Genomic DNA, 69,932 nt, shown 5'->3' with positions numbered 1-69,932 from the left:
TTTTATTTTATTTTATTTTATTTTTCCTGCTGCTACAGCCGTTTACCTGCATGTACAGGGAAGGGGGAAGGGAGCAATGAATTGGAGCCGAAAACCAGCACACAGCCTCCCCCGCTGTCCGTCCGTCTGTCCTAGGCCCGGCCCTCCTTCCTCTGCCCCGGAGCGCACCTGCAGCTGGAAGGTTTCCTTAACCGGAACAGGAAAACACTAATCATAACACCTATTACATATAGAGTATTTCTTACGATGGAATTAGCTGCGGTACGGAGGCCTGGCGCATAGTAGGTACTCGATTAAAAAGTTCTCCCCGACCACTTTCCTCCTCTGGAAATTATTCAGATCGTCTAATCAGAGCGTGTGGAAACTGCTACCACCTGGTGTACGGGTCTCAAAACTGCAAAAGCAGCAGCCAAGGTGAAAAATACCACCTCCACTCCGGAAACTCTAAAACCAAAGTTCGAAAAAATGACTGAAAACCCCATATTTTGAAGGCATCAATTAGATGCGGGATAGAGGCCGCTGGAGATGCCAGGACCCCGGGTAGAAGTAATCAGGGTGAACTTCCCGGAAGAGGTGCACCTTATTTTGACACGGGCTAATTGCAAACAAGGAATAACGATTTTCTGTACAGAGTTGGGGGAAAAACTTGAAAGCAAAAGAGAAAGGTCCAGAAGGTCTCAGGGTAGCAAATAATCGCAACTGGAGACTTTAGCCCGACCTGTTAAAGTATTTAGACCCTTTTGATCACAGAAGAAAATAAGAAAGAATATGGATGTCACCCACACTACATAGCAACTATCCTGGGACAGCCTCAGGAAAGGATCACAATGTGTTTCTCCTTAGGCATAGAGGTCATGGGCAGAGAGAGCATCTTGAAGACAGCAGTCCTGTCTTTCCTACCTCGGTCCTAACGTAGAGCCCAGTGCCTGGAAGGAGCTTGATACCTTGCTTGCTATGAGGTCAGCGTCCTGGCCTGGTGGGGAGCAGAGGTTGTATGGTGTGGCTGGGCTCTGCCCCGAAGACCGATTATGACATAATTACTCCTGCCCTGTGACCACGGGCCTAGCCCAGTCTGACCCTCCTCTATTGATTCGCCCTGAGTCATTTATCCACAGGGTGGCTGATTCCCCATGTCTGAGTAATCGGAGGGCTATTTCATCAAGACATTTGACACCTTGCTTTGAAGGGTGAAGACAGAACATGTGGATGCCCCTGATTAACATCTAAAGGCAGCCTGGCCGCCCCGAAATTGCCCCTCCATGGAGGAGCTCTCAGCCCATCCAGCTGGCTCTCACTGGAGGGACCTCTACCGTTTCAACTCATTTATCAGCACTTCCATCTGCCTCAGTGCAGGCATTCCACGTGTCCTCGGTTCGGTTGTGTCCGGGTCTGGGGCTGCTCCCCCAAGAGTTTCTGGCCTCCACGAAAGGCCTAATCCTGGCTGTCATCTTGCCCGGTGATAGCTGGAGCAGCTGTTGTTTCTTCCTACACAGTATGGCAGTTACCAGAATGTCTAAGGGGCCCACCATCTAATTTCCATGCTTGGAGCTAAATCCGTGTGTGCATGATCTTGCCTTGAAACTAGAGGAGGGAACTATGTCCCTCAACCTTTTACACCAAATTGATTTAGTGTCTCCTTGAGGAGTGGTGAGCTCATCCTGGTCCCATTCAACTTCAAAAGGCCAACTGTCTCATTAAACTAATTGCCCGACGTTAAGGAACTTGCTTAAATTACCAACTAATGGATGGTTATTTCTGCCCAAACATGACATTTGAAAGCGTTCCCACTAAAAAGAAATTGCTTTCCACCATGACCGATGAAGGTCTCCTTTAGAGGATTATTATAATAGTTACGGTAGCTATGCATCTAAGCCCTGAGAAATTTTTAAAAGAAAAATACAAGCGGCAAATTTGTATAAATTACAAACTGCAGAGTCCTCTTTAGTGATGGCATCTTGGAAACTTTGTCCTTCAACCAAGAACACGACAAAGACAATTAAATGTCTGTACTACAGAACATCTGTCCTTTTGGGGAGGGAAAATCCTTTAATATTGAAACTACTGGTAGCCCCAGTTGGCTACATTAAACCTAATAAAATGACTAATGATGAATTTCTCGTCAATAAGGGCTCCCCGCTGTGCTGCTTCTACTGGCCTCAGTCACAGTGAGCAAGGCAGGGAGATTGAATTATTGGTTAGACTCATTTTATTGGTTTGGGATTTGGGGGGCGGCGGGTTATACAGGAGATTCTTTTCATGTTTTGTTCTTTTTTTCCCCAAGAAACAGCTGGTTTTGTCTTCAGTTTCAAATGTCTATAAAAAAAAAAAAAAAATCAGGGCGATCATTAGAAGGCAGGAATTTGTACATGGGATCTTCCCAAAACACCTGATGTCAGTCCCAGTGGGTTTGCCAGGAAGGGCTGCTCGAGTCTCGGCTGGGTAGGACCTGGAGCGGGTAGAAAGGGCTGAGTTGATGGCTGTGGGCATGGCTGGCGGTGGGCCTCCGAGGGGGAAAGGGAGGGGTGGGTACCTGTTAGGAAGTAGCAAAGGGGAAGAGATGCTGGGAAATGTGTGGCCTGGGGTGCAGTGCAGACGGCTGGGCCTGCAGCCCCACAGGCTCACTCACCATCACCCAGGCCTGGGCCCGGTGGCTGCTGGTGGAAGCTCGGTTTTAAATTTCTGTACGGAGATGGCAGCTATGGTAGGCAAGGTATCCCAGCTCCCCTGCAAGTCTCCGGAGCAGCATGGGGCTCCCGAAGACAAGATATGCGGCATCGTTTCCTGGGACCGGTGCTGATTTCAGAGTGTGGTTCCTGAATGCCCAGGATCCAGTTACTGCTCCATCCCTTCTATGTGGACCAATCAGCCCTTTTCCACCTGATACTTGGGCACTAGGGATCACACACAAAAATCCACAACCTGGACTGAAACTCAGCCTCAAATCTCTCAGCTACCTCCTCTTACCTGGAAAGGCTCAGACCCAAGACTCCATGGAAACACTGGAGAGACAGAGAGAAAGTGTGTGTGTGTGCACTGAGCGGCTGACTCTAGCACAAGGCCCTCCTCTGAGACACACAGCTCAGAGACCAGGACTACAGCTCAGACACCAGGACTACAATCATGCCCACAGCTTGGCAGTGGTCTGGTAATTCTGTGCACCTGCTTGCTGGTTATATTCTGGATCCTTCTCTGCTCTGATCCACCCTGCTCTGTGCCCAGGAGGCTGATATCCATAGACCTCAGCTCCTCCCTTGACTGGTGGGACACACTGGCAGGAGACCAGGGCAAGGGGTGGAGGGATGAGAGAAAAAGAGGTCAGGGACTTCTTCCTCCTGCTCCCTCCCTACAGGGACTGGGACCACCATGGTGATAGTGGCTGTGCCCTCTACCCACAGCCACAGCTGGGTGCCTCGCCTTCCCCTGCCCCAGGCTCCAGCAACACGATTTTTCATGTGGGAAACTGAACAATGGCCTCCGAAGATAACCAGTTCCTAATTCCTGGAACCCACAAATGCTACCTTCTGTGGCAATAGGGATTTTGCAGACCTGATTAAGTTAAGGATCTTGAGATGGGAGATTATCCTGGATTATCTGAGTGGTCACTAAATACAACCACAAGTGAGCTTATAAGAGGGGGATTTGACACAGAGGAAAAGGCCATCTGACTGAAAATCAGAGATTGGAGTGACATGGACACAAGCCAAGGAATGCCATTGGTAACCAGAAGCTAAAAGAGTCAAGCAATGGGTTCCCCCCCTTGGAGCCTCCAGAAGGAACCAGCTCTGCCAACACCTTGACTTTAGCCCAAGGAAACTTTGGGACTCTGGCTATCCTTTCCCAACCATGGCAGCTATTTTGAATTATGGACTAATTGATTACTTTACTGGAATTATTAACACCTAGTCAAAAGCATTAACTAAAATTCTAAAGCCTGGAGACCAAGGCACATCAACATAAAAATATTACTAATGGGGAGTTGTTTAATGGATATAGGATTTCAGTTTTACAAGATGAAAAATTCTGGAGACTGGGCAGTTTAACACTACTAAACTCTGTACTTAAAATGGTTAAGATGGTAAATTTTATGTTATGTGTATTTTACCACACGATATAGAATACAGTATATAGATGTATGTGAATGAAGGGGGAATTTAATTTTATTAAATTAAAATTTAATTTAAATTTTAATTTAATAAAATTAATTTAATTTAATAAAACCTAGTAAGGTTTTCACTTTGTATATATAATAACAATATCTAATACACATATGGTAGTAGTTTCCAATATGTCAGTTACTGGTTCTTAAATTTAAATTTTAAAATGCTCACAAAACCCTACAAGGAAGGAATTATTATTATTACAACTATTATTATTATTCCAATTTGCTGATCAGGAAAATGAACCATGGAGAAATTTTGAAACTAACTCCAAGTCATCTGAGCTGAGATTTTTGCCCGTTTTTGCCCCAGAGCTTATGGTCTTCATGACCAGTTATATTGCCTGCTTTTCCTTAGTTTATCATCAGGAACTACTGATGCTCAGAGTTAAGAAAACAGCCCAAGATCATGAAACTAGCAAGTGCAGAGTCGAAGTAAACTTTCTAAGAAGATGGAAATACGGTGTTTCCCAAAAAATGTACCTACACTTTAACAGCTGATTGCTCAATTTTTAAAATTAAATGTATTTTAATAAACACTGTCTTTATAATTGTTCAACATGTGTGTATACATTTTGGGGGGGACACCCTATATTCTGCATCTGCACTGTCCTGTGTGACAGCCACAGGCCACGTGTGGCTATTGAACAATAGACATGAGGCTGGTGACTTTTCATTTTCATTCATTTCAGTGTAAAGAACCACACCGCCCAGGTAGAGATAGAAAACCACAGCGTACTTCTGAAACACGTTGCGTTTTTATTGTGGTGAAATATAAAACCAAACCATTGCTCAAACACTAGAATCTGCTGTGTACACATTCCACAGGCCACCGGAGCCATGATGTCACCACGCTTAACGTGGCCTTTGGGAAACTCCATTGCACATTCGTGGAAAAGTCAATAACCTTTTATTGTGAAAATAGTTTTGACCTTGGGGGACCCTCTGAAAGGGTCTCAAGACCCTTGAGGGTCCCGGGACCACACTTTGAGTCGTAAGGGGCTGACAAGAAGCGCTCAGCTCCTCCAAGCCCATGAGGAACAGTTCATTCATCCTGCTCTGGGGGTCCTTCCTTCCACTTGGGGGCCCTGCAGTTTTCTTTCTCTTTTTCCCAGACCCAAAGTCTTCCTTGTGCTGGGGTGGGGAAGAGCCCAAAGGCCCAGTCACGGTCAAGGCAGAGCACCTAAGGCAAGGAGACCAGGGACAGTGGCACAGCTTGCTGCGGGGGAGTTTTCCTTTTGAGGCTCCAAGTCTCCGAGGCAGCGGGGATCAAACCGAGAAGAAGTAGAAAGAAACGTGCAAAGTGAAATTCAAGATGCTGGAAAAGATGGAGAGGCCCCCTCTCCCCCGGGGCCCCCGCTCCTCCCCTCCTCCCAGCCGGCAGGAAAGAGGAGACTGTCGGAGGCAGAGTGGAAAGGGCTTCAGAGCGTCTTCTGGGGCAACTCAATCAACGAAATTATTTTCCCACAGACCAAGCCAAAAATATCTTAATGGCTTTTTCCTGATTGAGGAATAAATCTATTAATTTATGGCCCAGTCCCAAACCCCACCCCACCCCTATAAAAATGTGAGAAATGCTTCAAAGTCCCACTTATTTTCATGGCTTCCATCTTCTCTCCTATTTCTTGTGCCTCTTTTCAACACTCCGTCTTTCATGCTCTACCGTAATTTTTTTAATCCTACCCTTCTCTTATTTTCAAATAAACTCCCACCTCTATCTCTGCCATGCCCCTCCCCCAGGACGCACCTCAATAGAGGTGCTGAAGCTTCCGAGGTGGGAGCTGCGACTTCCCACCTCCCCGAGAAAAGTGAAGGCACCAAGAATAATTAGACGTCCTCGGAGAGAAGCTTTCCCAGCCCAAGCAAGCACAGGGCTGCCCTGCACGTGCCAGGAGAGGGCCCTTTCACCAAGCTGGGGTCCTGGAGAGCTTCCTGGTGCAGAGACCCAGCCTCAACAGTCATGCAAAAGAAAATCGAGGGCCAGAGACTCTGGCCCAGAGAATCACAATTGTTACCTCTGGAGCATTTAACACACCCTGGGGGCAATTCCTAAATGGCCGGTATTTACAGAGTTGGCCACCCCACCTGCCTGATCCCGTGGTCTCAGTCCCAGCATATGAAGCTCCCTGGAGAGCGTCCTGCTTCCTAGGAGAAGGTCTCAGGGGGGGAAACCACCTGGGCTTTCTGTGGGAATTCAGCCCGTTCTCACCAGCTTGACTCTTAATACTCAAACTAGGAACCTGTTTCCGCAGTCCGATGGGCGATTTAGATCATGCAGGCCTGGAGAGAGAGATGTCACTGATTCCAGACTCTGGCTTGCTAATGGTTTGTGTGTCCTTCAGCAAGTTAGCTTCTCTTGGGCACAGTTTACTCATCTGTAAAATGGGGACAATGTAAGTAAGCGCCTTAACTGGAATTTGGTAAAAAGCAAAGTTAACACGTATAAAGTCTTTAGAACAGGACAATGTACATGGAAAAGCAGTGCCCGGCACTGTTCGTGAAACTGCCTTAGGCTAAACCACGCTTACAGGTGCGATCCGGGTCACACTCCAGGACAGGCGTCCTGCTGACCGTGAGGTGAGGGACCTGCCTTACTCTGGCCGCCTGGCTGAACTCACAGCCCCTGTGAGCCCGGTGGCCGGGCCTGGGAAAGACGGTGTGGAAACGCGCGCTGGGACCTCTAGTCGGGCCTGGCACTGAGTCACCGCCTCCCAGGGGACGCCTGGGACATCTTCGCGCCTCCTCTGGCACCCAAGGCCCAAGGAATTCTCTCATTTATCCCCGCTTTTTTGCTGGGTCCTTTTACCTGCCCTGGGCCCAGGCTACAAACAGAATCAGTTCTGGGCCCCCAGGCCCCGGACAGGATGCCCAGAAGCAGCAGCGCAGTGGGGGCCACCGGGGCGCGCGACCCGTGGGCACTTGGGAGGCCCCCCTGGAATCCCACCGGGTGCCCCAGGCGGTCGGTTCCGAACCTCCCTGTAGACACGCGGGTTTCGCAGCCTCAGCCTTGCCCGCCCCGACTTTTCGTTTTCAGCGGCTCCCTCCCGGGGAGACGCTGGCCTCGGCGCCGCGGGGAGGAGGGGCGCGCGGGCCCCGTGCGCGCGGCCAGGCGGCGGCCCCAGCTCGCGGCCCGGGGAGCGCGGCCCCACGGCTCGGATGCGCCGGAGCCAGAAAGTGTACACAGACCATAAATTGCCCGCCCGCCCCGCCTGCCGCCGCGCTCGGAGGCCCGGTCCGCCCGCCGCCTCCCGTGCGCTCCGCCTCCCGTGCGCTCCGCCCGCGCTCCAGCCTCGGCGGCCCGTGCGCGCCGCAGCTCCTGGGTCCCCGGGGCACGGGCACCCCGGTCTCCGCCTGCAGGAAGCTCCCCTCTGCCGCGCCGGAGACGAAGGTGCCCCAGGGGGTGACCGCAGGGGGACAGAGGCCAGGCCTGCAGGAGGTCAGGTGGGAACAGAGACGAGGTCTGCGGCTCCTAGACCACTCGGACCTTTCCATCCCCGGGCAGAGGGGGACAGTAAGCGCAGGGGGTGACCCTTCGCTTAGGATGTCATCGTGGCAGGCCCTCCTCTAGGGCAGCGGTCAACCCCCAAGACCCAGCCGGGGCGCTCCAGGAATGCGCTTTCCCTGGAGGTGCCGCCAGAGGATTCCTAAGATTTCCCCGTGGCTGCGTCTACACTCGCAGTGGAAGGTGAATGTTTGAGGTAATGATCGGAATCGTTCTCAGAAAAAGGGGAGCAACGCTTTCCTCTGAACTCCGAACTTCCTTCGTCTCTGAAAAGAGAATCGCAGGAGCCCACCGGTGGAAAAACTGGAGCAGGAACCTTCCTGGTTTCCAAGCACCTGGGTAAAACTGCCCAGCCTCTGCTTCTCTTGCCACCCCCCCCCCACCCCCCGGCCCCCTTTTTCACCTGCAGGCAGCCGCCTTGGGTGATTGCAAAGGGCAGTCAGGACACATCCCCAGCTGGAAAACAGTTAGCGGTGGAATGATGGTCGTAGTGGCCATAGCTTCATGACAACGCTATCGAGCTCGTCTGTTTGCCAGGACGGCCCCCATGCCTGTGTCGGTGACTGTGACTGTGCTCTGTGTCAGATGTGCTCCCCTGACCCGCGTAGAGGGGACACACCACCGCCTCCGCAGCCCTGAGCACGCTGACCAGGAGGAAGCACAGTGGGGAGGCACCGGGGGAGAGCTGGAGGGGACTCAGGAGTCGGGGTGCACGGGTGTCCTGAGGGCCATTCCCTCTACGATGGGGGAAACCAAGCCAGAGGGGGGAGAGGTGGGAAAGAAAGGCTCCCGTTGCTAAAGATTTTGACTTGGAGGGTGCATCTCAAGGTGCCTTCGGAGCTGCCGACGGTCCCCAACCCAGAATCTGCCCACAGAGCTGGAAGGGCGGGGCTCCTGTGCTGTGTGATGTCAAGGGGTGACTCCGAGTGTGGCCCGCACGTCGCCCTCGCTTCCTGAGCAATGCCTCTGGGGAGGACGGTGCATTTGCTGGTCTTTTTAAAATTTTTATTACACGGCCGTTCTGTTTTTATAATAAAAATAAATCACTGCCTTTCTCTACGCTTTGGTTCCTGGACAAGGCGTGAGTCCACCACCTCTGGAGCAGCCCGGCTGCCCGTGATTCCTCTCAAGCCACACACCCTGTCCCCCCCCCACACACAATGTCATCGCCCCAGAACCAAGCCAGCTGGCCCAGCTCCTCTTAAAATCCTGAAGGGGGGGGGACAAAAAATGGGAAGGCGTGTAAATGCCCAACACCAGGGGGACAAGGGAGAATGAAGACCGAGGCAAATGGGAAATTTTCAGTTATAGTCGACGTTCAATTTTAAAATTGTGTCACAGAGTGAGTCGTTCATCTGACTCCTTTCCTTTCACCCTGTTTGTTCAACCACAAAGCTGTGCTCAGGAAAGAAGTCAACACAGGTGACCGGGACCCTGCAAAAGGTGGGGGGCCAGGGGATCTGGCTTAGAGTTCTGCAGAGGACCCTAGGCCGCCTTATGGGGACAGGGGCGATCTCCCAGCACTGCCCACCGGTGCTGAGGTCTGGACCAACCCCAGTGAGGTCGAGGCCTGAGGGCCAGTGCTGACCTTGGAATGGGGGCTCGGCCCGAGGGTTGGGGATGAGAGAATACAGGGGCCCCGGGACCTTCCACTAGATCCATGGGGCAGAGCCAGGCGACCCTGGTGGCAGAGGCTTCCAGAGAGGTCCACAGCCCGGGAGGGAGAGCCCGCTCTGAATCTCCTTTGCAGGGCTGCGAGCCGCCTGCCAGGCTCTACTTGGAGGGGTCGGGGAAACAGCCCGATTCATCGACTGATGGACCCATCGATCCACCGAAGGCAGGGACAGTGAGATAAGGAACCCTCCTCACCGTTAATTAGCTCGCTCCTTCGTTCATCCATTCATTCGCTCCTTTCTTGAGCTCCCCCCACATGCTGGGAACTGCTCGGGGTGCACTTCACCCTGATCCCCAGCATCGAAACTAAACAGCCCTGACAAATCAAAGCAAGGCTGAAATTTGCTGACCCAGAAATCACTCGAGGGAGTTGTGGGTCAGGGCAGCTCCGGAACTCCTCGAGATAAAACGACACTTTCGCACAGCAGAGGGAGATGCTTAGGTGGGGACTGGCTGAGGCCAACTCGCTGCAGCTTTGCCCCAGCTCTGCACTCCCTCCCTGTGCCCAGAGACGGGCTAGCAGATCCCAGCGCCCCATGCTGCTGGACCCTGGGCGGGGGCCCAAGGATGCACAGAAAGCTTCTGGCTTCAGTCCTGGTTCCTACGTTGACCGCTGGCTGGATGACTGTGGATGAGTCATTCAACCTACAAGACCAGGCAGATGATGCCCGGCTGAGCCCTACTCTACAGTTGCAAGTGCCTGAACGAGGTTGTTGCCGTTGAGCGCTGCTTGTGAATTCTTTCTCTTGCTGTTTGTTCTGTGATGGTCTCAGTATCCGGGACCCTTGTGCACCCTCAGTCCAATGATTTGGGGCTTCCAAGTTTGCTCCTCCCAGAGTCTCCACTGGATGGCTCAGCCTCCTGATGCTCAGCTTCCTCCAGTGTTTAGAACGCTAACCAAGCGATCAGATTGTCCCTGCGGAGTCCCTGCGACTATAACCACAAGGGCCACAACAACTGTGTTGCTCATTTATTCGATACGCTCTTGTTGAGGCGCCTTGAATTTCTCCAACCACCATCAGAGCCCTGCCCTCAAGAAACAGGGTGCCTTTCCTCAGTAAGGGGGCAGTTGGTGTCCTGTTTCCGTTTTGGAGACCCTCCCCTCTTACGCAATTAGTTAAAAACTTAATGGAGCTCCTGCAGGGCCAAGTTTCCCTCCTTGGACCCCAGACACTTGCTGAAACTTCCCTCCAACCCGAAATGTCAAAAAACTCTAACTTTCCATCTCCCAAGGAAAACTCCCCAACTACACCTGCAAGCATTGTATTGAGCACCTACTGTGTGCATCAGGACACAAGAAGTGCCAGTGGGCGTCTCATGGCATCAGCGGGACCACGTGGCAACCCTTGTCACCACCCCCCACAGCCAGTCCAAACACTCCTTAAAGGGTTTCCCTGGGGAGCCTGTGAATGCATTGCATTCAGGTGCCTCCACCTAAGGATTTAATTTCTTGGAGGGTAAGGATTGTCTTGCATTGTTTTGTTTTTTTCCAACTGTGCACATAGTAACCAGGACCTCAATAAACACCGCGGTGAATAAATGAATGGAGGAATGCAATGACATCCTAGCCTATGGCGCTGATCGTGTGTCACTCCTGGCTCTCGCTTCACCTTCGTGAACGCAGCTAATCCTCACAGTCCTTCCCCACTAAGGTAACTTTGGTTCGTTCCTAGTATACAGGTGAGGAAACCAAAGCCACGTGGTTAGCTCAATTTCCCCAGGTCACGAGGTTAATAATTGGTGAATGAACGAATGCTTCCTTCCTGGGCTAGTCTGGGTTCCCCGGGTGCAGCCTTGGGATGAGGCACCATCTTTCTGGTGCACCGGATCCAGCGCTCTGCGGGCCTCTTCCCACACCCGGCCCCCAGAGAGGGTCTTTGGGGTCACGGAAGCCTCGAGCTCTGAGCGTGCGGCAGGTGCTGTAGGTGGCCTCCTGTTCCTCCCGTTGGGCACGGTGGACTTCCCAAAAGAGGGAGGCTGAGTCAGCCGTGGCTGGGGCGGGGGCCGAGGGCAGGGGGAGCGAAGGAGCACCCCCAGGCCTTGTCCCTGAACCCCAAGTGTCAGCGACAGCGGAGGGGGAAAGTGAAAAAGCACAGAGGATGCCACTGAGTCCCCTGAGCGGGTGCTGCCTGGACTTATTGGCAAAGCTAAACCTGCTACAGAGGCGGAGGTGGGCAACCTGAAGGGCAGGTGATATCCCGAAGAAGACCCAGGCCCGGACTCCTGGGGGGCATCCTGAGGGACCAAACGGGAAAATGTGGCAGGTCAGCCGGAGCCCCTTATGCTCTTTTTAAAAAGCCATACAGCTTTGATAATTCGGATCAGATTTTGGTCAAAAGGGTCCGGGAGGACTGCCTCTCTATCTTCCGAAACTTCAAAGACACTCACCCCAGGGCTCATCCCAGTCCTGAAACTCACTCCCCTGGGGACCTCTCGCAAGTGCCTTGGTTGCCTTAACCCAGAAATTAAAGAGGAAGCAGCTGCACCTGCAGGGACATCGAGCCTTCTTTCCCTAAAGTGACAGAGGGCAGGACAGCTAAGGCACCCAAGGGCCAGCGATTCTCCAAGCTCGCCTGTCCGAGGGGCCCAGCGGCCCTGGGCCAGTCCAGGCAGAGCCTTGCTCCCTCCGTTAGAACCTGGGGGGGTGTGTGGCTCGGGAGAATTCCTTAGAAAGTGCAGCCGCCCTGTGCAAAGCGCAGCGGACGCAGGGGGCTCGAGCTGCAGGTTTTAATGCCCGAGTGCGTGAGGGAAGGCCGCTCATTCGTCTTTGGGCGCCCGCCAATCCCATCACAACCTGGAGGGTGTGGCTGGGAGCCAGAGGTGGGCGGGAGCACTTAAATCCCGAGAATCTCCCCCAGCCCCAAAACCTGCAGTGAAAGGCTCCTTCACACCCGCGGTTGCGTCTTCTCAAAGACCAGGGAGCCTGCAAACCCCTCCCCCAGAGGCTGGAGAAGGGGCAATGAGATGACCCCGCACCGTTAGGGTCCTCTCGTCACCCTTAAATTAGTGTGACCAGGTTGTGTGGGGAGGGCCCAGCTCAGAGTCCCTCTGCCCGCCCTTCCTAGTTAAAGGAGGGCAAAGCTCCTTAAAAGAGGGGGGTGGTGTGCACACGGGGGGGGGGGTGCCTAGACCTCAACCTCTGTCTGTCTTCCCCATTTCTTGCTCCAGAGCCCCCCCTGGGACCATCCTGCCAACTGAGTCTGTTTGAGGTCACAAGGGCTTGGGAGGAGGTGGGGTCACATCCAGGAACCGGTTAAAGTGCCCAGAAAATCCCCTGCTGCAGGTCCTGGTTCCTGCCAGATCCTGGGGACCCCAAGGGTTCTGCACAGGAACCTAGGGTCACCTTCCAGGGATAATGGCTTCTGGTGCCTAGAAGGGGGAAGGACCAGCGGGCCAGGCACTGAAAGTTCACCTGCTCCCTTCTGGCTGCAAAGGGCGTAAAACCTGTAAACCCCTCACCAACACCCCACTTCAGACCCTAGCTAGAGGGAGCAGCCACAAGGAAGACCCCAGAACCACTGGTCCCCTCTGAGAGGGCTGAGGGAGTCAGAGGGATTTGTGACAATCTGAGTCTAAGTAACTGCGGCCAGACACAGGAGGACTTGCAGCGTGGGGTGGGGGCAGGGGGACAGGGGGCCATCTCCTAGGCTGGCCTGCAGGCCACAGCCTCCCTTGGAGGCAACACCTCTCCCTGAAGTGCTGAAGGGCCACAGCTTTGGCCGCGGTGGAGGCAGGACATCGACCTCAACTCGCTCCTAACAAGTCCAGGGATGGAGGTCCCTCCCTCCCTGCTGGCTCGCAGCTGAGGGGGGACACGTGCAAGGGGATTGCGGGCCCCGGAGGCTTCGGGGGTTTGGTCTGCGACGCTTGGCGCAAGCAAACTGCTAGAGACATGCGCCCCACCCGTGCACACAGCGGTGTGGAGGGCCCCTCGCTTTGCTTCGCTTTGCTTCGCTTTGCTTTGCTTTGCTTTGCCACCTGGAGCACGGAGGAACTTGATGTGCGTGGTTTTATCTGCAGGGAGCTGAAATCGCCAGTAGACCGCCCCCCGTGTGTCTGAGACAGGGTTCTCTGTGCCTCCGTGGTGTGTGTGTGTGTGTTTGGTGTGTAATTGTGTGTGTGCAACGCGGGCAGGGAGGGCAGTAGACCCCCACCTCTCCCTCCCCGGACAGAACTGGTGGCGGTCCCTCCAGCTGTGTCCCGGGAACCCTGCTCCGAGGACTGCTGCGGCTGGTGAGGCTGGTGAGCAGAGTCCTGCTCCGAGCAGAGTTATTAGCGCTTTTAAGAAAGGGCGAGGCCTGGGGGGCGTGGGGCAGAGGCGGGGGCCACGCCTTTGCTGCGCTGGGAGCCCCGGCCCTGCGGGCTCCGGCGGGCCTGGTGTCCCCGGACCCCAGAGCCACTGGGCCTTCTCTTTCGTGCCAGAGAGGTCTGGTTCTCAGTTCAAGAATTTCTAGCTTCCCCGGCTTCTCCTTCTAGCCTAGAGCGCCCCCGGGAAGATTCCAGCAGCCCGGGATGGATGGGGCACCCTGGCCCACAGGGCGGCTTCCACCCCACCCCCCACCGCCCCGCCCGCCTGGAGAGGTGCTGGGTCCTGGGACGGCTGCCCTTCCAAGGGAACTTTAGACTTCCCTGGGTCTGGCGAGGCTGGGTCCCGACGAAAACAGGGGGCAAGGAGGGGGGAGATGCACCGCCCAGGGTAAAGCACCATTGGCATTTCCTTGGGAAAGTGTCAGGAATGAAAGTGGGGGGTGGCAGAGGAAGGGGCGCCTCCTAGGAGCCCTCCAGGAGCCCCCGACCCCCCACCTCAAGGTACCCTCGGCCCAGCTCACCGCGCCCACTTGTCCGGCTGAACCTGGCCAAGATAAGGCCTAGTTTTACCTGAAATCACATCATGACAGTCCCTGGGCGATGACTTCCTTCACTTCTCAAAACTGGCCCCAAAAGTGGAGAAACGCGGCGGGGAGGGGGTGTCCCTGCAGGCACCTCACACGGGCGAGGTAGCTGCGGTGGGTGGAAAGCATCAACCTCGCCCACCTCGCTCCCCAGCCGGCTCCTCGACCAGGTGCACATCCTCCCCTTTACTCTCCTTAAGGCCAGAACTGGATGCACCTGCGGCTAAATCGATGTTCTCGGGAGATCCTGGTTCCAGAATTCTAACAGCTGGGGCTTGGGGGGAAACGGGTTTCGGTAATAAAAGCAAAACTGGGGCACAGGGAGAAAGCTGGAGTTCGTACCAGGGCCTGTGGAAGGAATAAAGGAGCCCCCCCAGCCTGGGGCTGGAACCCAGGGGCAGGTGGGGAGGCCGCCCACCCATCTTGTGGCACATTTAGGGGTAACACCGGCTCACATTGCCCTTTAACTTGAGGTCCCTCCTGGGGCCTCCCTCCACCTTTCTTTTCTCTTTCCTGCCTCGGACCACCCTGGTCTTCCCTCTCCGGTCCTCACTCTGAAGGGTTCAGCTTGGTGGGGGGGGCAGGGGTTGGCTGGGGTGGGAAATGGTCAGCCTGGCATCCCTGCCCAGGTGTCTGATGCTCCCGACCAGGAAAGGCTAAATCTGGGGCGTCTATTCTGTCCCTGGGCCCATAAATCTGGAAGGTTTTTTTTTAACGTGCTCAAGCAAATGGGTTAAATTGGAGAAGCGAAGCCAGACCAGGGAGCCTTCCCACTCAGGTCAGGGATGAGGGTGGTCCTAGGCTCGCTGACCTCAGCACTCCCCAGGAGCACCCGCTCTCCATGAGAACCAGCTCCCCCAAATGGGTGGATGGCCTGTAAGAGGCCTTGTGCCCCTCCCACAGCTCAGTGACAAACAGACCCCGGTGCTCAGGTTTTGAGGGCAACGTCTATTTGTTTTAAAATCTCCCAAAAGAACTTTTAACAAACTTGGAAGGGAAGGTGAGCCTGGGGAGAACCAGTCTTGGAGAGAGGTTTGAATCTTCAACCTTTAAAAAAAAACAAACACACAACAACAACTTCGAATGGCCCACCCTAGTAGCAGCGTGGAGGTAAAATAGGTTTGCTATTTTCCAGCTGCAGTGTGATGGGGAAACTGCCTCTTAGATAGTGGCAGCCTGGGGGGGGGGGGGCGTTCAATCGGGGTGCCTGCAGTAGCCCAATTAGGAAGAAAGATCATGTGTGTGTATTGGGGTGGGGGTGCCGTTTTGTAGACCCATCACTGACCAAATGTGAGCCCGGAGGTCCAAGTTCTGGTCTGGGGCTCAGCCTCAGCGTGACCTTGAACAAGACACCTCCCTGCCATGCAATCGTTTGGGCATCTTTACAGCCATCCCCGGCCTGGCCTTCCAGCCCCGACCACTGTGGTCCGCCTCTCCTTTCTTCCAGGACACCACAGACCATACCTGAGCAAGGGGCCCATTGCACAGGAATTGACTCAGGGCTCCAGCCCAGGCACTGAGCGGTCACCCTGGGAGTACAGGCTGTGGCCAGATTGACCCCGCAGGGCACCGCCGGCTTCTCCATCCCAACAGAAAGCCTGCGAGCACACTCATCACATACCCAAGGAATCCTGACTCTCCACGAGGAAGCCATCTGCCCCCAACAGATTCTATGGCCAACTCGGGGTCAGGGAGCTCAAGTTCAGCGGCAGTCGGCAGGCTGCGGGCTGGGGCACCTCTGAACTGGTGGCACCGCTAAGCCCCAGCCGGGATCTCTGCAGCAACGTGGCTCCGAGGTTGCAGGATTTACCCCAAAAGCTCTAGACCGCACCCCAGCTGCGGGGACCTGCAGCACCCAAGCTAAGGTCCCGCGGAGCAATCCCTGACCTTACCAACCGCGTGTCCCCAGCCAGCCACGCAATCTTTCTTTACAAACCGTCATAAACATTTTATTTACAAGTGTGTGGCATCCGAAGTGCAGTGCGTCTCTGCCACCCCTAGAGCGGGAAGGAACCGTGGAGTCACACGTCGCGGTGTGAGCGGCTCGTATCCCGGGAGAAGCGTCCGTTGAAGTGTCCGTCGGGGGGGGGGGGGGCACGGAGACTCCCCAGGCCACTGGGCAGTGTGGGCTGTGCCACCAGGCGGCCAGCAAGGGGCAAAACGCAAGCGTCCCGCGGTATCTCCGGCCGGTGCCACCTTCAAGTGGGCACAAGATCCAGCCACGTCGGAAGTCCGGGCGTCCGCACGCAGGGCCTGGGTCCCCTCCGCCCCGGTCCAGTCTATAGGCCTCCAAGAGGCGGCTGGGCGGGCTCCGGGCTCTTGGGAGCGCTGCTGAGGGTGGGCTGGGGCGCAGGGAGCAACTCTGGAGCGACGTCGCTGCCAAGGCTACTGGCGATGCCCGCGCTGGGGGTGCCACTGCCGCTGAAGCTGAAACTGCCGCTGGCCCCGCTGCTGGCGGGGAGGAGCGCGCCGGCCGCCGAGGCCTTGATGACCGTGGTTTGGTGCGGAGACCGCTCGGCCCCCTCAGTCCGCTCCGTGTCGCTGGGGGCCATGTCCAGAGACTCGGAGTCGCTGCTGTCGCTCTCGGCCTCGCCCTCGGAGCGGCTGGGGCTCCGCTCCTCGTGATCACCGTCCACCGCCGGGGCTCCCCCCGCCGGCTTCTCGTCGGCCTCCTTGTCTTTGTCCTTCTGGGCCTGGGCCTCCTTGGAGTGCCGCCACTTCATCCTCCGGTTCTGGAACCAGACCTTCACCTGCGACGCACGGGAGACAGGCAGGGAAACGGAGGTGAGACGCGGGCTCGCTGCGGGGCGGCCGGCGCGGGCCCGGGAGGCACCCGGAAAGGCGGGCCCGCGGCGCTCACTGTCCCCTAGGCACTGTGCTAGGTGCAGGGGGGGAGGCGACCGGAGGCTGCCCCGGGACGCACGAGATCGCCAGGGATCCCCCCCGCCTAAGAGACGCACTAGGCCTGGTTTTCCAGACGCGGCTGGCCAGACCTCCAGCCTGAAATGACAGGGATACTGGTTGGAAAGGCCGATTCCTGCACCTGGCCTGCAGACAAGGGAGGGTCTCCGCTCTAAATCAATGCCCCCTTAACCCACCTGAGTCAGGGCCCTCCCAAGAATCTGACTGACTCCTGGACCAGAGAAATGCACCCATTCCCAAGGTTTTGCACAGCATTTCAAGGGTTTGGTGAACCGACGTTAAGAATTCCTGCTAAGTGGCCCCCCTCCTCAGGCAAGTCCCTACAGAAGCAATTCTTTTTAGGAAGCACAGAGGGGAAAGGGGGTTCACAGAGTTGATCCCAGCGGGGTGGGGACACCCCTGGGCTTTGGGTGGATGAGCGTCTCCTTGGCCTATGTGCATCCAGAAGCTGGTAAGGACCCATCCGCTGCCCAGAATAGGCTAATGCCACTGTGGGCTCAGAAAACGCTGGGATTAAACCTGTGCGTAAGGGATAAGGGGGGTTAGGGATGGGGCGGGGAATCTATATAAATATATACGATCCCCTGGGGGACCCAATGCATTCACACAAGTTCCAGCTTCCCTTTTAAAAATAACATCCACAGCTGGTGGAAAACGGCCGGTCTCCTCCAGTGTGTGTGCTGAGGCGGGGAGTTGTGCAATGGAGGGCAGAAAGGCACAGAGATGGGGGGGGGGGGTGCGGTGAACCTAAAGGAGCCATTAAAAAAAAAAAGTGCCTGCCTTTGGCTTCTGCCCTGCTGAGAACACTGGGTACCCAGGAAGCAAGGGCCGCTGCTGTGGGGTGTGGCAGAATGGGGACTCTCTTCTAGTTTCAAAACTCAAAAAGAAGAAAAAATGCCCAGTTCTTGAATTTGAGAAAAAGAAAGAGAAAAAAAAAAAAAACTCGGGCATTGAAGTCAGGCATGATAGATTTGTCATGTTCTTGAAAAGCATTTGTGGACGCAGGACCCAGGACCTGCTGGATTGCTCCTAGGCCCTCTAAGAAATCTTTTTTTCTTTTTCTCTCTCTCACCCCCACCCCGAGCCCCCACTCCCCCCACCCACCACCCACCCCGACCCGAGATTTTCCTTCAGCGCTTATGCCGTTAGAAAATGGGACTGTGGCCGCCCCAAGCGGACTTCTTGCCCTACCAGGGCTAAGTAATTCCGTTTGAAATGATGTTTTCACTTCCTCACAACTGGGGATTTCACAATCCAGCCACGGCAGGAGGGAGGGAGGGAAGATGGAAGAAAAAAAATAAAAAAATTAAAAAGCCACCAACAATCTCTTGACTTGGGATTTTTATCTCTTCTGAAATAAACTGCTTCCTACAGCAAATCGCACTCGAGTCGGGTACATAATTTATCTCCCACAGCCTATTTGCTTTCTCAGCGGTTCTTTTGCCTGTTGGCCAAAATAAACAGACACCGCTTGTTGACACACATCTTTGGAGACGGGCTAGGCCTTCCCTTCAGCCCTTGTCTCCCACCCTCCTCTCTCCTGCCTCGAGCTGGGGAGTCCACAGAGTCTCCCGACGTTCAAGTCCTTGCGTTCCCACTGCAGGACAGCGGGGTCGGGTGGAAGGGTGTTTGGGACTGGGATGTGCTGACCTGCCCACCGAGGGGCCGCGCCCTGGGGCGGGAGCTGGCTGACCTGTGCGTCGGTGAGGCCCAGCATCGCGGCCAGCTGCTTTCGGTCGGGCTTGGTCACGTACTTCTGAATCTCAAACCTCTTCTCCAGGCCTTTCCTCTGCAGGTTGGAGAAGACGGCCCTCGACCACGAGCGCTTCCTCTTGTACGTCTGGGGCATAGTGTCCTTGGTGAGCACAGCGTAGGGACCTGCCGGGGTGGGGCAGGCAGGAGCAAGCGAGAGAGAGACACACAGCAGGACCGGGTGAGTGCTGGGGCCTGGGGCTCAGGGTCCCGCTTAAAACGGCTCTGCTTAACCACGACCCTACCCGCCTTCACAAAGCCCTCCTGCAAGGAGGAATCTTAGGGCTTTTGAGAAGTTAATGGAAAGGCCTGAAGCCGGCGGACAGTGAGTTCGAGAGGCCCAGCGGTTCCCTCCGTTAACTCCAAAGGAAAACTGTAAACCTGATGCTGGGCCATCAGGCCTGGGACGTGTAGGGGAAAACGTCCCTGGGCCTGAAGGATCTAGAGACCTCAGCCTGGGTTCACTCTCTCTCCCTCTCTCTCCCTCCCACCCCAGTGTGTGCCTGCGTGTGTGTGTGTGTGTGTGTGTGTGTTCTTCTGCCCAGGGGGCCAGCCGAGATGCTGTCTCCTGGAGAAAAAGGGTTTGGGGCCATTTCCAAACGCCTGTATCATAACAAGCAACACCTCCTGTGGCTGCCTTTTCAAAGCACGCTCTCCCCAGAAAAGGCTAGAGAAAGCCCACCCCCTTACCCCATCCCACTCGCCCACTCACATATTTTCTGGGGGCTCCCCAGGCTCCCCACCCCTGTCCTGCGGACAGAGATCCAAACTCGCAGAGAAATCTTTCGGCTTCTCTGTCCGGGGACGCGGGGGGCCTCCCGCACCAACGCCGGGCGCGGCTGCACCGCGCAGCCCCGGGTTTCCCGTCCGTACCTGGAAACGTGTCTTGAAACTGATGCTGAACTGCGTTCCTCGGGTTCGAGCTTAAGGGGCTGAGGAGGGCAGAGGCCTCGTTCATGGGATCGAGGGACGCGAAGAGCTGGCCGGCCGAGGGCTGCAGGCCGGGGAGGTGCAGCCCCGCGGGCCGCGCGCCCGTCAGCAGGGACGTGAGATCTGGGGACCAGGCGAGAGAACAGCCGGTTACCCTTCGGCGCGAACCCACACCCTTGGGGGGCGATTTGCCCCTCCCCTCCTCTCCCCCCCCCACACCCCCTCGATTTGGTTTTCCTGGAGCAAAGTCAAGGAGAGAGACCCCCGTCTCCTCCCCAAACCCCTCTCCCCCGACGGCGGCCGGCGGGCGATGCGCGCGCGAGACGCGCCGTCTGTCCGTGTCCCCGCCGCCGCGGCTGGGGAGGGCTCTACCTGAAACCGCCCAAACGAAGTCACTTTTCGGGCGCCTTTTGACACCCGAAACCCTGCCCCGGAAGGAGCCCCTGCTCTGCCCTCTCGTCTGGGGAGCTGAGACGCAATTTCGCTGGAAATCAGATAAATGCGCGGGGGGAAAGCGTTCCCCAAAAAGGCTTCCCCTGGCCAATACTACAGTTTTTCTCTCTCGATAGGTGACTAAAGACACAGGTGGTGACGGTCGTTTTTAGCAAACGTTTACACCAACCATTTTTATGCGTGTTGGTTCTGTGAAGGGCGTTTTTAAGTCATCCCTGGAGACTTTTGTGCGTGTTTGTGTGTGTGTTTGCTTCCCTAGAGCAGGTGCGTTTTAAATCTTGTGTTTCAGAGTCTTCTCACTATTGACTTTCATCTCCTTCCTTTTACCAATTTGTCCTTAATTGTAAAAAAAAAACAAAAAACAAAAAAAAACCACCCCAAAGTGTACCCCAAAGTGGCCCAGGGATCCAGGGTGCGTCAGGGCCCTGGTCGGAGGCCTGCAGACTCTCCCCCAAGACCTACCTCTCAGGGTGTTGCCTTCTTTGACTTTCGGGTCAAATTCTGCAGACAAAATGCGGTCTATTCCGAATTTGAGGTCCTTGCTGGAGGGGGCCGGGGCCGAGCCGCTCTGGTGGGGGTTCGGGGCCACCCGCGCCCCGGAGGAAGAGGCGCCCGCGCGGGGCGCAGGCGGAGGGAGCTGCTGCTGCTGCTGGGGGGCCTGCTGCTGCGGGGGCTGCTGCTGCGGGTGACGGTGGTGGTAGGCGGCCGAGAGCGGGGACAGCCGCTGCGGGAAGCCAGCCGGGACCTCCGAGGGCGCCACCACCGGGGTGGGTCGCAGCGGGGACCTGGCGGCGGCTTGGAAAGAGGCGTGCGGGTGAGCCGAGCTCAAGTGCGCGCCGAGGGCGGCGGCCGAGGCGCCCGCCAGGCCCTCCGGGGCCGCCCCCGGGTCCCCCACGCCCGCGTGCAGGATGTCCGCGATGCAGAAGGAAGGCTTCTTGACCGCGGCCGGGTCCAGCGGGAAGGAGCAGCCGCCCGGGCCGGCCGAAGAGCAGTAAGCGGCCGACCAGAGGCTGAAGTTGGAGGCGTAGAAAGGAGCCAGCCCGGCGGCGAACATCCTGGCGGGGTGCGCCTCGCGGCCGCCGCGGCCTGGCCGGGCCGGGCCGGGCCGGGTGGATGGGGGGAGGCGGGGGTGCGCGGGGAGGGGCGCGCGCAGTCCAGGCGGAGAGGGTGGCAGCCCAGCCGAGGACGATCCGCTTTCGGTTCTCCGTCGGCTCCGAAGAGAGGCCGCGGAGCCCTGGCAGCGCCGAGGCGGGAGGCCGGCCGGCCGCAGTGGGCCCCGGCCCCGCTCCGAGGGCGGCACCGCACCCGCGCGCCCCGCGGGCTGGAGGCGAGCGCGCGGCGCTGGAGCGACCGGCGGGCGGGCGCCGCGGAGACGAGCGCCAGGCACGGAGAGAAAAGCCCCGACAGCTCAGCCCTGGGAGCTAAATTTAAAACAACAACAATAATAATCCGTTAGTTTAAAAAAAAAAAAAAAAGTAATAAGAGGAAAAAAAAAAAAACGAAAAAAAAAACTCCTCTCTAAAAACTCCCAAAGTTTTGGCAGGAGCTTTCGAGTCCGACCCTGGGTAGGACCTCGATCTGAGCGCTCATTGGCCAGCCTCCTGACCAATGGGAGCGGGCCGTGGTGGGGACTCGGCGGAGAGGGGCGTGGCCCTCCCCTCGGCCACGCCCAGGCCACGCCCCAGTGTGTGCGCCGCCGCCGCGTGGGCCGACCCGGGTTCCGCGCGTCCCTCTTCCCGGCTCCGGGGAACTGAGACCGTCCAGGGGGTTCTGCAGAGCCGAACCGGCACCGGGCGTGGAGAGCTGGTCACAGAGATCCTGGCGCACTCGCCGGGGGACACCGACGATCCGGCACAACGATCGCGGTGCAAAGCCCGCCTCCGGGAATGCGCCGGGCGCCCCCCTCCCCCCAAGTGTTCATCCCTTTACATCCCTCGGGCCCGATTTTTCTTCCCATCGGGTCTTTATCCCGAAAACCGGTGTCCTCCGCAAGGTTCCATCTTTTGCGCCCCGCTGCTGCCCAGCGCCGAGCTCGCGCGCGGGAATGCGGGGAGGCCCTGGGGCCCCGCCCAAAGGAGCCCCGCGCCGGCCTCGCCGCCTCCAAAAATCCTCGGGACGAGAGGAGGCGCGGCCGTAAATGAGCTTTATTCTGAGCTGTCACTCGGTGACAACTTGAACGAGTCACTTTTCAAACAAAAGAAGATGGATGTTTCCCAGCGTCTGCTCTGGACGCGGCCAAACTTTCCCCCAAAGCCTCGGAGACGACGAAACAGGCCGCCGACCGAAACCCCGGCGAGCGGCACGCGCGTCCCCTCCTCGGCCGCACCTCGTAGGAAACGTCGCCCGCCCGCCTCCGCCACATCCCCCCCGGGTCACGTGGGCTTCGCTGTTGTGCAAGTGCCCGCAAGGGCCGATTTCCTTGGGGTTAAAAGCTACTTTGAATCCATCCACCGCTCGCCTAGGAGCCCGTCGGGCCTGCTCGCAGGACGAGCTGCAGGGGCCGCCGGCGTGTTTCTTTCGCGCGTCGGGTGTTTGGAGCGCAGGGTGGGGTGCAGTGGGGGTGGGGTGGGGGGAGTGGGGGGGGGTGTTCTGCAACATCAACATCTTTAAGAATTCGTTCTCTTTTAAATTATAGTCGGAATGGATTTCCCCACCCCTCTCCCAAACTAACCACAGGCCACCCAGATGAGCTCGTCTTGCCCATTTTCAGGAAGAAAATAAAATAATAACAATAATGAAACCACAGAATCTTTTGTTTTCGATTGTACTAATAAGTGTCTCTTAACAGAGCAGCTGTGCTTCTGTGGCATTTCTTTTTTTGCAAACCAAACAAACAAAACACCTTTCAATACAGTTGCAATAAAGCTTCTGTGGCATTTTTTAATTTCACTTCAGCACTAAGGCTTCCTACCAAATAAACCGAGGAAAGCGACTGAACTTGCTGTGCGTATCTCGAGTTTAGGATTTGGGGGTGGGGGGTGGGTGGGAATTAAAATTAATTTCTAGTGGTTTCTAGCCCCGTGTTGCAAATGCTGTCATTTTTAAGCTTCGACTTTCTCCTGGGAAGTCATCCATCAGTTGGGACCAGCCACCCCTGGGAACACCCCCGGCCCCCGTCTCTCTGTCTCTCTCACTAAATGACTTTCGTGCTCTGCTCCTTGCAGCCGGGGCGGAGGTGGTGCTTCCAGCGCGGCAGGGGAGGGATGCGCGGGGTCCAGGGCGCCCGCACCTGGGGCGAGAGACGCAGGAACACCAGCCCGTCTGTGACGAGCAAAAGGCCACCTGAGACCGGGGACCCTCCTGGAGAGACCCCATCAGGGGCGCTGCGTTGCGAGCAAAGAGACTGAGGATTCCGGGGAGGGGGGGGCGCGGCCTCTGCGGCTTCACGGACCTCGGGGAAGTCACGAGCGCGAGTGGGTCGCCCTTTTCCAGGCTCACTTCCAATTCCGTTGCGATTCCAATTTGCCTGCCCGCGTTCCAACCGCGGCCTAAGCCCAAACCCACGGTTCTAAGCGATGCGTTTGGGACTCACCGCAGGCCGCCTACCCCCCGAATAAGACGCGACCTTCGCTAGGGGTGGGCGCGGGGTGCGGACTGGGAGGGTCGCGGGCCCTCTGGGTTTCCCGCGGTGCCCACGGTGCCCACCTGCAGCACTTAAAAGCCAGGTGCGCGCACGGGGCGGGGGGCGGGGGGGGGAGGGAGCGGGGCAAAGGCGAGGCGGGGAAGTCGGGTTCCCCCCGGACGATTTCTAGCCAAGCCGGGGGCTCCTCGCTTTTCCGCGCAAAATTGGTGACTCGCATCTAAATTGCGCCTTGGCCCGCGCGCCCCTCGCCGGTCCCGGGCCCTCGGCTGCTTTGCGCCCTGGCCGACCCGGAGCTCCCAGAGGGAAACTCGAAAAGGAAAACGACCCCCAGCCTAACCACCCCCACACACCCCTTCCCCAGGCTCAGGCCTGGTTCCTGGGGACCCCAAACCCTCTCCTGAGCCCGCAGACTCCCCTCCCCCTTCCTCCCCACCCCTCCGCACCAAGAAAGCAGCAGGAAACCCTGGGCTCGCCGGAGTTCAGGTCATCTCCTGTTTTCTGATGGGCTCAGACTCGGACTAAATGAGCGGATGTGCCTGCGAGATTGGTCTCAAAATAGAAGCTGCCTTAGTATTTTAGGATACTGCCGAAATCCTTATTTCTTCCGGAGAAAACTCTATAATGACTCCTAGCACTTCCCCTTTTAATATTTGTGCAACTTTATCTCCACCGACAAGTTGCTCGGGTGACGCAAATCCGCCCCTGTGTATTACAACTACCAAAATAAATGCGCGGAAATCAATTCCCTTCTAGCAATGAAAATATAAATATACAGCTGCGACTTTCCCCTTTAATCTTTGCTTTCCGAGCGGCTCCGAGCTGTGGCGAAATGAGCTAGTCCGAGAGCAATTGAGCCTGTCCGGGGGACACTGGGGGGCAGAGACAAGGGTTCCCCGGGCCTGGGAGCCACTGGGCTGCAGGCTCCAGGCTCCAGCAGGAGCAACGAGGGCCAGGGCCCCAGGAAAGCAAATGAACTTGAGCTTAAATGTGGCTGCGCTGTCTTTGGAGGAAGCTCGTTTTTTTTTTAAAGAGGATTTCTCCTGAGGCTGCCTAGCTGCACCAGCAAATTACCATCCACAGCTGGAGCAATGGAGAGAGTCCCTTATACTGAAAGGTTACACAGCTTTTTGGGGGGAGCAATGCCACCAAGGCAGGGGGTTCTGGTCAATTCCGATGGCTGTCTCTAATGCATAATAGTCTGCCTTCTTTATTCCCGGGTAGACACAACCGCACTGGGAGTGCACAGTGCCACAGAAGGTCCGTTTTATAATGTAACGACGTGGTTTACGGGGATTTAGGACTGAGAGCAGGGGCCTAAATCAGAGGTGGATGCAAACAACGGGTCAGGTCCCCTCACCCTTTGGTTGCCCCTGTCTTCAGAGCCTCCACGCTTAAATCGCCAGTGCAAATTCTTGTCCTAAACCCGGGGAACACAGATAACACGCCGCTTGAGCGCCAGAGCTCGAGGAGAGGGAACGCTAAGCGTTGCTTGTCCCAGCCCCGTAACTCTGCAAGGGCTCAAGCTTCTGTCTGCTATCGTGTGTGGTTTTTTTTTCTTACAGACTCTGGTCAAAATAATATGCAAAGCAGTTGCTCTGGAGACCCTCCTCCCCTTTTCATTTTAAACATTCTTTCAAACACTGTACCTTCGGGTTTCCGAGAAAGAGACGGAAACAGTTGAATGTTCACAGCGAGAAATAGAAGGAAACAAAGCGCACCCAGCCGCGGGAGGGTGTGAGAGATGTGCGGCGATGTTGGCATCCGCGTGCATTCTGCCTGTCATTCTGCCAGCTGGAGATTTACAGACTGCTGGGCCTCGTGCTCGAATTTAGTGGTGGGTGTGGGGCTCCTGTTCCTTGTGGATGCTAGATACTAGAGGTTAGGACTCTGGAGACTCACCCTCCCCCCCCCACACACCCCCCTTTGGATTATTCTAAGTAGGCCACAGCTCCCTTTTCCCGAAGACCTTAGTATTCCAGAACTACATAGAGTTCCTGAGTGTTGGGAAGATAGACTTTGATATGGGGTAAGAAAGGCAAATAATGTGATAAGACCACAGGATCCAAAGTCAATCGATGCATTCCCTTTCCTTTTCCTGAATTCCCAGGTGTGGCAGATTCACAGGTGGCCATCGCTTTACATGGCCAGAGCCCTGCCCTTGACCTCCTGCCCACAGATCTGACTTCCGAGGCTCAGACAGCCCTTTGGGGCTGGTCCCATTTACCCTCCTTGTTCCCATTACTAGGGTATACCAGTTCACATGTGGGGACCACTTCTGTCTCTGTCTCTGTCTCTGTCTCTGTCTCTGTCTCTGTCTCTCTCTCAAACACACACACACACACACACACACACACACACACACACACGCTCACCAGAGAAGGGCAGGGTTTTCTTCTGTTGCAAACAGCTACATTTTATTTTATTTTATATTTTATTTTATTTTATTTATTTATTTTTTTAGAGAGAGAGGAAAGAACACTGATTTGTTGTTCCACTTATTTCATCTTTCATTGGTTGATTCTTGTATGTGCCCTGACTGGGGATCCAACCTGCAACCCTGGTGTATCTGGATGATCCTCCAACCAGCTGAGCTACTCGGCCAGGATGCAAACAGCTACTTCTCTCTCTCTCTCTCTCTGAGTCACCTTTTCCATGCCCAGCCTAGAAAGAGCTGAGACCTCATAAAACTTAACGGTAGAACCCATTTCCACACGACACATTGTAACACAGACTCACATGCAATTGCAGTGAAATCATGTCCCTAGAAGAGTAAAATATGAGAGACCATCTTTCACACGTGAGAGATTTAGCAGTTCATTGAACCGGCTCCTAGCTGGTAGCTGGAAACAGCACTCACCCGCTCCCTGCGTTATTAGCCATTTGCCTCGTGAAAGCTGCATTTGTTGCCTGAATTATTGAATCTGAAGAGCTGGGGTGTTGCTTCTAGTGAGCGAGTTGAACATCAAGGTAGGAGACGGAGGTGTAGGTAAAGTCATACTCAAAACAACGCATTCCCAAAGTAATAGTTATCTAAACAAACAAAACCTTCCTTTCCTTTGAGACAAGTTTCCCAAGTTAGAGCACAGAGTAGGGACTGAGACGCAGCCTAAGAGGCACAAATGGGAAAGGATTCTCTGAAGGCAGAGGATCCTGGAGCCGAAGAGAGGGACTTTGTAGATAGAGGCGCAGGGGTTGTCCCCGTCTGTCCCCCTGCACCCCACCCAAACTGGGACATCTCTGGATTTAAGGGCAGAATCCTGCCAGCCCTGGCTCAGCCCGCCAGGCCCCGGGGTCTCCTCCATCCCAGGATGAGCCCGCCTGGTACCAAAAGTTGGTTCTCTGCTGACACCTGCTGGGCCATCTCTACATTGCCGTCTGGCCGTGCCTGTCCGGGGCCAGCAACCTTGTTGTGATGAAAGCTGGCTCTTCCTTTTGAGAAAACACGGGTTTCTAAAATTGGCTCGGACCAGCAGCTGTTTCCTTCCATATTGCCGACAATATGGAAAGATCTTGTATTATGTGCTTAAAATCACAAGACGGGGTGAGGGAAGCTGAGCAGCAGCAACACCTTACCTTTGACGGATCTCGGGGCCAGTTTACATTTATTATCTCACGTAGTCTCCGGCAGAACGGGCCATGAGGACGCAGAGCAGTACTGTCAGCCCGAGTTGATTCAGTTTAGGAAGTTGATCCTCAGGGAGGTTAAGTGGCTTGCCCGAGGCTGCCTAGTTAGGAAATGGTGTTCCAGGGAGCAGAGGCGATGTTTTCTCACTCATGGGCCAGAACTCTACCACTCAGCCAATGTCTTCAGGGGAAACAGTTTATTCAAAGGAAAAACTCTGCCCTCAATCAGAATGGACGTTGGTCTCAGGCAAAGGGGCTGCAGAACAGAATTCTAACCCAGAGATGGTCACAGGAACACTTTTAAATAAGGGCAGAGCAGCGACCACGTCATTAATTTGTATCTCGGGGTATTAGGGGACCCTAATTCACACTGGAGCTCACCAGGTTTTTCTTCCTTTCCTCTCAGCAGCTGCTTTGCCAGGGGGAAGACGGAAGGAGGTTCTGAGAACCAGGTACAACCAAGGACATAGGTCTGTGTAGGTCACAGAGGGAGCGGAGTGGGAGCGTTGGGCGTGGGTTCCCTGCAGGGTGCTAAAGAGGGAGATTGGAAGATGGCATGGTAGAGTTTTCCAGGGTCTGTCCTCTCTGTCCACAAGGGCCTAATTGGTAAAAACACAGATAACTCTTCAAGTGCCCCGTTTCCCACATGCCCAAGTCAGGAGGAATCCCAAACTCCACAAGCCCTCCACCCAGCCTGCAACCTCTCTCCAGGATTCAGTGCCCACCCCGCCTTTGGTATCAGATTGGCCAGGATCAGAATTCACCGGGTGGCATAAGACAGAGCCCCATTCGCACGTGCAAATGACAAGAAATCCCTCAGCTGATATTCAGGGCCCTGTGCATTGCTAAAAGTGAATCACCCTGAAAATCTGCAATATTCCAGCAACGAGGTGTAGCTTGGAGGCAGGCCTAGGAAAACATTTGTTCAAACCGTCTTGCCCTGAGTCATAACATCCGGGTCACTTTTTTCCATTGCAACCTGAGAGTGGCATCTATTCTGGTCGTGGGTAAAGCCCCAACTCCAGCTCCATGACTCTGGGCTCCCCAAATGCCTCTCTGCTTCAGATGTTTCCTCCTTTCCCCACCACGCCCTTCTTTCCACAGCAGCCACGTGCGATGGAGAATTCCACAGGAAAGGTGACAGCTCAGGTTCTCAGGAGGCAGGTGCTCAAGAAGCCTGCGGGTTGATTTTAAAAAGCTTCTTTGCAGGTTCCCCGAGGCGGCATCCTGGTTACTCCCCAATCTGCTGGGATGTAAGCAGGTTTCACCTACCCTCTCCCTTCCTTCTCCTGTCTTTCCCTCCCCCGTAACATGTGCCATTTAGTCATCAGGGTCATGGAGAATCTTCTGAAATTTCTCTTAGAATTTTCCAAACCAGTTGCCAGCCTCCCCGGGTCAGTCTCCGGGAGCGCTTACAGACATTATCTCATTTGACCCTCAGATCAAGCCCGGGAAGGAGGTATCATTAGCATTTCCATTTTACTTGGGGAAACAAAGTTTTAAATGGTTAAGTCACTTGGCTGAGGTCATAGTTCGTAAGTGATGCACACTGGATTTGAACCTGCTTTTTTTTTTTTTTTTTTTGCCATTAGTTCATCTCTTCTCCAGTCTCTCTGTGTCTTTACGCTTTCCATACTTTAAAAATGAAGTAGAAATTAAGACATTTCTAGATAAATAAAATTAACTATGTAAATAACTATCTCTATGAATGACAAGAAAACTAAAAGGTGTACTAGAAAATGTCTAACACGAAAGAAGGCGGTAATAGAGGAACAAAGTCAACATGAGACGTGTAGAAAACAAAAACCATGGGAGATGGAAATCTTACCTTATTGGTAATTATATTAAATGGAAATGGGTTAAACACTCCAACCAAAAAGCAGAAATGAGCAGAATGGATTTTTTAAAAAACATGTTCTAACTATCTACAAAAATCATACTTGAGATTTAAAGATATAAACAGAGTGAAAGTAAAAAAGTTGAAAAGGATATGTCTAAAATTATCAACAAAAATTATCACTAGACATTATGACAAAAATTACCACTAGAGCCAAAGAAAGACATTTTATGATGGTAGAATGGTCAACCCATCAAGAAGACATGATTATAATCACATATGCCCTCAACAGCAGAGCCTGAGATACATGTGGCAAAAGGTGACAGAATTTGAAGGAAGAGGTAAATAATTTAACAGTAATAGTTAGTCGAAGCCTTCAGCGCCCCACTTTTAACAATGGATAGGATTAGATGATCAGTGTGGAAAGCACAGACTTGAATAGCACTACCAACCAACCAGACCCAACGACATCTATGAAACACTCAACCCAGCAACAGAAGAATAGGCATTCTTCTCAAACGCACGTGGACTATTTTCCAGGGGAGACCACGTGGTAGGCCCTAAAACAAGCCTCCTAAATTTAAAAGGATTTAAGTCATAAGAAGTCTGTTCTCCAACCACATGAAGCTAGAAATCAACAACAGAAAGAAATTTGGGAAATACATTAATACGTGGAAGTTGAACAACCTACTCCTAAATAACCAATGGGTAAAAAAAAAAAAAGAAAGAAATCACAAGGGGAAACAGAGACTATTTTGAGATAAATGAATACAAAAATACAATATGTGAGATACAGAAATGTGGCGCTTAGAGGAAAAGGCATGGCTATAAACATGTTTGTTTTTTTTAAAAAAAAGATCACAAATCAATAGCCTAACCTTTCACCTTGAGACTCTGTAAGAAGAAGACAAAACTAAATCCAAAGCTAGCAGAACAAAGGAAATAAAATTAGAGCAGAAATCGATGAAATGGAAAATTAGGAAAAAATCAATAAAACAAAAGCTGGTTTTTTGAGATCAATAAAAACGGACAAACCTTTAGCTAGACCGACCAAGAAAAAAAGGGAGGAGTCTCAAATTACTAAAGTCAGTAATGAAAGAGATGACATTACTACTGACCTTAAAGAATAAACATAATTATCAGAGAGTATTATGAACAATTGTATGCCAACAAATGAGATAAAATAGATGAAATGGACAGAATTCTAGAAAGACACAACTACCGAAACTGACTCAGGAAGAAATAGAGAACTTGAATAGATGTGTAAGGAATAAAGAGATTGAATTAATAATTTAAAAAAAAAAAAAAAAAAGGCCCACAAAAATAAAAAACCTTATCTCAAAGGCCCAGATGGCTTCATGGGTGAATTCTATCAACCCTTTAAAGAAGAATTAACATGTGCTCCACAAACTCTTCCAAAATATAACAGAAGAGGTAACACTCCCCACTTAGTATATGAGGCCACTATTGCCTTAATGTCAAAATCAGAGAAAGACATCCCAAGAAAAGAACCCAAAAATATCCCTTTGGATATAGAAGCAAAAATCCTCAACAAAATACTAGCAAACATAATCCAGCAACACACGTTCTAATTTTTTAAATGTTTTTAAAAATAATGTGCTGTCTCTGTTGAGTACCAAGTTTTATACATATCTTTTAGCTTTACATGTGCTATTCTTATATTATTTTAAGTACTACATAATTATAATTAATGATTATGCTATTATTATATTGCTACTCATTTTTTGTGTACTTAATCTTTTCTTGTTATCTTTATCGGTTTCTCCTTGAATTTCTATTGTTTTTATTTAGTATATTTTGAAGTTGCCATTAGATGCTGAGGTTGAAAACTTTGTCACGAATTGTACTTTTAATCACTACGAGTCTATCTCCGTTTCCTTTTAGTGCCTCTTGACCCTAAATTCCATTTTATCTTATATTAATACTCTAATACTACCTTACTTCAATTTAATTTTAAAATTTCGAATAGTGTTATATTTCCATATTTCAACCTTGAAGAGAATATTTGGAGAAGTTGTCTTTCCTGCTGGTTTTCCCCAGCCACAGAATGTTCCTCCCTGGACGCAGGTGTTATCAGTGTATTAAATACGTATCTGAATTTGGGGAGGGTCAGGGAGGGAGGCCCACGGGCCTGAGCTGCCGTCTTGCTTCAGTCTTTGTATTATCCCAGCGGTGTGAATGCAGGGAGTGTGTTGTCTTGCATCAGTCTAGAGCTGCAAATTCTCGCATTAGACCCAAAGAGAATGTCACTGGGATCTACTCATCTCGGGGCCTTGTGGTCTAGGGAACTCCTTCCATATTCAAGGACCACTGTTTTCTAGCGAGTCGGTGGGAGGAGGGAGGGGAAGGAGTGGTGGATGTGGAAGTACTGACATAGGTTTGAGTCTTGACTTGGCCCATCCTGAAGAGATTTCCAGGTTTTAGTTCTTGAAATGCCCACACATGAGACTTTCTGACATTTCAAGACTATGAGACTCAGTCAAGTAATTGATCAACTGCCAGTTTTGACTGATACTATCTTAATGTGGATAACCATTATAGACACAAGCCAGTTCCTACCCGTGGGGAGCTTAAAATTTAAATGGAGTTAAAATATTTATAAGCCCTGACTGGGGTGGCTCAGTTGGTTGAGCGTTGTACCAAAATGCCACCAGGTCGATTCCCCATCAGGGCACATGCCTGGGTTTCGGGCTCAGTCACCAGTAGGGGGCGTGCAGGAGGCAGCCAATTGATGTTTCTCACATTGATGTTTCTCTCTCTCTCTCTCCCTCTTAAAAAAAATCAATTAAAAAATCTTTTTTCTTAAAAAAGACTTCTGCAAGTCCTTTTAAAAAATATATTTATGAAGCAAGTAAAACATGGAAAACAAAGTCAGGTATATATCTCAGGGTGACCTTGTTGGTCTTAGAAAAGTGCTATTGGAATAGTTTGCAGATTAGCTAGCTAGACAGAAATATAGTTATAGGTCTATTCTATATACTATATCGCGTTATAGAACTCACATGTGTGTACGCAGACATAAATTTCCCAGGACTCCAATCATTTTTTTCTCCTATAATACTCAGATTTCCTTTTTCCTGTATATATTTCAATATGTATTAACATCTGGGAGGCATAAAGTTATTTTAATAAAGAACCGTTAAGTAATGGAATTAGCACCTTATATTTTAAGTAGAATAACTATTTTCAAATGCCGCCTTTATATCTTGAAATGGGCCATTCTTTCCCACTGGCTGTTTCTTGCAGAGCCCTTGGAAAACAGCCCTGGGCGGGATGTTAGCGGGAATGACACCCAATGCAGGCTTTCTAGTAAGCGACCACGTCCAGTTGCCGGCTACTGAGTCGTACCATGAATGGCAAGTGAACCCTTCGGCCTTTCATTTATCACTGTCATTCTTTTTCCGCCGTTGCCCCTCTTGCTGTTCCCTCTCTCTCTCGCCCACTCCCCTTCTGGTTTTCCTGCACGATCCTTCCCCCCCAGATCTGATGAAGTTATATCCCCAACAAGCATTCTGAACAAGCCTCCTCTGTGGGCCTCCCTCCTGAGAAACGAGGTGGCTGTGTCTGTGCCTCGATGGCTATTTTTACCCCCGTGTTTGTCCGGCGTCTGACGTGGTTTATCAGTCCCTCCAAAGGCCCATTGTCCGGCACTTCAAGAAGAATGTTGTTATATTGACTGCTAGTGCGTCAGCCCGGCTCTCTCTGGAGGAACTCTTGGATGAAATTAGATAATTTCCATTAAGAGACTGCGCATTATTAGTCCCCGGTGCCAAACTGGAAAATAAGCCAAGATGACTATTTCTGGCCAGGCTCACCTCAGGAAGGAACCTTCTCGGCTTTAATGGGATTTTGCTATTGTTGGTTGCCTTCTGTTTGACACCAGGCCAGGCCAGGGTTGGAAATTGTTTAGAAAGCTGCATGAAATATAATAGAACCCCAGCCATTTGCTGAGGCACATTCCTGCACAGTGTTTATTTTGAAGAAAGGGGGAAAAAAAAATATATTGTCCTTGGCAGACAACAATTAAAAAAAAAAGCAAAAAAAAAAAAAGCGGTAACTTGAATCTCTGACCATATGCTTCTTGTTACCAGTTGTGTTTAAAAACTCCCTGTTGGTATCAGAGAATTTCACACCGAAGTGATAAATCTCTTGTAATATTTGTAAGTATCTTCATTACAGACCCAGGAAGATGTTTCAAGTCACCAGCGTCTTCGAGGCGGAGGCTGTTTGGAATGAGGAGGAGATCTGAGAGAATATTCCAGGCTCACACTGGTCCCAGTCTGGGCCAAGATGTCAAGCCCACAGAAATCCCTCTGCGTTGCTTTCTAGTTAAAGCCTTTCCCACGCAGCTGTAGGGACCGAGCCTTTGGGAGCTGGTTGTGTTCTGAGCAGAGGTGATCGCTGAGGATGGTAGGGACAGACTTCCCCAGGGTCCCTTGGACATGGTAAGGACCAGCCTCTGATCAGGAGGGTGGGTTTTTTTTTTTCTGTTGGTTTTTTGTGTTGGTTTTTGATCAGTAAAAGCTGGTTCCCCATCGGAGTCGACTCCGGAGCAAAGCTGTCTCTCTGTTGGCAGTCGTGCCGCATGAGCTGTCTGAGGCTATTGAAACGTTGGACATTTTTAAGTGAGGCTGAAATCCCTAAATTGCTTTCTTACAAATTTGCTTAGTCTCACAGGCTTAGCCTTCTTTTACTGTCCCATAAAATTCGGGGCTGAGTGCGTACACGTGAAAATGGTAAACCGTTCAAAACAAAAACAAAGCAAAAAAACCTGAGGTCGGATTCCAGGAAACAACCCTTGAAAAAGCGATCAGATTCCACTTATGAGAGGTGCCTGGCTGAATTAAAATGCAGTTTCCCAAGACTGTTTAAAGATAACACGTTCAAGCCTAGAAGCCCATTCCATCCATTAACATTCAGATGTCCTCAGACATGCTGCTTCCTTTCAATTATTTGGCCTTAGCCTTGGCCTTTTCCTCTTTAGCTCTTTCAATAAATAATACGAACAAGTAAGTCTTGACTGTCAACAACAATGGGAGCAAGGGGAAGCAGAGAAAATGAGAAGATTATCACCAAAGCTAATCACCAGCTCAGCTCTAGACATAAATGTCACCCTTTTCCCATGAAATCTTTCCTCAGAAACGCTGACCCAAGGCCAAGACTGACCAAGGGGTGGTGGATGAGCCTTGCGAAAGAGGAAACGGAGACGTACAATTCCAAGTGCCTGCAGCTCGCTCACAGACCCGGCTCTGGCCCTGCCTACAGAACCGAAGGAGCCAACACCTGCCTCCCCAGGCACCAGCGATGAGCTCCACGGGGCAGATAGGATGCTAAGGCGGCCCCCGAATTCCACTCCACCAAGGCCTTTGTCCATCACCTTCCACGTAGCAAACAACCAACAAGTACTGACTTGACTGAATTTTCAACTGAATCCAAGAGAACCGCTCTCAGGAGCTAATATGGGACCCAAAATGCACTAATGACCTTATGGGATCCCTTGGTACTTCCTTCTTGGTAGATCAGGGCAGCCAAGATCCCCGTGTCTCTAGCCCCGCTTGAACACTGCCTACCTATGGAGTTGTCCCTGCTGTTCATCAGTGGGGCAACTGAGCCTTGATTTTCCAGGGACACGTATATCTAATAGATGCTGTGCCACCAAGAGGCAGAAGACAGATTCCTGCCCTCAGTAAGCTTCACGACATCACAGGGAGCACTACCCCCTTGGGCCAGGAACTTCTTTGCACTCTAATGTCCCTCCCTCCCTGCTGAAGTTCAGGCTCACACCTTCTCTGAACTCAGGAGAGACTCTGAGGACAGCTGCTCCCCATCCTGAGCCCCATGGCCCTCGCATAGTTAAGGCCCGTTACTGAGTCACCTCCCAGCCCTTGCCTCTCTCCAGCTCGGCCTCTGAAGCAGGGATATTGATGATGACCTGCCTGGTGGGGCCACGGTAAGAAATAACTCATTAAAAAGGCTCCTGGGTGCAAGGCGAGGGCCAGAGAAGTCGGCCAAGCAGCCTTCCCGGCACACCATTCATTTTCCAGGGACAAGAGTTCTGGGTCCCAGCTCTAAAAAGGATGCCGAAGATGAAGTGTGCCCTTGCTGGCCGCCCCGGGCTATTTGTTTTCAATGAGGACCAGGCCCTCCTTTCTCAGCACATTTGTCAGCTGTTCTACTCATGCTGGGCCATTTGCATTGTCTCCCGCTCAGAAATGCTTGATAAGAATCTGGCCGAGGGGCCTGAGGAAAATCCGCCAGTTCAACAAAGGAACCTGCCATTGTGCCCCCTCCCCCGGCACTTCAAAGCTCTCACAACATCTTATTTTTATTATTTCTTCTTTGTTTTTTTCTCCAGAAAGTATGAACAATGTGTTTTGCATCCTAAAGTGTCGGTGGGAAAATTATATTTCTCATTAGTTGGATCCTGAACTGCTTGCTCACAACTGATAAAAAGAGATAGTAATTCAGGCTGAGATTTGTAGAAATACTTTAAATTCCTTTTTCTTCTAGTGTACTGATTAGATGACTCACAGTGCCTTAGCCCATAGTAGATGCTCAGTTAAAGTGTTTAGTGACCAGCTTCTGCCTCACACCCCACAATCTTTATGGAGCCTGTTCAGGGGGCTGCCAAGCAGAGAGAGCCTGCCCGGTCCGTGGCACGGTTTAAACAAGCAACGGAGAAATAACTTCTAGAGGCCTTGACCGCTGAGGAAGGAGTGAGTGCAGGGTGGCGACCCCCTCACTGGTGTGGACCTGTGGCTGAGAAGGACAGCAGTGCCCCACGAGTGGCCTGAGAGCAAAGTGACTTCAGCTGTGAGCCCCAACGCCATCCCAAGGACCCGGTTTTCTTTGGGCTGTTTCAACAGCGTGAGCTCTGGGCAAGTGGTGGGGAGCCTTGGGTGTTCTTTTTTATTTTTAATAATTTTTTTAAAATAAGTCTTTATTGATTTTAGAGAAAGAGGAAGGGAGAGGGAGAGGGAAATAGGAACATCAATGAGAGAGAGAAACATCGATCAGCTTGCCTCCTGCACACCAGGGGATGGAGCTCGAAACCCAGGCAAGTGCCCTGACCAGGAATCAAACCGGTGACCTCTTGGTTCGTGGGTGGACACTCAACCACTGAGCCACACTGGCTGGGTAGTTCTGAGTCTTCTTAAAGATTCTCTAAAGGGGGCCTTCTGCAAACTGGTGCTCTCTAAGTTCTTGATAACAACTTATTTTCCACACACCTGGCTGCCCACCTGCCAGCAGAGCCTCCCTCCCGTGCACATGAGCCACTATCATCACCATAGGACACAGGCTGCCCCATCATCATCATCACCACCATCCCTGTTCTACGGGTGTCTGGACCAAGGCTCAGCAAGGTTAGGAACCCTGCCCCCGGTCACACAGCCAGAGCTGGGAGCGGATGGGCTGCTTTCCCTGCCACCTGCCAACCCCCTCTCGCCCATCTCATGAGGCCCAAGGTTTCTCCAAAGGAACGGGGCTCGCGTGATGCTGGCACCTGGAGCATTGCCTTCCAGCAGGCGGGCAGACCTGGACACTAGCGTGGGGCCAATGTCATCATTTCCGGTGGGGACCCAAGGAAAGGAAAACCTTTCTGAGGGCCAGCAGCACTGTTATTAAGCTCTCTTGACCCATGACCCTACAGTGACCCCAACATTGGACCTCTCCAGTGTGCGGGGTGCTGGGCATGTAGCCCTGGGCTCCTGGCACCGGTAGAAGTAGGGGCTTGTGGAAAGCCGACCACTGAAAGGTCACTGCCAACCACTAAAAGGTCATTGCCGAGGGGTGGGTATGGGGCCAGGAGCTTTGGCCAGGCCTGGTTTTCCAAACCTGCCTCCAGGCTGTTGTCCCCAGAAGAGGGGATCTCAGGGGAGACCTCAGTCCAAGGAGCACAAAACAAAAGGGCAATAGGGCGGAAGCAAATGAAAATGGCTTATCTCATTTATTTATTTTTCCTCCCCCATTTCCTCTTCGGCTCCTTCAGCCCAAATCCCCCTGCCTCTGGTTTCCCGGCCAATAACCTCCACGCTAGCATGTCGGCCCCTCTCCGCTCCCCCTAATCACTTCTCCAGGCTTGGCCAGGGCTGTATTTGCCACTCACAGGATTTCCGTAGGTGATAACCACCGAGCCTGGTCACTCCCCAGCTGTCCCTCTGCTCCTTGGGGGTGACTATTTACAGCAGAAAAAGAATCCGCAACTCTCCCAAGGATGTGAGTGTCCTTAGATGTCCCACCTACACCCACAGCCACCGAGCCTCCAGGTAAAGCAGCGCCTCATCCTCACATCCCCGCCTCCCTGCTCCAATGGACCTGAGACATTGTCAATTAACCTTGACAATTAACGAGGTTAATTTCCAAGGTCAATTGTCAATTAACCTTGACAGTTAACGAGGTTAATTTCCAAGGTCATCACTCACAAACCTCTCCACCTGACACACACACACACACACACACACACACACACACACACACACAGCCCAAGTCTCCAGTTTCACCCCCTGCAAAGGGGTAAGTTCACCTCCACTCAGCCTTGCAAACTTGCTGGGAAAACAGAGAGCTAAACAGAAGAATTTTCATTTAGCATTCATGCTCAGAAAGAAGAAAACCTAGCTAAAACCAGACTCGGTATCCAAGACTATAAAAACACTTTTTTTTTTTTTTTACCTTCCCAGAAGTCTCATGCCACGATGCCCCAAGTTGGGAAAAAAATGTGCCATTTCATATGTTTATAACAGCCTCTGATTTAATATTATACAGTTTTGCTTCATCACAAACCAGAACAAATACTTTCAGATTTATGGCATCCTTCTATTCAGAGACCTAAGGAATCGTAGTTAATAACGCGGCCAATCCACAGCCCAAGGAAAAGCTTCATAATTCCTTGGGCCTGAAGATTCCTGAGAGACAGGTTATTTTCGAGAAGGATTTAAGGTTTTAAAGCTCTCAATGAAGCCTGAAATTCATCTTTTCCAGTTCACATACACAGTTTCCTCTGAAGCTTGGCTGAGAGGTGGAAGGAGAGAAAAACCAGTTGGCACACACACAATCTCCCTGAGCTCTTGGAGCGAGGCAATCGCTCATCAGCTTTCCGAATCCTTACCTTGTCTTAAAAATGAAAACAAAAGCCCTGGCCGGGTAGCTCAGTTGGTTACGAGCATCATCCCGATGTGCCAAGGCTCTGGGTTCGACCTCCGGTCAGGGCACATACAAGAATTGGCGAGATAAATTGCTTTCGCAGCATGGGACCAGAAGTCAAAAGCCTTGGGTTCTAATTCTAGCCCATCACCTATAACCTGGGCAACCTACTTAACCTTATCAAACCTCATTGACATGAGTTATGCAATTAGGGGAAAGTGTAATTATCATTCTGGAGCAGCTTACAAAAAGGCTTTTGCATCCATCCAACCTCCCTGGCTTGTCAGGAAGATCAAACAGCATGTAGTGGGTGAAAGCTCTCTGCAGACTTCTTGGCACTCTATCTATGCATGCAAAGCACAGCTAGAATGTGGATATAGTTTTAGATTTTTTTTCTTTAAGTCCTATTTTAGCCCTGGCTGGTGTGGCTCAGTTGGTTGGGTGTCATTCCCATGCACCGAAAGGTTGCCGGTTTGATTCCCGGTCAGGCCACATGCCCAGGTTACTGGCTTGATCCCCAGTAGGGGGCACGCAAGGGGCAGGCTATGGATGTTTCTCTCTCTCCCTCTAAAAATCAATAAAAAATATATTTTTAAAAAGTCCTATTAATTTTTTTCATAGCAAAATATCGTTTATTACTGATAAAAAGCTAGGCTGGAGGAAGGGGTTAGGAATACAGAAGCAATGGAATTTCTAAGACGGGTCAGTGTGGCACATGATGTTCCTCAAGGCCTTTCTGTAGTCAAGAAGAAAAGTGTAGATTCTCTTTTATTTTCCAAATCAAATTATTTCCAGCCGCATTGACCAACATAACCTATCATAGGTCACGCAGTGAAACCCAATGAATCATAAAGGCACCCCGACAATAAGATGTGCTGAACTTGAACTTAACCCCCCTCAAATGTCAAATTACCAGGGAGTCCCAAGTCTGAAGTTAAGCCCCCTTACAAGTTAAGGTCCAAAGGAGTTAAAAGAAGAAATTACAGTCCGAAGTTAAATGATCTCACCCTCCATCAAGATTAAGTTCAAAGACATTACATTTCCATTTTTTATTCTCTTTAGTCTCGGCAAAGAGAATTCTTGATGTTCTGGATGGGGTTCGTTCCCGATGCTGCCTGGGCTGGCTTTCCCGGAAGGGAGCTTAGAGTTTGGATTCATTCAACTCCAAGTCTCTGATGTGCCTCACTTTATTTTCTTTTTTTATAATCATTTCTTAATTGTGGTAAAATACACTTAGCTTGAAATTTACCATCTTAACCAATTTTCAGCGCACGGTTCAGTAGAATTAAGCACATTCACACTGTTGTGCAATCATCGCCACCATCCATCTCCAGACTTCTTTTCATCTTGCAAAACTCAAACTCTGTCGGCATTAAAAAATAACTCCCGTTCTCCTCTCCCCCAGCCCCTGGCAGCCACCATTCCACGTTCTGTCTCTATGAGTTTGACTACTCTATAAATTTGACTTCATAGCCCAGCCGGTGTGGCTCAGTGGTTGAGCATCAACCCATGAACTAAGTGGTCACTGGTTCAATTCCCAGTCAGGGGACATGAACGGGTTTGGGGCTTGATCCCCAGTAGGGGGCATGATCGATGTTTCTCTCTCGTCGATGTTTCTATCTCTCTCCCTCTCCCTTCATCTCTATCTAAAAATCAACAAAAACACATTGTTTAAAAAATTTGACTTCATAGAAATGGAATCACACAGTATTTGTCCTTTCGTGACTGGCTTATTGCACTTAGCATAATATCCTCCAGGTGCATCCAGATTGCAACATGGGTCACAATTCGGTTCCTTTTGAAGGCTGAGTAATATTCCATTGTGTGTATACACCACACTTTGTCTATTCATTCCTCCGTCCAGGGACACTTGGGTTGCTTCCACCTTTGGCAATTGTGTATGTGACTCACTGTTGAAAGAGATCAAAAGGCTTAAACCACACAGAGAATCACAGTCCTGTCCTCACACCAATAAAATTTAGAAAAATAATCCAATCCCTAGTCCCAGAGATGCTCCAGGCAAAAATCACCTTTCTACAGGCCAGTACAGGATGCTGGAAAAAGCCATAGCAGATTCAGAGGGAAGATTCTTCTCAGGCAAGAAGAGTAAGCGGTTATTTGAAGTGCTCTCAGTCATTGCCAGGTGACCATAACCCACGCGGAGGTTAATTGTGGCACCATGTTTATGGTGTCTGGGGGAGATGAGCTCACCCCTGGAAACGGTCCTCTCTCTCAGAGACCAGCATTTGAGCCATTCCTGCCCTAAGCACATTTTCACGGTTCAGGGAAAAAAACACAATTAAAAAGGCGTCTCTCAAACAAGGATTTATATGCTGCCTGAGAGGCTTAAAACGTGGCCACTGCAAACCAAGGCCAACACTCTGGAGTGTGATGTAACAAGGAGGAAAACGGAGTGTTTGATCCGGCCTCCGGCTCATGCCCAGAGCATCGCCTGCCAGCACATGCATTGCAGACTGAAATGATGCAAAATGTCGGGAACATCTGAGGGCAAGGGGGCTCCTCCCACAGGAAGCCCAATGCCAGGGTCAGGGGGATTAATATAATTAAAACCCTAAGATGCAGTGGAACTCAAGGAAACGTGGTTGAGCAACACACTGCTAAGACTCCAGATCTTTATTGGGTTTCTTCTCGAAGGCCCTGTGAGCACAGTGAGACAAATACGGCTTTAAGAACTGAGATTCACCCCACCAGGCATTAATGGGGCCCAGAAACTATGTGAGCAATCTTAGCCGACATCCCCAAGACGTTTATATCTGTCCAACGTAAAACCAGAGGGGGAGACGTTCATTCTGTCAGCCTTCTGATAGCAGGTATACAAGATCTCTTAGCCCCACAAAAGGCTCCAGATATATTCTCTAGGAGTTCAACTGCCTTAAAATATAGGCTTGCATTTATCTTGGCCACATTAACGAGATCTGTTTGACCAATACATTTATATTTATGATGACTAAGGGCAGATTATGGTTGTTAAAATTTGTCCCTGGGACATGAAAACACTCCTTTGTCATTAATACATTCTGTAATATAAACTATGATGTCAGGTCAACGTAAAGGGAAAAACGTTCCGAAAATATGCACACATCATTTTTTAAAGCAATTGAGCCTAATGGAATAACAAAGGTCATCATAACAAACCATTACAGCCTTGGTCTTGGCAACTCGAGCCACAGAAGAATCTCCAAGAAACCATCATCATTCCTCCAATGTTATGGCAGCCAGACGACAGGAATGGCTCGCAAATGAGTCATACGGGCTCAGATCCTCGGTAGCTATGTGAGCGAGGGACGATCAATTATTCATGTGTTTACAGAGAGCTTTCTTGGTTGATGTTAACCAGAGCTGCTTGCAAAGAAGAGCTCTCCAGCTGTCCTTGGCCGTCCTGGGCCTCTGACTAACAAGCCGCCTTTAATTGCTAGGCCGGTCATCTGGAGGATGCCCCTCCCCTGGACCAAGCAAATACAATCTCTCCGAGTCTTTATTAGGTGTAAAAATATTCATCAGACATACTAATGACAGCGAAACTTTATTGACAGAACTCCCAGCAAATCCCAAAGAGAGAGATACAGGTTAGACTTGATTTAGAGCTCCAGGGTTCAAGTAGGACTGGAGTATGGACTTGAAGAGAGAGGTCAGGGACTGGTGGAAGGTAGAGAGAAGGGAATGGAGGGGGGAAATCAGGGGCTGTGGGCTTATGAGAAAGGTTGAAGGAAGAGCAATCTAGAAAGTTCTGTGAAGGTAAGGGAGCATGACTGAGGACCACCAAGGGCGACTAGATTAGGTTGGTCAATAGCCAAACGTGAGTGAACTTGACCCACCATCAGCTTTGGAAGAAGTTGGATGGGAAGTCATTTCTCAGCCTCTTCTGTTACTTAATACAACTTACGACCTGTCCAAGAAGACTAATACTGTGACTGAGGCAAAGCCCCCTCCGGAGCTAGGGGGAGAGCATGGGACCCGGTGGCCCAACCGGGCCCCCATCAGCTGTGTTTGAGGGAGAGCAGGACCACAGTCAGGGCTGCGACCTGGGCCTCCTCCTCTGAGGACAGTGCAGTCAGAGCGGACACCGAGATCCCTCCGATTTTTATTATCACAATTCCCAAAACATTGGTGGTGCTGAGCCCAAATCTTCCCCTTGCTTGAAATGGGGTAACTTGAGATGCTATCATAACTCACTTGTCCATTTCTTTTTTGTTGTTAATCCTGACCCGAGGATATTTTTTCCAGTGATTTTTAGAGAGAGAGGAAGGGAGAGGGGGAGAGAGATAGAAACATCAATGTTAAGCTGCCTGCTGCACGCTCCCTACTGGGCATTGAACCCTGACCTCTCGGTTCATGGGTTGACAACTCAACCACTGAGCCACATCAACCAGGTTCACATGGTTCCTTAAATCCTGTTGGCATTCTCCCTTGGGATCCCGAGATCCCATTAGTAATGCTATCTGCTGAACTCTTATTTTTGCCTCAGTCTATCTGTAGGTTCAACATAAAGTGGATTTATTGGGGAAGATGATGGTATAGGTTACTCGATTATTTTAATTCTTAAACTCACATCAAGTGTACAGGAAACAAATTGCAATAATTCACCAACCAGAAAACATATACGTGCACCTGTCAACTTGTAACGTGACCTCAGAGCTAGGCTCGATTCCAACAATTTCTGACCCCTTTTCTAAAACCAGTAGGAAATGCACAGCTTTTGGTAAAAAGCATGTTTGCTTGACAGTCCTTGGAAAGTGGGTGTTTGCCTGGGGATGCTGTGTGCTCGCGAACCCACCTGTGAAAGGCCCAGGCCACAGAATTACTGGCTTTGCCCGCTAACCTCGGTCAGCTTTCAAAGCCAAGAAGTCAGTAAGATCTGAAACTAGTCAAAGTAGCTTCCATTTATTTACATTTTTTTCATGATTTCATCAGCTTCCTAATACAATCAAAGGAGAAAATAGCAACGACATACTTCATCTGAATTTAGTTACATAACTCCATCAACAGAAAAATTAGACCTTGGTTTTTAAATGACAGACCTATGTTTTCCTTTTCTCCCATGAAAGGTCTTTGGTGGTTTATTTGGAATCACACAATCCTGTTTCTTCTCTTCTGGGGGCTTCTGCAGTTTCTTACCCTGGACCTGAAGAGGGGCACCCAGTGACGAATTGATGGAACCAGCAAGGATCCAGGAGGGCTCCGTGACAGTACAGCCCCCCTTTTAGGAAACCATGACTCTGGCAGAGAAGCAGAAAACACCTGGAGGGTACCCGACTTCCTTTAAAAAAAAAAATTCTAGAATAGAAAACCAAAATCTATCCACAGGTATTTTTTCAGTCTTTTCAAAGGCATGGGCTGAGCTGCCCCTCCTCGCCTCTAGATGGCACCACCAGTCCTTTCAAGAAGGTTCCTTTTTGCCCGACGGGCGTGGCTCAGCAGTTTGAACATTGACCTAGGATCCAGGTGATCAGGGTTCGATTCCCGGTCAGGGCACACGCCCGGGTTGCGGGCTCGATCAATGACTCTCTCATCATTGATGTTTCTATCTCTCTCTCTGCCTCTTCTTTCCTCTCTCTGAAATCAATAAAGGTACATTAAAAAAATTTAAAAAAATTAAAATCAAGAAGGTTCCTTTTTGCTCTTACCTGAAAGGGGCGCCATCATTTATTTCCTGGGCAACATGAAACAGCATCTCAGACACCAGACCAGGGGTCTGCCCCTCTCTAGTGGGACCATCCGTTCTCAGATATCAGAAGAAATTCTGGATCATGAATGGAATATATCTGATATTCTGTCTCATGTTTGTTGGTCTTGCTCTCCACAGGTTTCACATGAGAGGGTGACAGCAACGTTGCCCTCAGGAGTTGGTTTTCCAGCCTGACATTTCTGCTGTCCCTCAGCCCAGAGGCCCTGCATGCTGTGCAGATCCTGGACTTGAAGAGGGGCACCCAGTCACGAACTGATGGAACCAGCAAGGATCCAGGAGGGACACCGAGGAGGTTTTCAGTGTTTCCTGAAGGTCATGTTCTTTACCCCCTTTCAAAAGCTCCCCCTGAGCTCGAGGAGAAAAGCGAAGTGAGGTTCCAGCCTTATTTGCGGAGCTACTTAATTTCCATTGCATGCCCCACGCATGCGGTCATAAAACCTTCCAGAACATTCCTCTCACTCGCCCACTCTTCCTCTGTCTCTTCTGTTCTCTTTCCCTAAGGAGTGGTAATGAGATGGTGGAGGTGAGCACTCTGGGTAGATGAACAAAGAAGGAAAAGAAAGAATTATCCCACAATCATAGTTAAACATGGAGTTTTCAGAATCTTGTCTTAAATTTAAGCGCCTTCCTGAAGGCCTACTCAGTTATGGAGACCATATTTCTCTGCTTTGAGCACCAGGGCACTGGAAGCTTCGGGACACGAGGAAGTCCAAAAGAGGAAAGGCCTGGAAACCACAGGTCTAAAGAAAATACGGAGGTGTCAAGTGTTGGCATTTCCGAAGACATCTTTTCAAGGCATCTGATACCCCAGGACCTGCGACTCCTGTTACTGGCCCAGCAGGTACACGGCGTCTCCCACTTTGATTGTCCCTGGGTTTTCCGGAACAAAATACTGTCCAAAGAGAGGCGATTTTCCATATAACTTTTGTTCAGAAGGGTCACACAGGCGGTAACTACAGTAGGAGAGAGATCATGATGAGTCACAGCCACACAGAAGCGAGAGCTCAACTAGCACGTGGTTTCACCAGTTAAGGTCAGAATCCGCCCCAGGCTAGTGGTGCCCATCAAAGTCCAACAGAACAGCGCCCCCCAGCGCACACACCGCACACACCGCACAAGCGCAACCAGCGGCCACATCCCCACGTCTTACCCAGGGACACCGGGGATCTGTGTACGTTGAAAGGGCACTTTGGGGTGAGGAGTCCAAATGAGCCCTTTACACTGGCCACGGTGGGGCGAGGGGGTTGGTTTGTACAAACACAGCTTTGCAGGTGACGGTGCATTGCACTGTCTTGGAGTAGAAATGGAAGCACTAGGGGAGTGGAGTGTGGCCAGCCTGCCACTGCCTCCCTAGGTGCCATCTGGCCCTGCCCACCCCTCCTGGATTTTTGCCCCACCTCCAGCTCCTGCTAAGAGCACCCCCGCTGGGCTGCGGGCAGGAAGCCCCACAAATGAGACCAGCAGTGCCCTCTGGTGAGGACCGGGAGGTACACCAGGCCGAACAGCACTGGATCACACAGGGATCTTCCATGATTCTGTCAAATATACACACTTCTGTTGGGATTAATAAGTTACACACTCACTTAAACGCTCCTTTCCTAGGGTATCTTCTGCCTCAGTGAATATGAAACATTCAACTACTCTGATGAGCAGGAGGCCGGAGCCGCGCTGATCAGCTCAGACAGAGGCCTCCACACGGCAAGGGTGCGGTCAGTTGGGTGGAAACCCCGTAACCTGTAAAGTGCGGTGCACCAGGGAGGGCTGCTCGTTACGCACTCTGCCTGCTTTACTCATTAACTGTCAGAGCCCCGACCGTCACTAGGCAGGGGCTCTGGTCACTGCTGGGCCCCCAGGCAGGGTCACAGGCCTCTTCGGAGACCTCGCTACCTACTGGCTCCCTGGCCAGGTGAGGTCCTTCCTGAGCGGCACTGGGGCCGTCCATGGAGAGGGGAGCGTCCGAGGCTGAGCCGGGGGGGCAGGGCTGCATTGAACGCTGCTGCCTCGGAGGGAGAAGGCAGAGGTGCCCGCAGGCTCCTCCTCCGGGAAGGCGTCCAGTTCACCAAGGACCACAGCCCACATGCTCACAGTGTACAATCTTTTATCATCTTTTTTGTTGTCGTTAATCGTCACCCAAGGATATTTTTTCCATTGGTTTTTCTTAGAGAGCGTGAAGGGGAGGGAGGAGGGGAGAGAGAGAGACAGAGAAACATCGATGTGAGGGAGACACATGGATTGGTTGCTTCCCACACTCACCCTGACCCAGGGCTGGGGATCGAACTTGCAACCCAGGTGCATGCCCTTGACCGGGAATCAGACCCGAGAGCCTTGGGTGCGCAGGCCGATGCTCTAACCACTTAGCCACACTGGGCAGGGCCAGGCCTGACTGTTTTACAGACAAAGGCTCCCCTGTGCCCCCAGCCTGTGGGTGGCAGCATCAGTAGGCAAGGTCAGCAGAGAGGTGTCCCTGCTGAGAACTCACATTTGGAAGCAACACAGCCCTCGGCCACCAGGAGCACACAGAAGGCAAAAAGCAGTGTGGCTCCAAGCATCCCGCCCCCGAGCCAGGACGGTGTCTGGACACCACTGTTTGCTTCGAGTCCCATGATTTATGTCACGCGGCCGGGCCCTTCTCGGCCCGATTTATGACCACCTGTCCAGGAGAGAACATAAATTACTACCTCTATGGCAGTTTAAATCTCAGCGAGATAGGAGAAGACACCTCGGCTGGCTGCTCTGTCTCCTGGGGGCTTAGGGGCAATTAGGGGAGACGGTGGGGCTGCAGAAAGCCTGCAGAATTTCAGGAGAGCCCTGCTGGTCCCCATGACCCCTGCCTGCCTGCCCTCAGTCTGTGTTTGGGATCAATTATCCTCTATAAACACAGGCTCCCCATGGAAAGGGGGCGCTGAAGATTCAAAGGAGCAGCCCAAACACATGGAGCGCTCTCAGGAGGCTGAGCCAGCCACGGCGGACACTTTACATCCCCAGGGAAAGATGCCAGACGCCAAGCGACACGTTGGTGGCGACAAGAATCAGACGTATAGGAAAGGATGCCGGTCAATTCCCGCAGTCACTCGGCTGGTTTGACACAGAATCATCCAGCTCTGCCCTGCCCTGTTCATTTCCTGGAGAACACCCAGAGTCTGAGCGAGAGGGGGACCCGCTGGTGACCACATCAGTCGTGTGTGGCAGAGTCAGGGATCCCGTCAGGGAGGGGCCAGAGAGTAGCTTCTGGAATAAGAGCATCGGCAGTGGGTGTTGGTGCCAACCAAAGGAAACACAATTGTTGTCCCAAAAGAGGCCGGGAGCTTGGTGAGAGATCAGAAGGAAGGGGTTACAGCCGGAGTCACATCCCAGGGGGGGAGTCTGGTCCCACGACCCCCAAGTATGACTGCCTTCCCCTTCACGTGCTCTTTCACGGTGGCTTCGATGCCAGATTGCCACCCTGCAACTTCATTCCATCCCCAAGGCTTCCCGGGTGCTGAGCCTCTGTGCCTTCCCCCTCGAACCCTACAAGTGACACCCAGAGACAAGAGTCAGGGTCAAGGCCAAGAGTCTCGGGGGCTACAGCGATGAGCCCTGCCACCCACCTGTGGCACTGCACCCGATTTAGAAGGCGCCAAGGAAGATGAGCATCATTCACTCACTCCCACAAGTTTCCCCAATATCTCACCCCAGATCTGAGAGAGAGCGGCACAGAAATGTGGGGGTCGGGAATGTTCCAGCAAAGGTGATGCAGGTGGGGTGTAGCACATTCACAGATGACATATAAGAATATACATATAATTCCTATCTCATAATTTACCCACAGAGCACCTCCATTAACATTTTGGTTTCCAGGCTTCTAGCCTTTTATGGACTCATGTGCATTTCTATGTTTTAAAAAGTAAAATCGAGTAAACAACAAAGTAAATGCAATAGATGCTGTTTTGTAACCAGCTTTTAAAAATGAACATTGTCTTAACTTTCTGCGTATTCCACTTTTTTCCTATAATTGTGTCACAATATTTTATGATGAAAATTTTAAAGGAAACATAAAAGGAGAAATATTAGTGCAATGAATCCCACACTTATCATCCAGATTCTACTTAGCAAGATCCTGACACTTTTTTTCCCCCATATTCCCTTTTTTTTTTGCTAAAATAATCTGCAGCACATCCCAGACACCAGGTCACCTCCCTATATACTAACACCCCTCTTCAAAACATACGGACGCTTCTCACATCGCCACAATGCCATTATCACACCTAGTAAATTTCTGGTATCATCTAATACGCAATCCATAATATAATTTGCCAAAATACATAAACAATGTTTTTTAAAAAAAACTTGATTTGTTTGAATCATGAATTCTCAATGAAAAATAAAATCCTATGTACAAGCGGGCATCCTGGGGACCAGAACACCCCAAAGTGTTTCCCAGATTCTCGATCCCGAGGGCCCCACCAGCTCCAAGACTGTATGTGTGGAGGTATCTCACTGCCCCTTCTTAAAGATACTAAATTTCCTGTTCCTACCTCTTCAGGGTCTCCAGCGGCTCCTTCCTGCTCATGACACCGGTGTCTGGATCCACCGTGGTTAAAAGGCACCTGCACACACAGACCCACAGGGCATCACACGGGGACAGAGTGACCTTGTCCCTCCCCCCTCTTGTCCTGGGCAGCGAGGGAAGCATCTTACCTGGAACAAGCCATCACCCTCTTCAGTTCCACGTCACCAATTAGAAGCTCGTTCCATGAATCCTAGGGGACGGGACACAAAAGTCACATGAGCACTCCGGAGCCCTCGCCCTGACATGTCACTCGAAGCCTCTAAACTGCATATGTGTTTCTCAACGGCCCAGAAAGCTGGGCACCTCGGTGTAGAGCAGCCCCGGCCTGTACTGTGTCATCGCTCCACCAAGGGGCACTGTCGTCCTAAAAAGCATAAAAGATCCAGAAGGTGAGAAAGGAGTTCCAGTTAGGAAACTAACTTAAGAAATATTTCCAGAGCCCCTTTCGTGTGCAATAAAAACCGTTAGGAATTGATTCCCAGGTAAATTAGGTAAACATTTCACCATATAAGGAACAAATCTATTGGTCAGGTTTAGAAAAAGGGGTGACCAATGAAAAGGGGCCACTGCAACCAACCACATGAGAAAGGGGGGGGGGGGACATGGTCCAGGGAGGGAGAGGAGATTGGGAAGAAGACAAAGTCCCCAAGATTTGTCTGTCGTTTGAATGTGGGAAGTAAGAGAGAAAAAACAAATGGGGGGTTCCCAGTTTGGGGCCTGAGCAAGCACATGGGAGTCAGTATGTGGAAATCAGAGCTGCTATACAGGGGTGGGCAGGACTGGGCAGGGCAGGCGCTGGACTGGAAATTCAGCCCTCGGTTTTGGGCATCCTGAAGTTGAGCCTGGCACCCACGTGGAGCTATGGAGAAGGCGGTGGGGTTCTCAGAGTGGAGAAAACTCTGAAGAACAGCCTGGAAGCAAGAGTACAGGCAGAAATTGCTACAGACTGAATGTGTGCACCCTCCCAAAATTCTGATGTTGAAACCAAGCCTCCACCCTGGCCAGCACGGCTCCGTTGGTTGGGTGTCATCCCTTGCACCGAAAGGTCGCTGGTTCAACTCCTGGTTGGGCACAAGCCTGGGTTGGGCCTAGATCCCCGGTGGGGAGTGTGCGGGAGGCAGCCGATCGATGTTCAGCTCTCACATTGATGTTTCTCTCTCCCTACCTCTCTCTCGAGAAATCAATAAAAATTTTTTTTTTTTTTTAAAAAGAAACTAAGCCTCCAGCAGCCGCGATGAGAATGCCAGTCTTCCCCAGAAGGGTCATCAACTAACCAGCAAAGCATCTTCAACCAGACAGGGCCACACGCTGTCTCTGTCCCACGCTCCAAGCACAGCATGTGCTCTCTGCTAAGGAAACCCGGTTCAAACCCGCGTCTGCTTCCTGGGAATTCTCCTGAGACGCTCCGGCCCGCAACTGCTCCGAGGCCACATCTCTGCCTTGTCTATATCCGTGTTCCCCACACTGATCGGGTGATCAGGAAATTGAAACATTGACCGCGGTGCCTTATAGGGCCAATAAATGACGCATCTCTCTAGAAATAATCTAATCGACGAACATCAAAGACTCTCGGACCTTAAAAAAAATAAAATAAACCCACGGAAAGGCCAAGGGAGGCCCAGTATTACCTCTGCATAGACACCACACCCGGAAATGACGATATTGGGCCGGAAATTAGCGGCTTTAACTCTCTTCTGCAGCCTGGAGTTGAGATCGGCCAGGGAGGCTTCAGAGAGGATCAGGAGCGGGCTGGCGTCGGAGTAAGCGATCTGACAAGGAGACAGACGTTGTCTTTACAGGAGGCGCACAAAGGATTTCTTTGTGGGCCTAGCTCTGGGGACCCTCCCCTTTTCCTCCCCCAATCTCTCTAAATATTTCTCCAGTTCTTTTTAACAGAAAAGTCACAGTGGCTCAGAAGGTTCAGCTAGCCGTGCAGATAACAGGAATTATATGATAGAGTGAGCAGGACATGACCTTGGGAGCCCAGAGCTGCCCGTGGGCAAGTGCCCTTGGGGAGCTCACTCCACCTGTTTAAGCCTTTAGTTTCTCGCGTTTAGTAAGGTGGTTGGGCTCGACGACCTCATTATGTGAGAATAAAAAAAAACCATTGACTGATTCTATGGATATTTATTTTTATGCAACTCCACACATCTGTGTTAAGGACTTTTGCTGACTGTGATTAATAACTGAACTACACAGTATTGGGCTCCCAACCCTACAGTTATGATGAATCCGTGCAGCCTTGTTCCTGCAAAGGCCAGTCTGGTCATTGCAAATCTGTGGATCGCCAGACATATACCCATTTGCACCACTGTGGTCTGACCCTCAAAGGCAACCAAACCGTAAAAAGGCCGGACTCATGCAGTGACAGAATGGAGCGGAAAAGTCACTGCCGTAAAATATTCTGAAACCCTAAGAGCCCCAGCAGGTTCAGGTAAAGAGCAAGGTAGATGCTGATGGCCAGCAATGCAAGAGTTTCCCCAAATCAAGGGGCACAGATGATGCTCCCAAGGGAACAGCTGTATTTTTGCCTGTTGCTATTGCCTGGGGGCCGCCTGGCAAAACAACAGAGCTGAGCTCAGCAGATATGTGCCCTGCCCGATGGGCTGGAGATGGACAGCTCTCAGCTCCCTAAGAAACCTGCCTTCCATAGGACACCGAAGGCCAAAGCCAAGGGGCGCTCCTCTCACCTGGTCTGTGGGCCGGAACACGCTCTTTATTTGGTGGGACTTTCTCGGTGCCATGTGAGGCTCGAAGTGCACCAGGCGGTAGGGCTGGCTGTTCAGGAAGCTGGTGATCCACTGGGCCGCGGCCTCGCCGCAGTCCCTGCCCTCGATCTCCAGGCCATGCACTCTGCAGGGGGCAGCAGGGGTTAAGAACGGGCATGGCTTTGCAAATCTGGGCACCCTACCATGCCCTACCCCCATGTGCACTGCAGCATTGTCCACAGTGGCCAAGACGCGGAAACAACCAGTGTCCTGCGATAGAGGGCTGGATAAAGGATATGGTACATATATACTAGGGAACACTACTCAGCCATGAGAAAGGACGGGTTACTGCCATTTGCGACAACGTGGGTGGACCCTGAGAACATTACACTAAGTGAAATAAGTCAGGAAAAGCTAAGAACAGTATGATTTCACTCGTGTGAGATAGAAAACTGAAACTCGTGGACACAAACAGCAGTGTGGCGGTTGCCAGAAGGAAGGGGGTGGGGGGTGAAGGGGGTCCTAATATATGGTGTTGGGAGAAGATTTGACTTTGGGTGGTGGGCATGCAGTGCAATATGCAGATCTTGTAACAGAAACCCACACCTGAAACCTGTATGATCACATTAACCCATGTCACCCCAAAAATTTCAATTAAAAATAAATAAATAAAATTAAAAAGAAAACCACAAAATTATACTAGAAGCGTATTATATTTAAAAACTCCAGGATATTATTGAAATTATATTGGTATTGCGTTTTGTGAACTTTTGGGGTGCCTTCAGATATTTTCCAGCTAACTACATTTTTTGATATAATACATTCTGAATATGGATTCCATTTGGCATTTGAATTCAAAATGCAGCAACTGGAACAAACGTATAATTAGACCAAATTTTAATTTCCCCATAATAGGATAAAAAATCAACTCTAGACAGGATTTCTTAGAAGCAGTGCTAGTTTTCCTGGAATCATTGCTTCCTGTCGCCCTTCTGATGTTGGGGGGAGAGCCCTGGTACAGAGGGGTCCTGGCTGACTCTCCCAGCTCCCTGGGACTCGGACCCCCCTGGCAGCTGCAGGTCCGATCATTCTTCTGGTCACAGCTGCTTGTTTCTATCTTGGAAGCACCTTTTATTAGACCTACATGTCACGGGTCACACAGCCATTTGTGACTCCCTTCCTAACTCCCATTGGGAAGGCTCCCAGTCTTCCCAGGCAGGGCAGGGCCAGTCCTGAGGTTACACGCAGACCCAATCTCACCTCTTCCAGGACCCTCTCTCCAGTCACTGCCACCCCACTTTGGTCCTTTAGCCTTTGGTGGTGTGACTTGCCCCCTGCTGACATGTCAACATGCTTTTGTCCCCAGGGTTTTCCAACACGGGACTTTGATGTCCGTCAACCCCACATAAACATACATTTCTGAAGTTGCTCCACCTTTGTGATATTAAGGACTTGCTCCCACCTATGGAGCATTTGCAATCAATGACTAATTATTAACCACCTTTCTCAGGGTTCCCTCCCTAATTCGAACTTTCTCGAAGCACTCACTCCAGGGCTAAGAAGGCCGTCTCCTCACCTGCACTTGAGCACGGCGTTCGTGGCAGGCGTCTCGATGGGCAGTTGCAGGTCCTTCGTGTAGGCTGCGCTGAGGGTCAGGGTGTCCCCCTCACAGGTCAGGGAGACCAGGACCAGGCGAGGTTCCTGGCGAGCAGTCACCATGTTCCCCGTCTCATTGATCACCAGCCAAAACCTGCCATTTGCAAAACACAAGATATGCAGGGACCCTCACGACAGGTTGCCAGTCTACGGGACCCTCAGTCACCTGCTGTCACCTCTGACTTCCTCCCTCCCCATAAACCTACTATGTGTGCGACTGTGAGCTCAGCAGCCCAAGACTGAGTCTTTCAGTTCATTGCAGAGTCTCATAAGCATTCAAACATCTGACAATTTCTGCAGAACATTTTGAGCTCCCTGATGGCACCAAAATCAGAGACGTGGATTCTATTTTCATCTCAAGTGAGAGTCCGACCACTTTCATTCCACCTGCCCCAAGGAAATGACAATAATCTGTTGCCCCGAAAGACTTCGAGGGCCCGCAGTGCCTGGCACACAGGAGGCATTGGGCTCTTGCCAGTCGAAATAACAAGACCATTCACACAGCTTGGAGTTCAGTTGACCACATTCAATGCCACGTACGCCTTGCCAAGTCCACCCCCGGCCCCCTCGTTTTAAAAAAATTAATGTTTCCACATTCAGAGCTGCAAATCCTGCAATTTACTGAAAAGCCTATTGTTAATATGGACAATAATATTTCTGGCCAGTATTCCTGGTCTAAAGGTACTTCCCAGAAAGAAAAAAAAAAATAGAGAGGAGAGCAAAAGAAAGAATTGTTTCACAAAAAGAAAAATGCAGTTCTGCACGTTGCCTCTCAGCTACCAAGGAAGCTAAACACATGGATGTTTCAGTAATTTCGATTCACGCTGGATTGGGTGATGGCTATTGTGGAAGTGAGCTTGTGCTATGGGGATCTAGAGACATAGAAAAAATATCGCAGGTGCTTCGGGTCATGACGTCCAGCGGGTCTTTGGGGTTGAGGTGTGCAGCTACACTAGAAAGAGTAGGTCAATGCAAGCCCTTCCTCCTGGACCTGGACAGGGGTCTGTCCTCGGCCAAATCCTTGGCACCAGCACATGCATTTTCTTCCTAGTAATTCTTCCTAGTAACAATGGTAGTCTGACCTTCCCAAAATACCAATCTGATCGTGTCACCCCCTAACTCTGCAGTAAGGCAGGTATTGTCACCTCCCGGTGCCCTCACCCACACCAGCCTTTCTTTCTCTTTTTAATTTTTTTATTGCAGTATAATAGATACAACATCCAATACCTGGCAAACTCTTAGGTATATACCCAAAGGAACTGAAACTGTTACTCACAATGTCAAAGGGTAGAAACAACCCAAGTGTCCATCAACAGAGAATGAATATTTTTTAAACGCGATTTTAACCATTTCTAAGTGCACAACTCAGTGGCATCATGCACATTTGCAACGTTGAGCAACCACCACTATCTATTTCCAAAACCTTTGGATCATCTCAAACAAAGGCTTTGTACCCAGCCCGGCCGGGCGTGGCTCAGCGGTTGAGCATCGACCTAGGATCCAGGCGATCAGGGTTCGATTCCCGGTCAGGGCACAGGCCCGGGTTGCGGGCTTGATCCCCAGTCGGGGGCGTGCAGGAGGCAGCCGATCAATGACTCTCTCATCATTGATGTTTCTCTTTCTCCCTCTCCCTCTCCCTTCCTCTCTCTGAAATCAATAAAGATATTAAACCAAAAAAAACCAAAAAAAAGACTTTGTACCCATTAAGCAATACCTCCCCATTTCCCTCTCCCCTAGTCCCTGGTAACCTCGAATCCATCTCTATGAACTTGCCTATTCTAGGTATTCATGTAAGTGGACTCGTAATATTTTTTCTTTTGTGTCTGGCTCACTTCACTTAATAGAATGTTTTCAAGATTTAGCTATACTATAGCAGGTATCAAAACTTCATTTTTTTTGGCCAAATACTATCCCATCATGTGTACATACCACATGTTGTTTGCCCATTCATCTGCTGGACAACTGGGTTGATTCCACCTTTTGGCCATTGGGACTAACACTACAATGAACACTGGTGTACAAGTATTTATTCAAGCCCCTGTTTTGTTTTGTTTTTAAATATATCTTTATTGATTCCAGAGAGAGGAAGGGAGAGGGAGAGAGACTTGAAACGTCAATGATGAGAGTTGTCAGTGATCGGCTGCCTCCTGCACGCCCCTGACTGGGGATCGAGCCCACAACCCGGGCCTGTGCCCTGACCGGGAATCGAACAGCGATCTCCTGGATCCTAGGTCGATGCACAACCGCTGAGCCACGACTGGCCAGGCTCAAGCCTCTGTTTTCAGTCGCTTTTGGTAAATACCTAAGAGGACGCCAGCCTTTCCCCCAGCAGACCTGTCCCCTCAAGCCCAGCGTCCCTCCCAGTTTATCACCTCTCTCTAGGATGCTCGTCTCCCAACTGACTCGCCTGGAAAATTCGTAATCATTTTAAAATTTTCAGTTCAAACTATGATGTCATTCCTGACCACCCCAAACAGTTTCTGCCTTTCCTTTCTCTGTGCTTCCCGGCACTTGTCCCATTGAGTCGGTTGTCACATGGGACGGGAAGCCTTCGTTTGCATCTCGTTCACATTTCTTGGTAGCATGGGAATAAAGGATTTACTACAGTGCCTGGCGCAAATGCCAGCTCTTACTACTATCCACTGTAACATGGGCTCAATACACGTTTTTTTTAATTGATATAGTACAACGACAGTGCCCTTCACCTCTGGGCCTACAGACTGAATTCCACCATCCTGAGTGGGCCGTACACACGGTGGAATAGCTCGGACTCTTGGCTTCTTTCCTGCAGCAAAGATGCCCAGCTCACCTTTCAAAGGCGCCATGAACTCCTGTCTGGGGAGCCTGAAGAAGAGCTACAGCCCCTCAGCCCGTGTGTTACCCCAAGAAGCCCTGAGGGCTGCGGAGGGAGGAAGCAGTTTGAGGTGCAGCTTTGCCAGGAGGCCCAGGGACGGCCTGAAGCCAGGCCCCCGAGAGGACTAAGCTACTTACTCTGGGCCTTTGCGAGCGTCGCTGCACCCCAGGAATTCACAGGGATGGTGCCCACCCAGGCAGGGCTTGAGTAAAACCACCACACCAGCCCCAGTGCGCTCAAGGGAGCCGGGGCCCCGCTTCCACTGCAGCGCGACTCTGGGCCGGGAATAATCTGTGCACCGGCACTTTTTAAGCTGCAGGAAACTTGAGCGTCAACTGCTGTCCTTTCCATCCCATCCTGTGCTGGGCCTGGGCCTGGGCGGGCTCTGGGCGGGCTCTGGGAGGGCTGGGCTGGGAGCTGGCTCCAAGTTGCCCCAAGTTCTCAAGAGACAGTGATGCAAAAACAGAAAGGCGGGTGGAGGGGGGGCCAATCCTGGCTGGCAGGTTCTACTACTAGACGATTGGCAGGCACCTGGGGACCGAAGTCACACAAGCTCCAGGAGCGCAGCGTGTGCAAGAGCCCGTGGGAGGTAGAAAGACAGCCACCCCTGCAAAGCAGGTCGGGACCCCGGGGAGGTGATGCCATTTCCCCCCCTTTTTCCTGGTGCCACCAGCTCTCGGTTGTCGGAAGGGCCCGTGAGGGGGCTCCGCAGACCTGCCCACCTGGTCCCCGCCCGCTCCCCGCCTGCTCCCCTGCAGGGCCCGCGCTGCCCCACCCCCACCCCACCCCACCCCACCCCACCCCACCCCCACCCCCACCCCGCGGAGCCCGGTACCTGTCCCGCAGGTGGCCGCTGCGCAGCCCCAAGGCCGTGCACTCGGCCTCGCTCACCGCCACCCCCTTGCAGGACTTGACCGGGTAGATCCACAGCTGCGCCACGGCGCCCACCTGCCGCAGCCGCCCGCGCCGCCGGGGCCGCGCGCGCCGCCAGGCGACCGTCCCCAGCGCCACCGCGCCCAGGCCCAGCGCGGCCGCCCCGAGCCAGGCGGGCCTGGGCAGCGCGGGGAGGGGTGGCGCCCAGGAGCCCGCGGCGCCCATGGCCCGGCGGGTGCGGGTGCGGGTGCGGGTGCGGGTGCGGGTGCGGGGTCGGGGGAGCTGAGCCGGGTCACCTCCGGCGCGCGCTCCGGCCGGGGCTGGGGAGCCGCTGGGGGCGGGGTGACCTCTGTCCCGGGCCCAGGAGGGCGGCTCCGGAACCCTGCCGGGCCTATGGGAGCCCGCGCCCGGCCCGGCCCGGGAGGGGTGGGCCCCGGGCGCAGGGCGGGAGCCGGGCTTGGCCTCCAGACTCCCAGCCGCCGCGCGCTCAGCCCTGCCCCAGCCACGCTACGAGCGACCCATTGATTTGCTCACGTATTTCTGGGTGGGTTAACTTAGGAGAAAATTTGCGAGGCAAAGCGTGATTGCCAGTTAGAAATCAGGCGGCGGGCAGGTCCCAGCCTTTGGGGAGAGTGGGCGCCTGTGCGCCCAGGTGTCCTTGGCCACCCTCCCCACCGGCCTCCGGAGGCGGGGAGCTGGCGGGCAGCAGGGGTCTGGGGAAACAGACCCATCTGTCCTACTCGTTTTACAAGCTCAGGTCTCCCTCTCCCCAAATCCAGGAACTGTGTTCGGGGTGCACAGGTCAGCGTTGCTCCAGCTATTGGGGTACATCCATGAGCCCACCTCTTCCAGGAATGAGCTGGAAGAAGGGCCTTGGTCAGTCCAGGCTCCGCCCCCCGCCCCTGAAATGTTGAATGGCAGGTGCCCTGGGGGGACACAGTGAGGAACTCATCTCAGAACAACGCAGGGCTTTGGGCCCTATATTCTCCATAGAAAAGACAGCTTGGGGACATGAAGTTTTGTGGATTTCTGTTTCTCTCTCTCCAAACACCACCCCCCACCCCCCCACCCCCCCCTCGTTTCTCTTCAAGAATTTAAAGGGAAAATGTTGCTTCTCTATGTTAATGGTTGGCTTTAAAGTTGGCAGGATTTTTCAATTTCATTTCCAAAATTGACCCAGGGACACAGCTAAGGGAACACCTTTCCCTCGCAGGGAAAGGAGGTTCACTGCAGTCCCAGAGCCCAGCAAATGGAAATAGAAGGAACGGCTGCCCCTCACTGGCCACTGGGGAGTGTCTTCCCAGTCACCGGCCATCAGGCTTCAGACAGGCTGCCTGTGTTCTCCCGGACGCCCGTCCCCCACCATAGACGGGAGGGAATGTTTGTGGATCCGATTGTGTCTCCACTCGGCAATCAGAAAGGGCCAGCGGAAACTTCGGTGACTGAAGTTCTGCTACAAGATGAGAAAGCCCCGGAAACAGGCTCATAAATACCAAAGAAAAAGTACAAGAATCACATTTATTAATAGTAAAGAAATCACAGAATTATTAAGTAGGTTAATTCATTCACATATTATTACGTCAGTGAGAATTTCTGTTGAGTTGTACCAAGAGTTTATTTCTGTTACCAAAAAATAATAATAATTACTTGCACCTAAAGAAATATGTGCAACCTTCTTTCTCCCTACCCCAACTCTCAAACTTCCACTCTGTTAAATACCATTCTCTTCTTGATCATAGCTGGATTTCCAGGTGGTGTACCTGGCAATTACACACAATTTCTTTTACATGGCTTCATAGAGGCCTAATTTAATATAAAAACAAGGTTTGTAAAATAATTGCCATACTCCGTACAACCTGATTCCATGATGCCCAGGAGTAGAAAGTCAAAAGGACTCAATAGCCAGGTAAAAACCAACCAACAGAGCCCTGGACAGTATGGCTCAGTGGATGGAGCATCAGCCTGCACGCCGAAGGGTCGGTGGGTTCAATTCCCGGTGAAGGGCAAGGACCTGGGTTAGAGTTTCGATCACTCACATCAATGTTTCTCTCTCTCTCTCTCCCCTTCCCTCCCTTCCATTCTCTCTAAAAATCAATGGAAAATATATCCTCGCGTGGGATTAACAAAAAAACAAACACCCAACTTAACAGAATTTTGTGTGTTCACATATAAAGGCACATCAGGAAACCTGTTCCTCATTTTGCCGAACACATGGAATGGTAGGTAATACAATGTAAACATTTAGAAAAAACGTTTGCAGCTGTGGAGCAGACTCTTTATACTTTCTTGACTCATCAATATTAATGTCAGAAGCGTAATAGCTACAGTTAACATTGGAAATAATTTCACGGACAATTTTATTTATTTAAAAAGTCTTCCTCACCTGAAATCTATATAACTTTCTTATTCTCAAATCACCTCTAAGACTTTCCTTGGAGCACATATAATTCCAAAAAGTTAAAAACAGAGATTCATTTCCAGGGTGGAGATGATCAGAGGCTGGTGATAAGGATTCTTGAGGTACTGTTGTTATTGTAGCTAAAATCCTGATCAATGTCTCCTGGACTGTGACACCTGAATAAATAATAAGAATCTGATTATTTGCTTATTTCTCCTACCAGTCATTCATAATTCAAATACCCACAAAAGTCACTTATCAAAATGCAAGAAACAGAAACCATGTCTTGCACTGAATTACCTTAATGGGAAAAGGCCACCTAACGCCAGATGTGGAGTCTGGACCACTAGCCTACGGGGTCCGTAGGATGGTCAGGTGAGAAGGTCAGAACCCAGGCACCTGAATGCACGGACTTCTTTTCAAGCTTTAAATCCTATTTTAAAAAATCATTTGCTACACAGTATTTCACAACCCGCCCCCCCCACCACCACCAAGTTGATTTTGAATTATTTCAACATTTCCAGAGACAGAAAACAAATGATGATGTAACTCTCATTCCTGAATAACATTCCTTAATGAGCTGGGCACACAGACCTGTCCTTCTTCAGGGGCTCCGGCATCAGCATTTTTTCATGAATGGGAGCAGGGGATGGACAAGGCTGGGTGGGAGAATACAGATGACTGAGGGGATTAAAAATAAAGGGCACTGCCTGGCCACTGTGGCTCAGGGGTTGAGTGTCAATCCATGAACCAAGAGGTCACGGGTTCGATTCCCAGTCAGGGCACGTGCCCGGGTTGTGGGCTCGATCCCTAGTAGGGGGTGTGCAAGAGGCAGCCGATCAATGACTCCCTCTCATCATTTATGTTTCTCTCTCTCTCTCCCTTCCTCTCTCTCTAAAATCAATAAAAACATATTTAATAAAGAAATAAAATAAAGGGCATTTCCCAACTCCAAAGATCTGAACGCAAGCTGCTCACGCTCCCAACAGTTAAAGCAGCAAAACCTACAAACACCTCAAGGTGAGAAAACGTGGCAGCAACTTCAAGGCTCTCTGCCTTCCTGAAGCTAAGCCGGCCCTTTGCCTGTCACTCACCCTCGTGGGTCCGTCACTGCACCATCTTATACACGGGGTCGCCAACTTTCAAGCTTCCAATTTTTTCCACCGAATAATAGATCCCGAAAAGTGGGGATGACTTGTATATGGACTTCTCAGAAGGACTACACAGGCGATAGCTGAAAGAAGCCAAAATTCATCCTCAGGCACAAAAACGGTTAATAATCTAAGTGCTTCCGAAAGAATCCAGGCTTTTGTCCCTGGGTTACTTATAAATAAGCCTTCAGTCAAACTGCAAATAATTCTGGTTTTTCTATAAGAGTCTATCCTGAGAGTCTAAACCATTTTCCTATGGCTTCTGTTTGGGACCAAAAAGGGGGGGAAAAATTTTTGTATGTGACTTAAATGCTTAGTTTACACCATGGACCTCGAATTTCACAACTCATGGAAACAAGTGCTCATGCAACTGCAAGGAAAACGAACCTCGTTGCATCTTCAAAAGCAAAACGAAACAGAATTATAAATCTGAACGTTTCAAGAAATAACCTCTTCTCTCACCTAAACTCATTAGAAACCAACACCAAAACAAAGGGAAAGAAACAGAATAAAGCTCCCCCCATAATGTTAAGTTGGGTTTAAAAACACATTTTATATTGAGAAGTAAAATCAGGCCAAATTCTTTACATAACGAAACAAAACAGATGCTAACAACCCTGGCACAGGAGATGTTCCTGGATAAACAAACTCTGACAACACATCACTTTCTATTTTTTCTAATAGTTTACGATACAACTTCAATTATTCTCATAATCCTTGATATTGGTTCTAATAAATCTGAGCTGCAATAAAAATAAAGTATTTGCGGTCTTCACTTGGAAAGGCACATGTAAATGTTATTAAAAACTGATATAAGAGGTATGAAACGTTCAAGACTGTACTATTATACAGTTAAAAATTTATCGGCCTTGGCCGGTGTGGCTCAGTTGGTTGAGCACTGTCCCAGGCACCAAGAGGTCGCCAGTGCGATTCCCAGTCAGGGCACAAGGCAGCCCATAGGTGTTTCTCTCTCTCCCTCTCCCTTTCTCTATCTTGAAAATCAATAAAAACATATTTTTAAAAAAAGGCAAAATCACTAGAAGATGCACCCAGAAGAAAAGAGGAAGCCGCACTCCCATTAACCGATAGACACAAATCAACCAGCGGGCAGAGTGGAAGGTGCCCAGACGGAGCACCTCTACCCACAGGTGGGGGTAACATTAAAAATACACTGGACACGGGTCCTACCTCTTCAGGGTTTCCAGGGGCTCCTTCCTGTCAATCACTCCGGTATCTGGGTCCACCGTGGTCATAATGCACCTGTCAGGCAGGAACCCCGGGTTAGGTGACGATGAGGAACCAATGGGACTGCAGTACCCCACAGGTCAAGTCTCGGGAGGGTCCTTACCTGGGGCAAGCCAAAACCTTTTTCATTTCTGTGTTGCCGATGAGGATTTCATCCCAGGTATCCTGGGAGAAAAGGAAACATTACCTGTTGAGTGAAGGCTTCCCTGATCTTTAAAGCAGTTTATTCTGTGGCTGGTACTAACCATAAAGGGAGCAGAAGACAGCAGTGCAAGAAGACGTCAGAAATATCTCCCAGGGGGACTCAAAGGGGGGGGGCATGCTGGTGAGTCCCAGCTCTACCTCTTTTTTTAAAAAAAAATGTTTTTATTGATTTTAGAGAGAGAGGGAGAGACAGAAGCATCAATCGGCTCCTCCTTCACACCCCCTATTGGGGACTGAGCCCCAAACCGGGGCATGTGCCCTGACTGGGAAATGAACAGGTGACCTCTCGCTGCATGGCTCAACCACTGAGCCACACAGGCCAGGCTAGGTTCCACCTCTTGACTCCCAGTCTCAGATGCTCAGAAACTTGACCGTCAGCAGCAAGAACAGACCTTCTCCAGGGGCAGTCGCCATGAGAATCGTAAATTAACTCAAAGGCAAATTTATGGATATATAATAAAAAATGTATGGCTTGCAAGACAAGCCCAGTCTCTCCTCAAAGCTCAACTACAACGGAAGCCAAGTTAAAACTGGACATTTTTTTGATCCGTGGGACATTCCCCAAGGGAAATCGGTCATAAGAGTCACAGATTCAACACTTTCGCCTCCACACAGAGGCAGCCTGACCGCGGGTCCCAGCGTCCCACGGTCACTGGCCCTGCCCTTCCTGTCCATTTCTTATTGACCTCACCTATCCTGCTTCTCTCAGAGACAGAGACCTGCCCCCTGGCGCCAGAGTAAGAGGGGGACCAATGCAATTTTGCTATGTGGCCCTGGCAGTGGCTTAAAGGAGGCAGAGTTGTGCAGACAGCTTAGATTCGTGGGACTTCTGACAGGCGCAGGAGCGTAAGCTGGGCCCCACTTGGCCACACATTAGCTGTGTGATGCTGGGCAAGCTACTCAACTTCTCTGAGTCTCAGTTTCCACATCTGGAAAATACTACTCACCTCAGTGACTATCAAGCATTTTCTACTGTGAACCAAGGTACAAAATTACATTTTCTAATCGCCAAAACTCAGACGCCACCAAGGTGTCCTTCAGTAGGTGAATATAACAGTAGGGGTTATATGGGAAATCTGTTATTTTCTTCTCAATTTTACTGTAAATCTAAAGTGGCGGCAGCAATGAGTGAATGACTGGAAACGGTTAAGGTGACTTGGGAAAGGAGTTCCCCGCACGGCCGACCCTGCAGGGTCTGAGTTGGCGCGGGCCAAAGGAGACAGCAGCTCCGTTAGCGTCTTGAGCGTAACGCACAAAAACAGCGAGCCGCTCACCTCCTCAAACGCATCACAGCCGGTCACCACGATGTTTGGCCGGAACTGGTCCATCTTCAACTTCTTCTCCAGCCTGGTGTTGAGATCGGCCAGGGAGGCTTCGGAGAGGATCATGATTGGGCTGCAGTCCGGGTAGGCCACCTGCGCCAAGAACACGGCCCCGTCAGGCCTCGCCGCCCCGTGAGATTCCTCGGGCCAACTGCGAGGCTAAGCAAAGTCTAGAAGCAAAACCACCTGAGCGCAGAAGGTGATGCTTTGGACTTGGAAACGGCCAAGTCAGCTCTGGGCTTAGGGCGGGGCTCCCGGTCCAAACTCCGGAGGCAGCAGCCAGGCTCGGAGCCAACACCCTCCGGACGCCACTCTCTTTGTGGTTCCTCACTCCAGAGCCCAACAGGTGACCCCCCTTCCCACGTCATTCCCACAGCAGCAGCATCCAAGAGGGGAAGGGTCTCCGGCCAATCAGCTCTACTCTAGTAACAACTTCTTTCACCTGCCCCTGCGCCCTCAGCATGCATTTAATTAAGCACCTACTAAGCCGCAGGCATTATTCTAGGTGGGGACGTCGCAGAGAACAGAGCAGATAAAACGCCAGGCATTCAAGGAGCTTGTCATCAGGGAGTCTGGGGGAGACACCCCGAGGTGCTTGCACTTTAAACCCCATCTCACTGCAGAATCGAAGGCTCAGAGGGCAGTTTCTTCGGGAGGAGCTGCCTTCTCAGCACCTGGCATAACCATCCCGCATGCTGACTGTGAAGGCAGCCCTGGGGGAAACCTGCTTCTGTAATTTTAGGAAACCTGGACTTGGTCCCAAACAAACCTCTCACTTTCACCTCCCCAATCGTTTCCTCCTGAGGCCCTGGGAGTCGCTCCTGGCTTCTTTCCCCTGCACAGGTGTCTCCCATGTTCCATTCTCTGTGTGGCCCCAACACCTGCTCACGGGGCACCCTGAGGATCACTCTCGGGGGTCATGGCTACACTTTCCTGACTGGGGTCCCCAGGGTGGCTCTTTGTGGGTGGAGAAGGGAGCGTGACCAGTGGAGGCGAATGGGCCGCTCTCTGGCAGCTCACCTGGTAGTTCTGTACGAAAGTTGGCAAAATTTTCCTCGACATCCTTCCCTTCATGTTCTTTTCGAATTGAACCAGCCTGTAGGCTTCTGTTTTCAAAAAGTTGGTGAACCACTGAGCTGCCTCGTCGCCACAGTCCCTGCCCTTGATGTCAAGACCGAAAATCCTGCAAGGGTGATAAGAGAGGCCAGGGTCACCTCCTGCATCGGCAGACTCTGGGGCGGGAGGCTGGGCTGGAGCCTGAGACTCTGCATTCCTAGAGCGAGCTTCGGATGCCTCAGCTGCTGGCCCGTGGGACCACACTTCGAGTAGCAAGGATTTAGGGTGCTTTCAGAAGGAAAGAGAACGCAACTCTGAATAGAAGTCCATTCTACTAAAATAAAAAGACAAACCCTAAAGATTGGCTCTTCGCACTCTGTTTGTATTAATCACGCTTTTTGATTTTCTATATTTTTGGTGCTTCAACATCTCAGGGCCTCGCTGATTCTAAAGAAAGTGCCCCTCCCAGGGCTAGTTAACTCCTAGAGATAATAAACCACCAGGCTTTCATATCCAGAGCCCAATCCAGAGCCCCCAGCCATCTCCTCTGTTGCTCTTTTAGACTCCAGGCCACCATCCCTTGCCCTGGTCAACCAGGGTCAGGTACCAGACAACTAGGGACAGCCCCTATGGTCCAGAGCCCACTGAAATGATCCACGCTGGCCAATCCTAAGCCTCTATCCTGCCCCATAGTCCTCTCTTTGGTAACCACAATGAAGGCTCTTGCTCACATTTTTCCTGTTCCTTCTGCCTCCTGACCAACCCTGGTGCTTCCCCGAGTAACCCTGCACAGCATGGGGCCCCCCCATTTCTAGGGATTTGTGAATATAAAAAACTTCTTTCTTTGTGACAGTCATTTCCAAGTCTGCATGTCTTACCATATCTCATCAAAACGATCCCCAGGTACCCTTAAAGCAATACCCTGCATCAGCTACTCACGCCTGACCCCCCGCTCGATCCCAACCTAGACTCGACTTCTCGTAAGCATTTCCTTTACCAATCTCATCCCCTACTGTACACAAACTGTAGCGAGACAGAGTACAGGGAGGAGCCCTTAGGGAACCAGGCCTGTCGCAGGTCCCTGAGGCCCCCTAACACAGCACCTGCAGTCGTGGATCACGTTTGAGGAAGGCAGCTTGCTCGGCAACACCAGCTGGTCCATGCCCGGAGCCTTGAAGATCAGGCAATCGTCCTCATAGGTGACAGAGACCAGGACGAGGCGAGGCTCCTGCCGGGCCGTGACCATGTGTCCCTCTTCCTTAATCACCAGCCAAAACCTGCCGACACACAAGAAGGGGCACACTTGGAATTCCACTTCTACCCTCTCGACAGCTTCCTGCCAGCTTTCCACTTCACCAAAATCGCCCTGCCCCAACTCGGAGACAATTGTTTTTTTCCAACACAATTATTCAGCTCCAGCCAAATTCTTTGGGTCCAAAAAAAGTTAGTGCCCCCCAAAAGGAGCTTGTTTAGGAGAGAGTATCTGGCCAACCCACAAAAGTGACCAGTTCTGGAAATCCAGAAAACAAGGCCAGTTCACTCCCTGCTCCCACAACTATGTTGCTTATCTGGGGCCTCAGCTTCTATCACAAAAGAAAAGGCGTCTTGTCACTGAAGTCACCCCAACGGTGCCAGACCCTATGTGCATAGAAACTTTCCCAAAGGTTCTTCCCTGGGGACCACTCTGCCTCTGGGAGAGACACATACTATCCCCTTGGTGATAAATAGGACCCGTGCAGTCCCCCTGACAGCCCCTCTCCCCGACAGAAGACTTCACTCTGCTCCTTACACCTTGCCTGGGACTGGACAGGGCGAGGGACAGGCCCCAGCAAGGCCACGGCCAAGGCCAAGGCCCCGGTTCCAGCGTGGCCGCGGCCTGCCCTCTCCTACGCTTGTGCCATAGCCAAGGCAGAAAGTCTGGAACTAACGGGCGCTGCGCCCAGCCCTGCTGCCCAGAGGGAACTCTGCCCCGGCCGACCTTTCCAAACCTGAGTCAGACCCGAGGTGGCCGGCCCCTCTCCAGGACCAAAGGCTGCCCCGGAAACGCAGGTGGCCAATCTCTTCTCCTTCCGGAGGGGATGGGGGGATGGGGGGATAGGGGGTGGGGGGTGGGGGGATGGGGGAATGGGGGGTGGGGGAGATGGGGGAATGGGGGGTGGGGAGATGGGGGAATGGGGGTGGGGGAGATGGGGGAATGGGGGGTGGGGGAGATGGGGAATGGGGGGTGGGGAGATGGGGGAATGGGGGGTGGGGAGATGGGGGAATGGGGGGTGGGGAGATGGGGGAATGGGGCGTGGGGGAGATGGGGGAATGGGGCGTGGGGGAGATGGGGGAATGGGGGCGTGGGGGAGATGGGGAATGGGGCGTGGGGGAGATGGGGGAATGGGGCGTGGGGGAGATGGGGGAATGGGGGGTGGGGGAGATGGGGGAATGGGGGGGTGGGGGAGATGGGGGAATGGGGGGGTGGGGGAGATGGGGGAATGGGGGGGTGGGGGAGATGGGGGAATGGGGGGGTGGGGGAGATGGGGGAATGGGGGGGTGGGGGAGATGGGGGAATGGGGGGGTGGGGGAGATGGGGGAATGGGGGGGTGGGGGAGATGGGGGAATGGGGGGGTGGGGGAGATGGGGGTGGGGGCAGGACAAGCCCCACCTCCCCGCCTCCCCGCGTCCCCAGCAGGTCCCGCGCTGACTAGACCCCCCCCCCCCCCCGCCCCGCGCGCGCCCCGCCCCAGCGCTCGGCCTCACCTGTCCCGCAGGTGGCCGCTGCGCAGCCCCAAGGCCGTGCACTCGGCCTCGCTCACCGCCACCCCCTTGCAGGACTTGACCGGGTAGATCCACAGCTGCGCCACGGTGCCCACCTGCCGCAGCCGCCCGCGCCGCCGGGGCCGCGCGCGCCGCCAGACGACCGTCCCCAGCGCCACCGCGCCCAGGCCCAGCGCGGCCGCCCCGAGCCAGACGGGCCTGGGCAGCGCGGGGCGCTGGGACACCCCGAAGCGGGCCAGCAGCGACGAGCCCGCGACGCCCATGTCCCGAGCAGCGGGCGGCGGGCAGCGACTGGCCGGGAGCGGGCGCGGTGGCGCAGCTGGCGCGGCGCGGGGAGGGGCCGGCGTCGGGCCCGCCCCTGCCCCGACACTCGGGCCGTGCGCGCGCTGGTGGGCCCGCCCCGGGGCGGCGCGGGGAGGAAGCGTGCGCGCGCCCGAAGGCGGCCCCCGGGCCCCGCAGCCTCCGGGGGGGGGGGGGCAAATCGAGGTGGGGTGCGCCCGGGTGCCGTGCGCCCCTGGGGGCAGTTGTGACGCTCAAAGCAACTGGGCCAACCTCCCGCTTAATCCGGGCTGGTCACTTTCGCTTAACTCCTGCCTCCTCCCCAGCCCTGCAGCGCGACAGTCCCCAACCAGCTACTCCTCACGCCCCCCCCGCCCCCCCCCCCCCCCGATTGCGCCCTGACACCGGCCCCGGGGTTGCTCGACTGGGGCGCACGGAAAGCGATTGCGGTTTTCAGAATGGGTGGTTTGCAAACGTGTAGAAACGACTCCCCACCCCCCCAGGGTGGCTCCGAGAAAGAAGGCAGAGCTTGCTCCCCTAACCCACTGGGGGGGGGGTCTGCTCTGCGCCCCAACTCGAGCACCGCCTCTTGCAGACCAAGGCCAAGTCTCCAGGGTGACCCTGCTAGACAGGACCAGGGTCTCAAGGTCTGGGCAGGCCTCAGGCTTATTCCCCGCTCGGTGTGAAGATGAGCGGGCAGGACCCGGGGGGATGAAAGCAGCCGGCTGCCCAGGAGAAATCCACTGAACAAGTGGCCCGTGGGAGCCACGGCGACGCTTCCCCTGCAGAAGGCAGGGTTTGGGGTGTGCATCCCCTGATTCGTTTTTTACTGGGTGCAAGTCCATAAAACTACCCTGCGACAGCCACATCTCATTGTTGAATAGAGCACCCTAAGTGGGGAGCCCCTTGAGTTCTGTAACAACCCCAGCCCCCCCCAACCCCACTCCTTTATCATGCCACCTGGAGGTTTCAGGGTTCCTTTGGGTCCAGTCGACTTGGGGAGAGGGGCCCCTGATGGCCTCTTTTTGGAGCACTTACTAGAAAGGGCTTCTGGTTGTGAATCACTCCTGTGTCCCTTGGAGGAGGGGAGTGTGTATGGCCCACACCTCAGAAATGTCCTTCTCAAGGGCCCGAAGCCATTCGGTCGAAATGGAGACAGGGCCTGTCTCCCAGTACCTTCAGTGACTGCCAGCTAGCGGACACAAATGGCTGGCTGTTGTTCTCGGGGAAGGCGACTGTCACCCCAGTCCCGCTGTGTGCCCGCAGAGGGGGTCTCCAGTCTTCCACAGTGACTGGGGGAGTCTCTGATCTCAAGGGGCCGGGAGCCTTCCAGGAATCCCATCAGCAGACAATTTGGCTGCAAGGAGAAAACCGCTGGAGGAGGGGAGGGGAGGGGGCTCTTGGGACCCACGGGGACACTGGGCACCCACTGTGGGCAGAGATGCTGTGGCCAGACTGATGAGGGACATTTCGCTAAGTGAAGAGAGAGTTGGGGAGAGGGTGACAGAGAACAGGGCTAAATTCAGCACAGGCTCGGAAGCAGAGGGCAAAGCCTGGGTGCAGGGAGAGGGCCGGGAAGGTAAACAAGACCAGATGGGAGAAAGAATTACACTGTGTGGAAAGGAATGTGGACTTCATCCAGAGGATATAAAACAAAATAAAAGGAACATCATTTACTGATAAGAAGAGAAACTGGGAGGCTGGAAGTATGGGAGAGATGGAAACTTTTCAGTCCTACACACATTTATACCTTTCTCATTTTGAATCACGAAAATTATTACTTATTCCAAAGATTCAAAATTGTTTTAAAATATATTTTTAACATTACCCTACTTACAATCCGTGGGCGAGCAAAACAGACAGCAAACCTACCCTCCTGGCTTCTAATCTACGAGGTGTTTGCAAAGCTTTATATCTTTGGGTAGATTTCAAAAGATGTATAAATAAATAATATAGCCCGACCGGCGTGGCTCAGTGGTTGAGTGTTGACCCATGAACCAGGAGGTCATGGTTTGATTCTGGGTCAGGCCACATGCCCCGGGTTGTGGGCTCGATCCCCAGTCAGGGGCATACAGGAGGCAGCCGATCAATGACTCTCATAGTTGACGTTTCTCTCTCTCTCCCCCTCTCCCTTCCACTCTCTGAAATAAAATAAAAAAAGAATTATAACATATGCAAAATGATTGTTACACTAGAGATATGGGCTTAGAATTTTGAAAGCACAGGTTGGGGGTGGGTAGCTTGCTGTGCCTGAAGGCTTGGGGAGGTATTGTGTCAATGGGGTTTTGGTGGGAGGTAATGTGTGAACTGGGTTTTGAAGAATGCATAAGAGTGTTTAAAAATGGAAAAGTGAGGAAGAGCACTTTAAAGAGAAATATAATTTTCGGAAAAAGCCTGAAGTGTTCTTGGAGGAAAATAGTTTGAAATGATGGATGGTCAGGGCAACGCAGGACATTGTAGGGGGTGGGGTGATGGGGCAGGGTGAGGCCAAATTGTCCAGGCTTTGCATGTTGGATTAAGGAATATGAATTTCTTCCCTAAAAAGTTCAAATACACCCTCATGGACATTTTTACTGAAACTTCCTAGTTTCTGCTGGTTCACATTACATATATATATATATATAAAATCAGTATAAAAGGAAATATAGATGGGAAAACTCAGAAACAAGCTTATGAATAA

The 69,932-nt window shown here is 51.9% G+C and overlaps 3 protein-coding genes across 3 annotated transcripts; all 3 read right to left on the bottom strand.

Moving 5' to 3' along the window:
* Nucleotides 1–16,154: 16,154 nt before the first annotated feature.
* HLX (H2.0 like homeobox) lies at nucleotides 16,155–21,411 on the bottom strand. The gene is made up of 4 exons (XM_081124042.1): nucleotides 20,744–21,411; nucleotides 19,772–19,951; nucleotides 18,840–19,024; nucleotides 16,155–16,974 (listed from the first exon to the last, which is right to left on the bottom strand). Exons 1-4 carry the CDS (start codon nucleotides 21,333–21,335, stop codon nucleotides 16,504–16,506), a joined length of 1,428 nt encoding a protein of 475 aa, XP_080980168.1. The 5' UTR covers nucleotides 21,336–21,411; the 3' UTR covers nucleotides 16,155–16,503.
* Nucleotides 21,412–42,013: 20,602 nt separating this feature from the next.
* MTARC1 (mitochondrial amidoxime reducing component 1) lies at nucleotides 42,014–57,059 on the bottom strand (the record flags this gene model as incomplete). The annotated part of the gene is made up of 7 exons (XM_081123930.1): nucleotides 42,014–45,147; nucleotides 48,709–48,780; nucleotides 48,872–48,933; nucleotides 50,372–50,512; nucleotides 51,434–51,596; nucleotides 53,028–53,201; nucleotides 56,797–57,059. The coding sequence occupies 7 exons, from the start codon at nucleotides 57,057–57,059 to the stop codon at nucleotides 45,021–45,023; spliced, it is 1,002 nt and encodes a 333-aa protein (XP_080980056.1). The 3' UTR covers nucleotides 42,014–45,020.
* A 1,274-nt stretch (nucleotides 57,060–58,333) lies between these two features.
* MTARC2 (mitochondrial amidoxime reducing component 2) lies at nucleotides 58,334–67,274 on the bottom strand. Its single transcript, XM_081123929.1, has 8 exons — nucleotides 66,956–67,274; nucleotides 65,314–65,487; nucleotides 64,175–64,337; nucleotides 63,107–63,247; nucleotides 61,732–61,793; nucleotides 61,572–61,643; nucleotides 60,327–60,466; nucleotides 58,334–59,408 (listed from the first exon to the last, which is right to left on the bottom strand). The coding sequence occupies exons 1-7, from the start codon at nucleotides 67,234–67,236 to the stop codon at nucleotides 60,340–60,342; spliced, it is 1,020 nt and encodes a 339-aa protein (XP_080980055.1). The 5' UTR covers nucleotides 67,237–67,274; the 3' UTR covers nucleotides 58,334–59,408; nucleotides 60,327–60,339.
* Nucleotides 67,275–69,932: the final 2,658 nt, after the last annotated feature.

This window comes from Miniopterus schreibersii (genome assembly GCF_964146895.1).
Source record: "Miniopterus schreibersii genome assembly, chromosome: 21".
In the NCBI taxonomy this organism is placed as follows: Eukaryota; Metazoa; Chordata; class Mammalia; order Chiroptera; family Miniopteridae; genus Miniopterus; species Miniopterus schreibersii.
This window is presented reverse-complemented; position numbering and strand designations above follow the sequence as displayed.

Bases quoted from the DNA above. Each gene is read 5' to 3' on its own strand.
- HLX (XM_081124042.1), bottom strand. From the start codon at position 21,335: ATGTTCGCCGCCGGGCTGGCTCCTTTCTACGCCTCCAACTTCAGCCTC. The intron at 19,952-20,743 runs GTAGGTCTTGGG...CCTGGTCCCCAG, and splicing joins AGAAGGCAACACCCTGAGAG to ATCTCACGTCCCTGCTGACG. The intron at 16,975-18,839 runs GTCAGCCAGCTC...CGTGCGTCGCAG, and splicing joins TGGGCCTCACCGACGCACAG to GTGAAGGTCTGGTTCCAGAA.
- MTARC2 (XM_081123929.1), bottom strand. From the start codon at position 67,236: ATGGGCGTCGCGGGCTCGTCGCTGCTGGCCCGCTTCGGGGTGTCCCAG. The intron at 63,248-64,174 runs GTGAGCTGCCAG...TTCTTGGCGCAG, and splicing joins CTTTCGTACAGAACTACCAG to GTGGCCTACCCGGACTGCAG. The intron at 60,467-61,571 runs GTAGGACCCGTG...GGCTTCTTTCAG, and splicing joins CCCCTGGAAACCCTGAAGAG to CTATCGCCTGTGTAGTCCTT.